Here is a 69502-nt window from a genome sequence, read left to right as displayed (position 1 = left end):
TGATGCACAGAAGCATTAGATTTTCATCATTCTGTTTTATACACCCCTGCTTGTTATGACAGGGCAGCATAGGGGTTATCTGATGGCACAGGGGAAGAGGGTCCCTACCTGAAGAACGGGTGTCCTTAGGGTGGGGTTGGAGAGAGTTCCTATCCCTCTTCCTGCCCCTAGTACCCAGGGAGGAGGAAGGGGAGGGGGCAGAAAATAGCACTGATTAAGCCCCGCAATAAATCACCATTTAAATTTAAATAATCCGGCTTCCCAGGCGGTAATTAGGCGAATTGACTGGCGCTGAGAGAATGCAGCATTAGCGAGGCTGATTACCGTCATTACTTCGAACAACATGTGCGCTGGTGGGGGATAAACATCTTGTCTATTGTCCTGGACCCCCGGGGGAGCGGGGGGGAGGCTGAGAGAGCTCTGACAGGGCCCGCCCCCCCACCCCCACTTGGGGGGGCATCTGGAATCTCCAAGGGGTAGGGGTTCACTCATTCGGGACGGGCGGCTCCCGGACCCAGCTCCCAGGCCGTTTCTAGGCTGCTTCAGAAACCAACTGGTCAGGACCCGAGGTGCGGGGTGGGGTGGGGGGTGGGGGCGCGGGGGGAGGACGCGGGGAGGGGTGGCTCAACATCCTGCCTGACTCCAGACAGCAAAATCCAAAACCTTAGGCCGCTGCCAATGTGCACACCAAATAGCTCTCTGAAGATTTGGGGGAAGCGGGGATGGGGGGGGGGGGGGGGGGGGGGGGGGGAAGGCCCTGGGAAACAAACCCAAAGCCATACTCAAATTGGTTTTTATTTTATGTGTATGGGTGTTTCCGCTCTACACGGGTGTCCACGGAGGCCAAAGGAGGGCACTAGATGTCCTGAAATTGGATTTACAGACAATTGTGAGCTGTGCCCTGTGGGTGCTAAACACAGGTTCTCTGAAAGAGCAAACAGTGCTCTTAACCACTGAGTTATCCTTTTTTTTTAAGATTTATTTATTTTTTTGAAAATGTATTTATTTTATTTATTACATATGAGTGCTTTGTCTGCAGAAGAGGGCACCAGATCTCATTGTAGATGTTTGTGAGTTACCATGTGGTTGCTGGGAATTGAACTCAGGACCTCTGGAAGAACAGGCAGCGCTCTTAACCACTGAGCCATCTCTCCAGCCCTTATTTATTTATTTATTTATTTATTGTATATGAGTGCTTTTTCTGCAGAAAAGGGCATCAGATCACATCATAGGTGGTTGTGAGTCACCATATGGTTGCTGGGAATTGAACTCAGGACCTCTGGAAGAGCAGGCAGCACTCTTAACCACTGAGCCATCTCTCCAGCCCCCCAGTGAGTTATCTTTATCTCTTTATTAAAAAAAAAAATCGCCAGGCATGGTGGCCACGCCTTTAATCCCAGCACTCAGGTGGCAGAGGCAGGCCGATCACTGTCAGTTCCCGGCCAGTCTGGTCTACAAAGTGAGTCCAGGATAGCCAAGGCTAAAATAAAATATAAAATAAAAAATCTCCCCTTCCCAAGACAGGGTTTCCCTATGTAACCTTGCCTGTCCTAAGGCTCGCTCTGTAGACCACACTGGCCTCCAAGTCAAGAGATTGACCTGCCTCTGCCTCCTGAGTGCTGGGACTAAAGGTGTGTCTCACCATAGGCAGAGCCACAGCTGTTTTTTCTTCTTGTTGTTTTGTTTTGTTTTTCCTTCGAGACAGGGTTTCTCTGTAACAGTCCTGGCTGTCCTGGACTCACTTTGTAGACCAGGCTGGGCTCAAACTCACAGAGATCCGCCCGCCTCTGCCTCCCAAGTGCTGGGATTAAAGGCGTGCACCACCAATGCCCCGGCTGTGCCAGAGCCCTTAACCACTGAGCCATCCCTTTTCCTGTTTCTTTCTCTTCCCAAGCTTTATTTACTTGGTGTGCATGGATGCAGGGGACGCACATGCCACTGCACATAGGTGAGGGTCAGATGGTGGTTTGCAGGCACCTGTTCTCTCTTGTCACCATGTGGGGCCCTGGGAACAACCTCAGGTTATCAGGCTTAACTTCCTAAGCCACCTCAGCAGATGTTGTCTCACTAAGTGACCCTGGCTGGCCTGGAACTTAAGAGGAACCAGGCATCCTGGAACTTGGAGATCTGCCTGCCTGTGTCTCCAGAGTGCAGAGATTAAAGAGGTGGGCTACCACAGCTGGGCTTTTTTTTTTTTTTTTTTTTTAATTTATTCTTGTTACATCTCAATGAAAAATATGGAACGCTTCACGAATTTGCGTGTCATCCTTGTGCAGGGGCCATCCTAATCTTCTCTGTATCGTTCCAATTTTAGTATATGTGCTGCCGAAGCGAGCACTATTTTTTTTTTTTTTTGGTTGTTCGAGACAGGGTTTCTCTGTGTAGCCTTGGCCATCCTGGACTCACTTTGTAGACCAGGCTGGCCTCGAACTCACAGCGATCCGCCTGCCTCTGCCTCCCGAGTGCTGGGATTAAAGGCGTGCGCCACCACGCCCGGCTTTTTTACTGTTTTTAACGTGTTTTGTTTTGTTTTATGTATGTGTGTGTTTGTGCCTCTGTGCTTATGTGCACTGTGTGTGCGCGCAGCTGCTGGAAGAGGCCGGACGGCGTTGTGTCCGCTGCAGCTGAAGTTACAGGTGGTTGTAAGCCACCCAAGTTGGGTGCTGGGGGACGAAACTCTGGTCTTCTGCAAGGACAATATGTGTTCTTGATTGCTGAACCATCTTTCCAGTCGCCAATTGCCCCTCCCTTCCCCACACCTTATTATTATTATTTTTTTCTTTTTAGTTTTCTGAGACAGGGCTTCTCTGGGTAGCCTTGGCTGTCCTGGACTTAATTTGTAGACCAGGCTGGCCTCGAACTCAGAGATTATAGCCTGCCTCTGCCTCCCGAGTGCTGGGACTAAAGGTGTGTGCCACCAGGCCTGGCTCAATATTATTTTAATCCTGTGTGTGTGTGTGTGTGTGTGTGTATGTGTGTGTTTGTGTATGTGTATGTTTGTGTGTGTGTGTTTGTGTGTGTGTGTGTGTGTGTGTGTGTGTGTGTGTGTGTGTGTGTGTGTATGTTCCAACAAGGTCCGTTTGTCTATCAGTGCTACACAGGGCAGGCTAACTAGCCCAAGGGCTCCCGGGGCGTCTCCCATCTCCATCTCTTAGCTCCCAGTAGGAGCGTGGGATTGCAGTGTTAACCACCATGTTCAGCTTCACGTGGGTTCTGAGGATTCGAACTCGGGACTCCACACTTGAGTGGCAAATGCTTTTCCCACTGGACTATCCCCCTAGCCCTCTCTCCCCAGCTGTTGGTTCACTGAGATAAAAAGAATGACGAGGGGGGGGATGGGGGGAGGCAGGGGAGCAGGAAACGGTCAATAAACAGTAGCTGAGTGAGGAGAGTTCTCAGTCCACAGGTAGGAGGAAGTGAGGGACTATTGGAAAGGTTGGAAAGGAAGCCAGCTGTGAGGAGGGCCAGGCAGAGGGTACACTGAGGCAGGCAAGAGCCAGAAGGAAGCAGTGAGGACTAGACTGGGTGGGGGAATCGGGGTGATAAACTGAGAAAGGGGTCACAGGAAATTGGGGAGGGAGAGGGAGTTGCGGAAGAGAACCTAGAGACTCAGGCGTGGTTTGTTTGTTTGTTTGGTTGGTTGTTTTTGGTTTTGCGAGACAGGGTTTCTCTGTGTAGCCCTTGGCTGTCCTGGACTCAACTTTATAGACCAGGCTGGCCTTGAACTCACAGTGATGCGCCTGCCTCTGCCTCTGCTGGGATTAAAGGCGTGCGCCACCACGCCCAGATTTCAGGCGTGGTCTAGACTGGCTCTGTACCCCTGGCATTCTTCACAGGGATATGTTAGCCACCCACTTTTACCCGGCTGTGGCCCTGGAGGCCTCTGACATACAAAACCCCCTTCACCCTCTCTCTAGACATGTTTTACAGATAGAGTCGAAGAAACTGCACACAGAACTGCTCAGCGCAGGGCTGTGGGTGGGCTAAATTGGTGGAGGAGCACTTGCCTGGCATGTAGGAAGCCCTGGGTTTCATCCCCAGCATTAAGACAAACCAAGCACAGGGCACAGTGCAGGGCTGGAATCCCAGTACCCAAAAAGAGGAGGCAGGAGGATCAAAGTGATCTTTGGATACATAGTGAGCTCCTGTCGGGGCGGTGGTGGCACACGCCTTTAATCCAGCACTCGGGAGGCAGAAGCAGGCGGATTGCTGTGAGTTCGAGGCCAGCCTGGTCTACAAAGTGAGTCCAGGACAGCCAAAGGCTACACAGAGAGACACTGTCTCGAAAAACAAAAAGAAAGAGTGGGCAGGGTGGTGGCGCACACCTTTGATGCCAGCACTCAGGAGACAGAGGCAGGTGGATCTCAGGGAGTCTGAGGCCAGCCTCGTCTACACAGAGAAACCCTGTCTTAAAGGGAGGCGGGGGTGGGGATAATTGCAGAGCAAGTCAAGGTCCCCTTGCCATCAATCTGTGATGGAGCCCTATGAAAACAGATGCCTGAATGGTGAGACACCCTTTTCCAGCCCCTGGAGTCGTGAAAATCTATCCCTTCACCCCTAAGGACCCAAGACAGGAGGATCATACAATGGGGAGGCAGAGGGTCCCTGAAACTTGGTAGGGATCTTAACTCTCCTCCTCTTCCAAGCCTACCCTTTCTCTGGCTGTGGGTCTCCCCACTTCCTGTCTCTCTCCCCATCCACCTCGGTTTTCCACCACCACCCACCACCCACAATTTTGGCTGATGAAATGTTTATTAGACGAATAAGAGATTATTAAGCGAATAAGTGATTTCGGGGGCTTTGGACTTCAGAGGGGCAGTCGCGAAGGTGCGAACACACCTGTTGAATTGGGGGGGTGGAGAGGGGGCCTATGGGTGGGAAGGTTGAAAGCTGGTAGGTTTAGGGTGGTAGAAACTGGCAGGACTAAGTCAGCAATCCTGGGCACACCCTGGGGATCCTCGTGGGAGGCGATGGGTTCCGTGTACTGGGTTGGGGGGAGGACATCAGGTCCCCAAGCTCTCCTCCTGTACACCCCCCATCCCAGCGTGCCCATTAATGCCGTTAATTGCAGCGGCTCAGTCTGACCCGGGCTGATCCCCGGAGAGGGAAAATGAAGGAATTAGCAAAAATGACAGGGGAAAATTGCCACAATTAGCAAGAGGCATTGTTTCCGCCTGTCACGGGGCTGCTTGGAGCTGGGTCTCAGGGGAGGGGGACCCCATCAGCCCCTACACTTATTGTTCTGGGAGGTTCAGGTGGGGAGGAGGCAGGAGGGGACAGTAGTCAGATGGGGAGGGGGTGGTAAGTGCCCTGGGCTACTGACTTGGGGGAGTCCTGAGGAACAGGGGTGATGTGGCCTTGCCTAAGAACAGCAGTAATCCCGCCCTTACTCCCTGTTTTTCTCCATCATGCGGCCTTGGAGTTCATGCCCTTGCAGCAAACTTAAAGAGGAAACTGAGGCACAGAGAGGAAGAGGTGACCCCAGTTGATCCCCAGCCTGACAGAGAGAACACTGACAGTGTCCCCAGAGCTCCTGGGTCACTCTTGGGGAGGGATGTCCTCTTCTGCAGCAGTGGGTTTGGATGGCACCCAGGACTGCTGTATCTGCCATCTGCCAAGCACGAGGTTAGGGATGCCAGTTCTGCTAGGCAGGGAGGTCCTGTGTCATCCAGCCTGGGCCTCAGTGGCCACGTGTCTCAGAATTTATGTCTCTCTTAAATTCTAAGTTTCTCCTTCACTTTGTGTATGTCTTCATCTCCTCAACACATCTGCCGAAGTTACTCTCTTTTATATGTTTCCGCGATGGTCTACTACACAAATATATCAGCAGGTGATGTAACTCAGTGAGTGGGAGAGGCCCTGCCTAGAATCCCCCAGTGAGGGGCTGGGGGGCGTGGCTCAGTGGTAGAGCCCCTGCCTAGAATCCCCCAGTGAGGGGCTGGGGGGTGTGGCTCAGTGGTAGAGTCCCTGCCTAGAATCCCCCAGTGAGGGGCTGGGGGCGTGGCTCAGTGGTAGCATCCCTGCCTAGAATCCTCCAGTGAGGGGCTGGGGGCGTGGCTCAGTGGTAGAGCCCCTGCCTAGAATCCCCCAGGGAGGGGCTGGGGGCGTGGCTCAGTGGTAGAGCCCCTGCCTAGAATCCTCCAATGAGGGGCTGGGGCGTGGCTCAGTGGTAGCATCCCTGCCTAGAATCCCCCAGGGGCTCTACCGCTGAGCCACGCCCCCAGCCCCTCACTGGGAGATTCTAGGCAGGGGCTCTACCACTGAGCCACGCCCCCAGCCCCTCACTGGGGGATTCTAGGCAGGGGCTCTACCGCTGAGCCACGCCCCCAGCCCCTCACTGGGAGATTCTAGGTAGGGGCTCTACCACTGAGCCACACCCCCAGCCCCTCACTGGGAGATTCTAGGCAGGGGCTCTACCACTGAGCCACGCCCCCAGCCCCTCACTGGGGGATTCTAGGCACACCACTGCTGAGCCACATTACACAGGGGGATTCTAGGCAGGGGCTCTACCGCTGAACCACACCCCCCAGCACTACACAGGGGGATTTTAGGCAGGGGCTTTATTTCTGAACTATGTTGCCAGCCATCTTTTTAGTTTTTGAGATGGAACCTCACTGTGTAGCTCAGGCAAGCCTTGAGTTCTTGATTCTCCTGCCTCAGCCTGCCAAGTAGTTGGAGTTAACAGGCCTTCACCACAAGGCTGGTTTTGGCCTTGGCTTATTCTTCATTGGACCTGGCTTCAGGACCCAGTAAAAAGAGGCTGCGCTGTTCCAGTCACCTCTGTGTCATCAGCATTGCCTGTACTGTACGGGAGCCGGGAACAGCAGTACCGAGGGCATCCTTTGGTGTGCAAAACAATGAGGGACTGAACAAACCGCTCTTTTCACTGTCACTCAGTCTTGGTCTCTTTGTCCCGTAGGGAGCAGCCATCCTGTGAACCGGTTCTCTGCAAGTGGCTGAGGACTTAAGACTTACTGGGGTCCCTAAAGGCTTCCCAAAGCACAGCGAGTCAGACTTTCCTATTCCCTCTGTCCCCAGCTCCAGGCCGCCGAGGCCCCGTGGCCCTGGTCTCTGAAGTGTTTGAGCAACACCTGGGCGGACACATTCTACAGGTGAGGTTCCTTCTCAGCCTGCTGTTCCGTGCTGCCACCTGGTGGTCGCATCTAGGAATAGCACCCTCTTTCTGCGTCAGTGCGCTGTGGAGCTCTGGGACTAAAGTCCCTAGATCCTGTTCCTTGGGGGGTGAGGGAGGGTAGCAAGTCCCTCATCTCCATACTGAGACCCAGATTTCAAAAGCTGGGGGCGGGGTGGCGGTTGGGGAGCCCTTCCTACACCCGGTCCATTTCTCTCAACTCTAGTCCCTGGATGGCTTCGTGTTCGCCTTAAACCAGGAAGGAAAATTCCTCTACATCTCAGAGACAGTGTCCATCTACCTGGGTCTCTCACAGGTAAGAACGCCCCCGCAGTGGGCCGCCATCTTTACTGCCTTGCCCTTGGTCTCTGTTGGCATCACTAACTTTAACATGAAAAACAGACAGCCTTCCTTGGAACACCCCCCCCCCCCCCCCCCACACACACACACACAAAGCCCTCTGACACATGCTGGAGGGACTCAGGCAAGTCCAAAGGCAGCCAGGGCAACTTAGTAAGACTTTGTCTCAAAAATTAAAATTTGGTCTGGAGGTGTAGTTCTGTGGTGGAGTGAGAGCCCCACCCCCACCCCAGTGAGGGTGTGGCCCAGCAGTATGTGGCTTGTGTGGTGTTGATGGAGGTCCTGGGACTCAGTCCACTCAGGCTGGGGAAGGACTGCAACTTGGTTGCTAGAGTATTTGCCTGGTATTCACAGAGCTGTGGCTTAGCTCCTTACATTAACTGGGCATGCTGATGAGCTAACCTATACAGCAAAGTGTAGCATCCGGGAGGTGGAGGTAGGAGGATCAAAAGTTCCAGGCCAGCCTAGGCTACATGAGATTCTGTCTCAAAAAACAAAACCAAGACGCCTTTAATCTCCAGCACTCAGGAGGCAGAGGCAGGCCGGTTGCCCTGAGTTCGAGGCCAGCCTGGTCTACATGGTGAGTCCAGAACAGCCAAGGCTACCCTGTCTCAAGAAAACAAAACAAAAACCAAACAACCAAATCTCCTAAGGGAGGGGATTATGGACAATAATGTGTGGGTGAAAAAGTAGAAGGGATAAGATGGTGTGTGGGCTGGGGAGGGTTGAGGATTATAGGGGGGTGAGGGTTGGAGAGATAGACAGGTCATTGGTCCCAAGTAGAGCGACAGTGGGAGGGTGGTGTGGGTTCCTGAGTAGAATTTGCCATAATCAGATATGCAGCTTTCAGGAGAGTTTTAAACGGCGCTTGAAGGTCAGAAGTTCACCGGGGAGTCATAGCACTGAGGGAGGTGGAGCTGTGAGCTCTGAGGGGCCGATCTCAAAGGTTCTAACTCATTAAAGAGTTCAAAACTGCCAGTTTGATGGCATGTGTTCGTAACTTCCAGTACTCGGGAGGCTGAGGCAGGAGGATCGCCACAAGTCTGGGGCCACCCTGGGCTACCGAGCAAATCTGTCTGAAAAGCCAAAAGGGTCGGGTGCACATACCTTTATTCCCAGAATTCCAGAGGTACAGGCAGGAGGATCTCTAAGTTTGGGGACAACCTGGCCTACTCTATATATAATGAATTCCAGGACAGCCAGAGCTACAAAGTGAGACCCTGTATCAAAACAAACAAACAAAAACCCTCCCTCCCTAATCTAAAAGAGAGAGAGATGTCTAAAGAAAAACACAAGGCCAGTCTGAAGTGCGCCTGAGCCGTCACGCGTTCCTGCATTCCCCTCCCTCACCGGCAGGTGGAGCTGACGGGCAGCAGCGTCTTCGACTACATCCACCCAGGGGACCACTCGGAGGTCCTAGAGCAACTCGGACTGCGCGCCGCGACCCCCGGGGCCCCCGGACCTCCCACGCCGCCTTCCGTGTCCTCCTCTTCCTCCTCCTCGTCTTCCTCCTCACTGGTGGACACCTCTGAGATTGGTAATTTCCAAGGATTCCCCTCCTTGCCAATGAATGATACCAGAGGGTAGATCTGGCATTTGTGCTTAACAACTACAAAGCAAGACTTTGTGGGTTTTGTTTGTTTTTTGAGACAAGGTTTCTCTGTGTAGCCTTGGCTGTCTAGACTTACTTTGTAGCCCAGGCTGGTCTCGAACTCACAGCGATCAGCCTGCCTCTGCCTTCCAAGTGCTGGGATTAAAGGCGTGTGCCACCACTGCCTGGCGTCTTCTTCCTTTTATACTTGCAGTCTGTGACGGGGGAAAATGGCTGTGACCACAACAGCCCTAGCCCACCCTCCTGAGGTCCACCGTCCCATGGGGGAGGGATACTAACCTGTCCCCAGGTAGGGACAACTGACCAGACAGAGCCCAGAGCTCTAGCATGACTTTCGTTTCCCCTCAAGGCTTTAGTGAACGGTGGTGGCTTCTGAGCAGGCACGAGGGGCCTCGTCTGACCTTAGACCTGGCTGTCACATGGGGAGATTATTTTATCATTGTGCCTGTGCAACTGTTAGATTTGTCTTGAGTGTCTGGAGGCTGATTCTGCGGTGACGGGACCCTGCAGAACTCTCTACAGTGGTTCCTTTTTCCTAAACTTCCCCCAGAAACCAGCCCCACCGAGGCATCCCCAGCCTTCCGGGTCCAGGAGCGGTCTTTCTTTGTCCGCATGAAGTCCACCCTCACCAAGAGGGGCCTGAATGTCAAAGCCTCGGGGTATAAGGTGGGTATGAACGCGTGTGCTCTCTTGCTCTCCCCTCCCGCCCCCTCTCCTGTGTCCCAGGTTACAGGGTGATAAGGACACTCAAGACCTCCCCTGGGCCAAGGGACTTGTGGGTAGCAGGTAGAACTGGGTAGGTCTTTGGCTTGCTGTGGCCCTCCTGCCTCTGTAGCCCCACCCGGCACTTCCCCAGCCACCCCCGTCACTGCTGGTCCTACCTCGCCATTTCCAGCTATGCCCGATGCCTCTAGCTCCACTTCATCCCTTCTGATGAGCACCCTTTTCCACAGGTCATTCACGTGACAGGACGCCTGAGGGCCCGAGCCCTGGGTCTTGTGGCCCTTGGACACACGCTACCCCCAGCCCCGCTGGCTGAGCTGCCTCTTCACGGACACATGATTGTCTTCCGCCTCAGCCTGGGCCTCACCATCCTAGCTTGTGAGAGCAGGTACCGGGGTAAGGGTGGGAGGGAAGGTGGGTTCCATTGGAGACCTGGGGATCTGTGGGAATCAGTCAAGCCCAGGCCTTAGGGCTTGGACAGTGGGGAGTTTTGGGAAGAGGAAGGACAAGAAAGGTGCAGGGGTGCTTGGGAGAAGGAAGGGTGGGCCTGACTCTACTGGTCAGGCTTGCCCCGTTTCTCCTTTCATCGTCATCATCATCGTCATCATTATTATGTTTTTCGAGACAGGGTTTCTCTGCATGGCTTTGGCTGTCCTGGACTCGCTTGTAGACCAGACTGGCCTTGAAACTCACAGTAATCCACCTGCCTCTGCCTCCCAACTGCTGGGATTAAAGGCGTGCGTCACCACGCCCGGCTTCACCTATATTGTTACTGTGCCCATTTTACAGAGGGAAACTGAGGCTCAAAGCACTGTACTGCAAGGGCACAGACCCTGGGAAACTCTGAAGACAGTTCTGCTGTCTCTCATCCCCTAATGTGTCCAACTCCTTTTCCCCTCTTTTCCTGCCTCCTCCAGAGTTAGCGACCATATGGACATGGGCCCCTCGGAACTGGTGGGACGCAGCTGCTACCAGTTTGTCCATGGACAGGATGCAACCAGGATCCGTCAAAGCCATCTGGACCGTGAGACATACTTCTGTACCCTCTCCCTGCCCATCCGTCTGCCACTGCAAAGACCTGAATAACCCTGTTGCCCTGTTCCCTGGAAGTCCTACTTTGGGGCTAACCACAGTCTCTGCTTGCACTGCAGCTCCCTGGGGCTCTGTTTGGAACAGAAAAGCATCACAGAGACTGAGCAAATGGCTCAGAAGGGGGAGGGGCAGTAGTGGGGTATGAGGGGGGTCTCTGGCTGATGTTGGGTTACCTCGGGGTCTCTGACTACCTCTGTGCCTTTCTCTGTCTTTCTCGATTCTCTCCACTCTTGCTGCCTCTGCCTGTCTCCTGCCCCCTGCCTTGACCCTCCCTGCCCCGCCCCCACCCCTCTGGGCTCTCTGATCCCCTGGGATGGACCAGTGCTGGACAAAGGTCAGGTGGTGACTGGTTACTACCGTTGGCTGCAGCGTGCGGGGGGCTTCGTGTGGCTGCAGTCTGTAGCCACCGTGGCCGGGAACGGGAAGAGCTCCGGAGAGCATCATGTGCTGTGGGTCAGTCATGTGCTCAGGTGAGGGGCGGGACTCTTAGTGGCAGCCACTCCCTCCATCCCAGCTAGGACTCTTTTTAATATTTAATTGTATGAGTGCTCTATCTGCATGTACACCTGCATGCCAGAAGAGGGCATCAGATCACATTACAGATGGTTATGAGCCACCATGTGCTGCTGGGAATTGAAGTCAGGACCTTTGGAAGACCAAGACAGTGCTGTTAACCACTGAGCCATCTCTCCAGCCCCTAGCCAGGGCTCTTAAGGGAGAGGTCTGCAGACAGGAAATGGCCTCACTGGGTGAACACAGAGAGGAATCACTGTTGGGGGGGATTGGAGGAGACATACTTGTGATGCCAGTTGGGCAAGATGGCTCATGGTGGTCGCCTCTGGTTGAAGGTGTGGGTTTAGCTCTAGGGCACTGGGGAGCCATGGCAGACTCTTATACAGGGAGCAGCAGAGTGGTGCAAAGCATACATGCATTGCAAGCAGAGGGCACAGGACGGATTAAGCCTCAAACCTGCCCTGCCCAAGGAAAGAGAGTGTTTGGGGCTGGAGCAGAGAGCTGGAGTGGGATGGGGGGATGCGGTTGAGGGTTGCCAATCAGAAGTCTGTAAATGGCAGCCGGCCATTTGATCTCGGCGTGGGGGGCGTGGGGCGGGTGGGAGGGTCACTGCAGAACTACTGAAGATTTTATGTCTGGAGGGGATCACGGGCAAATCTGCACTTTTGGAAGATGTTTCTTGCTAGCTGAGGGCTGTTTAAGAAAAACACAGGGACTGGAGAAGAAGAGGAGGCTGAGGCATGGTTTAAGAAATGCCAGGAGAGCACCGCCAGGCGTGGTGGCACACGCCTTTAATCCCAGCACTTGGGAGGCAGAGGCAGGCGGATTGCTGTGCGTTCGAGGCCAGTCTGGTCTACAAAGTGAGTCTAGGGCAGCCAGGGCTACACAGAGAAACCTTGTCTCAAAAAACGAAAACTAAATCAATAAAAATAAAAATAAATGCTAGGAGAGCTGGGGCATGGTGGCGCACGCCTTTAATCCCAGCACTTGGGAGCCAGAGGCAGGCGGATCGCTGTGAGTTTGAGGCCAGCCTGGTCTACAGAGCGAGTTGCAGGACAGCCACAGCTGTTACACAAAGAAACCCTCCCTGCCTTGAAAACCCAGAAAAAAAGAAAAGAAAAGAAAAGAAAAATAAATAAATAAAAGAAAGAAATGCCAGGAGAGAAGGGGTTGCCATCTGCCTCTTCCTGAGCTAAGATTTGCTTTGGATCCTAGAGGGGAACAGGTAACTTAGAAGGAAGAGACTGAGATAAACAGGAGCTGCTTAGAGGACCCCCAGGTAACATCAGGTGGGTGACAGTGGCACAGGCTTGCTCAGATGAGAATAGACTTTGGGTCTGGGTCTAGTCCTACAAAACCAGCCAGTAGGAAGACTGAAGCAGGAGAATTAAAAGTTCAAGGCCAGCTTGGGAAGACCTTGTCTCGATAAAAAATAAAAAATAAAAAAATAGAAGGCTTTAACAGTAGAATCCCCCAGTAAGGGGCTGGGGGCGTGGCTCAGTGGTAAAGCCCCTGCCTAGAATCCCCCAGTGAGGGGCTGAGGATGTGGCTCAGGGGGAGAAAACCTGCCTAGCACACTGGAAGCTCTGGGTTTAATTCAGTGTGTGTGTGTGTGTGTGTACACGCAACTTGGAGTTTATAGACCTGATAGAAAGTTTTAAGTGTCTCAGGGGTAGTATCCACAAATGCTATACTTGGAAATGTCTATACTCACTGTTGTCCCAAGACCTGGGTTTTCAGGCCTATCATCTTCTCCCCAGCCATGCTGAAGGGGGCCAAACACCCCTGGATGCTTTCCAGCTTCCAGCCATTGTGTCTCAGGAGGACCCATCCAGCCCAGCCCCGGAGCCCACAGGTAAGCGAACCCCTTCCCACATGTGCACCCAGAGAAGACTGAGGGACCATTGGGACTACCCTTTGTGGAAGCCACTCAACACATGACTGTTGACATTAATGCTGAAGTGAAGTGTCCTTAGGGGTGGGCAGATGACTCGATGGGCAAAATGCTTGCCAGGGAAGTTTAAGGACATAGTGGGTTTAGTCCCTCATAAAGAGAAGCCAGGTACACTAACACATCTGTGAGCCACCCCATGTGGTTTCTGGGAATTGAACTCAGGACCTTTGGAAGAACAGACAGTGCTCTTAACCTTGGAGCTGTCTCTCCAGCCCCCCGCGCTAACACATCTGTAATCCCAGTGCTGGGAAACAGAGACAGGAGGAGCCCTGAGGCTGCATTGGCAAGCTCAAAGTTGATGGAGAGACCCTGTGTCAAGAGGTAAAATAAGGCCGGGAGTGGTGGCGCACGCCTTTAATCCCAGCACTCAGGAGGCAGAGGCAGATGGATCACTGTGAGTTCGAGGCCAGCCCGGTCTACAAAATGAGTCTAAGCCAGCCAAGGCTACACAGAGAAACCCTGTCTTGAAAACAAACAAACAAAGAAAATCAAGAGCTAAAATGGAGCTGGGCGGCGGTGGTGGTGGTGCGCACGCAAGTCCCAGCACTCGTGGCAGAGGCAGGTGGATCTCCCTAAGTTTGAGGCCAGCCTGGTCTACAAAGCGAATCCTAGGCTAGGCAGAGAAACCCTTTCTCGAAAAAAACCAAAAAGTAAAGTGGAAGGGCTAGAGAGAGATGGCCAGCGGTTGAGAGCACCTTGTTGTTAGAGAGGACTCGGGTTTGATCCCCAGCACCCACATGGTTCAAAGCCATCTAGAATGTTCTAAGGGACTTGATGTCCTCTTCTGGCTTCTGTAGCCACCATGCATAGAAATACTTGTAGACAAAAACACGCGCGCGCACACACACGAAAATAAATAATTCTAAGCAGGAGTAGGGGAGATTAACCAATAAAGAGCACTGGCTATTCTTGCAGAGGACTGGGATTCAATTCCCAGCACCCACATGGTGACTCACAACCATCCGTAACTCCAGTTCCAGAGGATGACACAGTCTTCTGGCCTCCAGGGGCAATAGGTGCACATGTAGCGCACAGACACGCATGCAGGCAGAACACTCAAACACAAAATAAATCTAAAAAAAATGTAAATAATAGTTCTCTAAAAATTAAAGAAGGTGGGAGGAAGCAGCATTCAGGTGCAGAGGCAGGTGGATCTCTGTAAGTTTAAGGCCAGCCTGGTCTACGTAATAAGTTCTAGGCTAGCCAGGGCTACCCAGTGAGACCTTGCCTCAGAAACAACACAAGCCAGCAGGGCATGACGATGCACGCCTTTAATCAAAGCACTCTGGAAGGCAGAGGCAGGCAGAGCTCTGAGTTCAAGGCCAACCTGGTCTACATAGTGAGTTCCGTGACAGCCAGAGATACATTGTGAGACCCTGTCTCACGAAAAACAAAGGAACAAATGAACGTCCATCTCGCCCCAAAATTAAATGTCTTTATCATCAAACTTGTCCACCATATTTCTAATACTCACCAGCACCATGCAGCCAGTGACTAGCTCTCAGGACAATACAGATAACACATGTCAATACTATATAGCATTCTGTGGCTGTGGGGAGGGTAGGAGGCGTCTGGGAGAGTCCCATAATCTGTAAAGGTCTAGGCAGGAGTTTTCAGTCCAGGCTTTCCTGGCCTGTCAGGGCTGGATGGGTCTTAGCTGCGCTGTAGGACGGGCCTAAGGTTCCTCCCCTCACTTGTGATCAACAACAAACAAACAAACAAAATATCTCTTCGTCCATTTGTGGAGAAACCAAGGGGGATGGAACCACAGGCCTACTGTGCTGTACTCACACTGAACGAGCAAGGCTGGGGACATGCACGGTGTTCCTTCAGAAGCCTCCTTCCAGGCTGAGGCAGGGAGATGCCAAGGGCAAGGTTAGCTTGGCCAACTTAGCAAGACCCATGTCTCAAAGAGCAAGAAGGTCTGGGGAGGTGACCCAGTGGGCACAGTGCTTTCTGTGTATGTGTAAGACCTGAGTTTGGGCTCGGCGGTGGTGGCGCACGCCTTTAATCCCAGCACTCGGGAGGCAGTGGTAGGTGGATCGCTGTGAGTTTGAGGCCAGCCTGGTCTATAGAGTCAAGGCTACACAGAGAAACCCTGTCTCGGAAAAACAAACAAACAAACAGACGACCTGAGTTTGGCTCTCCATTTACTATCTGGGTGACGTTGGTGCTAGAAGGGTCAAAGACAGGAAGATCCCAGGGGTTTGCTGGCCAACCAGCTTAGGCAGAAATGTATAGTCTCCAGACTTAGTGAATGACTCTATCTCCAAAACAATAATCCAGTGAGATGGCTCATCAGGTCAAAATGCCTTGTCTTGTGAGCCTGATGACCTGAGTTCAGTGCCCCCAGAACCCATAAGGGAAAGAAAGAGCCAACTCTTAAGTTGTCCTGTGACTTCCAGATGCGCGTCATGACAGCTGTGCACACATCCCCACACAGAGCAGCTACAAATACGGCTGATGAGATGGCTCAGTGAGGAATGACTCAAGCCCAAGGGCCCGAGCTTAATCCTCAAACCCACGTAAAGGTGGAAATAGAAAACCCACTCTGAGCCGGGTGGTGGTGGTGGTGGTCCTCGCCTTTAATCCCAACACTTGGGAGGCAGAGGCGGGAGGATTTCTGTGAGTTTGAGGCCAGCCTGGTCTACAAAGTGAAACCCTGTCTCAAAAAAACAAAAAAAGAAAACCGACTCTACAAAGCTGTCCTCTGACCTTGTCCTCACTCTCATAGTGGCACGTATGCCTTTCCCATCATGGATACAATAATAATATTTATTATTAATATTATATTATTATTATTGAATAATAACAATAATTGTATATTATTATATAATTTGGTTTTTCGAGACAGGGTCTCTCTGTGTAGCCTTGGCTGTCCTGGACTCCCTTTGTAGACCAGGCTGGCCTCGAACTCACAGCGATCTGCCTGCCTCTGCCTCCTGAGTGCTGGGATTAAAGCATGAGCCACGAAGCCCGGCAATAAAATTATTGATGTTGAATTGAGTGGCAGACAAAGTAACGAACCAGAGGAAGATTTGATAGAATTGGAAATGCACAGCTCTCACAAGAACAGCGAGGAAAGGGAGGCCACGTAAGGGAGAAGCACAGAGAATGAAAGAGAGAGAGAAAGAGAGAGAGGGGGAACAAGGTAGACACCAGTGAAGACAGAACAAGCAGAGCATGGAGGAGCCAGAAGATTAGAAGAGACTGCTGGAGTTAGCCTGAGGCCAAACAGAGCAATTCAGAGACTCAGAGAACCAGCCTGGTCTACAAAGTGAGACCAGAACAGCCAAGCCTACACAAAAATCAAAACAACAACAACAAAAAGTTGGCTTGAAGAGGAATTTGAGCCAGAGCAGCTGAGTTGGACCAGCTAGCCAGAGCTCAGAGAGAACTAGAAAGGCTGAGCGTATTCAGCAGTAAATCTCAGAGGCTGAAAGCATTCTAGGTCTAGGTTAGATTGTATGGAAGCCAGAAGCTTCCAGGTCTAGTCCTAGGTTAATGATGCAAAGAAAAGTTTCGTTGGCAATAAGTAAGTGATTGAAGAAGACCACCATTGTTAAAGTCTCATCTCCATACCCTGACCCACACACACAAAGAAAAAGGCTCAACAGTAGAACAGAATCCCCCGGTGAGGGGCTGGGGGCGTAGCTCAGTGGTAGAGCCCATGCCTAGAATCCCCCAGTGAGGGGCTGGGGCCTTGGCTCGGTGGTAGAGCCCCTGCCTAGAATCCCCCAGTGAGGGGCTGGGGGCGTGGCTCAGTGGTAGAGCCCCTGCCTAGAACCCCCCAGTGAGGGGCTGGGGGCGTGGCTCAGTGGTAGAGCCCCTGCCTAGAATCCCCCAGTGAGGGGGCTGGGGGCGTGGCTCAGCAGCCGAGCTCTGCAAAGAATAACATAGAGCATCTTCTTCAGAGGAAGCGCCTCCAGTTGACCTGAAGCAGGCTGCCCCTGTGGACCAGGACAAGGACAAGAACCCTCAGAGCCAAGGCAAACGCATCAAGGTGGAGCCGGGTCCGAAAGAAGCTAGAGCCTCCGAGGACAGTGGAGAGGAGGAGCTCTCCGATCCCCCGGCCCCACCTCGGCCAGAATTCACTTCTGTCATCCGCGCGGGGGCTCTGAAGCACGACCCAGTACTGCCGTGGGGCCTGACAACTCCTGGGGACCCTTCACCTGCCCTCCTTCACGCAGGCTTCCTGCCACCCGTAGTGCGGGGTCTGTGCACACCGGGCACCATCCGCTACGGCCCGGCAGAGTTGAGCCTCATGTATCCACATCTCCATAGGCTAAGCCCAGGCCCCACACTCCCAGAGGCCTTTTACCCCTACGCTGGGCCTGCCCTATCCGGGGCCCACAGGTACTAGGGTGCAGCGGAAGGGAGACTAGAGACAGCGTAACACCAGTGAGCTGAACAGGGGGTGGGGTAGGGGGGCCATAGATCAAGGCCTGGAGGCCTTCTTGAGAATTAAACACCACTCCCTGAGGGGCTCCATTCCCCAGGGACTCTGCCTCTGCCTTCCATGACTGCTTTTTCTTGCTCCTTTACGGTTTTTTGTTTGTTTGTTTGTTTGTTTGTTTGTTTTATGTGCATTGATGTTTTGCCTGCATGTATGTCTTGTGTGAGGGTATCAGATCTTGGGAGTTATAGACAGTTGTGAGCTGCCATGTGGGTGCTGGGAATTGAACCCAGGTCCTTTGGAAGAGCAGTCAGTGACTGCTCTCAACTGCTGAGCCATCTTTCCAGCCCCATGTTTTTTATTTCTTTGTCTATGGTGGGGGGTGGGGTGTCGGGGGGAGGAGGGAGAGTCAAACTCAGGTGATCAGGCTTGGGAGCAGGTGCCTTTACCCACTGAGCCATCTTGCCTGTTTCTTACCCCCCTTCTGCCTCATCCACACTGGTCGCCCGCCTCGCCCTTCCCGGCTTCCCCCAGAAAACAAGAGCTAGCGCATGGAGCCTTGAACTGCTGAAGGGTCAGGTTTTAATGTCCTAGTCGTCAGGCCCAGCCGGTCCCCACAGCCCTGCTGTCTGTCTACTCCGGTGGTGGCCGGCCTGCTTCATCTGGGCCTTCTGGAGTGGCCGCCCCATCATCTTCAGGCACCAGTTCCATGTCCAGTTCCAGCTGGCCCATGTAGAGGCCCACGGCACAAGCCCAGAGCAGACTGGCAGCCAGCACCGCCCCCACACCAGCGGCAGCACCCGCAAGCGACAGCTGCATGGGTCCCCGCAGCGCCGCCAGACCCACCGCATAGGAGGCTCCGCCCCACACCACACACAGGCCACCCAGCAGGAAGAAGCCTGTGGAAGAAGGAGGGGCCAGTCAATAGTTGCAGGGTCCAGGGTATCCCAAGGGCCTGCCAGGGTCACGGGTGGGGAGGCTGGGTCCGTAAGAGCAACAGGGCTGGGCAAGGCGTCTAAGGCCAGCTAGTGAAAGGCTGAAGGAATGCAAGCTAAAGGCTTGCTAAGGCAACGTGGACTATCTCAAAATAACAAGGTGTGTGTTTGTGTGTGTGTGTGTGTGTGTGTGTGTGTGTGTGTGTGTGTGTGTGTGTGTGTGTATGAGGGAGGAAGGTGCTGAAAAGATGGCTCCAAGGTTAAGAGCATACATTGATCTTGAGACTGGTTGGTTTCAGTTCCCAATACCTACATGGTAGCTCGCAACCATCTGTACCTCCAGTGGTAGGGTGCTTTATTCTGGCTCTATGGGTATCAAACATCTACATAGTCCCAATACATACTTATACACATAAAGTTAAATTAAATCTTAAAAAAAAAAAAAAAAAAGGTTGGAGATGTAGTTTAGTGGTAGAGCCCCTGCCTAGAATCCCCCAGTGAGGGGCTGGGGGCGTGGCTCAGTGGTAGAGCCCCTGCCTAGAATCCCCCAGTGAGGGGTTGGGGGTGTGGCTCAGTGGTAGAGCCCCTACCTAGAATCCCCCAGTGAGGGGCTGGGGGCGTGGCTCCGTGGTAGAGCACCTGCCTAGAATCCCCCAGTGAGGGGCTGGGGGCGTGGCTCCGTGGTAGAGCACCTGTCTAGAATCCCCCCGTGAGGGGCTGGGGGCGTGGCTCAGTGGTAGAGCCCCTGCCTAGAATCCCCCAGTGAGGGGTTGGGGGAGTGGCTCAGTGGTAGAGCATATGGCTAGAAAATTTACCAGTGAGGGCTGGGGATACAGCACTTAACCAGCAGGCTAGGTTCTTTCCCAGTACAATGTAAATAAACAAGAGGGAGAGGTGACAGACAACGGCTCAAGTAGTAAGAGCCAAGCACATCAGACTGAAAACGGAGGTATCTGGGACTCGGAGGTAGAATCCAAGATGGAATGAAGGGGCTTCGGGGGGGGGCGGGGGGGGGAGTATAGACAAAGGTGTACACACAAGTCAAGGCCGCTTGGAAACTGTCCGAGGCCTCTCATCATTTGCTGATGAAGGAGGTGTGTGGTGTGGCGTGAGCGGGGCACACACCAGTGAGGCACTAGAAGAGGGAGTGCTCTCTTTTTCACAATTGTTAGGAGGAAAAGGGCAGGGGGTCCCCATTCCCCACGGGGGAGGGTCTGTACTCACCATAGGCAGCTTCCCGGCCCATGTCACTCTGCATGAAGGAGATGACCCCAATGCCTGATGCCAGAAGTCCATTTCGGAACCAGGAGAGGAAAGCTGGAGGGGGGTGGGGGGGAAGTCGGGAGTCGGTGGGGGTCTTGTCAGCCACGCCCTGGCCCCTAGATCCCCTCTCACCCAGACCATCAAACCAATTCTAACCCTATTCAGCCACAAAAGTATTCTAGATGCTCCTCCCTCCCAGGAAGCCGCCTGCAAGCCCCATTCCCCTTACCCCCTCTCCCAGACATCCTAAACCCCTTTCCAGCAGTGATTGAAAACAGCCTCTGTCTAACCCGGAGGAAAGCCGGGCATGAATTGTAGAGTTCACACTAAGGATAGAAAGTCTTTACAAATCGGCTCACTTGTGCATCCTATGGCCTTCCCTCTCTTCCTCAGACCTCGGGGACAAATTTCTCCACTGAGGCCAGGCTCCAGCCTCCTCCTTCTCCTACGTGATATCGCTCCTATGTCTCTTAAGGCCCTCATCCAAGCGTTCGCCGCACACAAAGGCTGGTCCCACTACTAGCCCTATCCTACACCCTACTGGCTCCAAGCTTCCAGCCCTCTGCCCTGTTTGAGATTCCTCCTCTTGCAGCCCAGGTCGTCCCTCCCTCCAATCAGCAGACACCTTCTCTACCATTGGCTGCGCGCTGGTCCAATCTGGAACTTCCCCATCTTCTGCGGGTTGCCACACTCAGGTTTTATTCCGAGTGCTCCCCTCTGCAATCAAAACCAACCCCCCTGTCGCAGGTACCTCATTCTCTCCCAGCTGCCTCTGGAACGGTCTCTCACCCTGGCGATGTGGTGCCGTCAGGCTACCTCTCCTAACCATAATTCCCCCCCCCCCCACTAATCCCTGCTGCACCCCATTAGCCAGGACCCCCAAACTGGTGCCCTATACCGCCAGGCTGCAAAATCTCCTACCCCGCGTTTCCCTGGGCTCCCATGAAGAACCTGTCCCAGCTGAGCCGGGGCCCTGTTCCCAGAATATGTATGCGGTGCCCTCGCCACCCACTCCCACGTGCGCACCGGAATCCGTCTTCGGTGTCGTGGCCGACCCTGGCCCCTACCACAGACCTGTCTCGTGTGCCTTGCGGAGGAGCCAAGCGTCCGCACGATCCAGCTCGGACACCGGGGGCGGCGAGGCTCCCGCGCGTGGGCCGTGGCCGGGGGCGAAGGACCCGCGCGCGCCCCCGCTGCGGGGCCGCTGAGGGGGCAGCAGCGACCCCCGGAAGCGCAGGCGGGCCAGGCGCGCGACCCGAGCCCACCACCAGCCGCCTCCCATGGCTCGCAATGGGGCCCGCGACACGCGCTCCGCCCCACGGGCCGCTTGTAGGCTACACCCCTCGTCACTCACGGGAAGCATCTTGCCGATTGGGGAACTGCCCGCCACTCAATCCCAGCACGCAATATCTATTGGTCCATGTGGCGGTTGTCTCCACCTCTGTCATTTGTGCCGGTAGTGTGTGGCCCACCTTATTTTATAGTCAGACTACAAATCCCAGAGATCAGTGCACTTCAGGCAGGTCTCACAGCAGAAGCCCGCGCCGCGATATCTGCTGGGACTTGTAGTTTACATCCGCTCTCAAGACACAGGAAACAAAATTTGTAACAAATTGCTTAATGTAGAAACTTGGCAAAACTCGGGCGAACCCAGGGAGCAAAACGAACCAGAAACCAAACTAAGAAAGACACACGACTATTCTTGTTATTATTCCACGCAGACTCTGTTTCCGAAAATTCATTTCTGTCCTTATATTTTTTCCAAAACTCTTTATCCCCATCTAACTCTAGTACTGGGAATCACATTGGGCATGCTATTCCATGACACTTTCTTTTTCTTTCTTATTCCCCCTACTCCTCTGTTTTGTTTTTCAAGACAGGGTTTTGTCGCCTGGGAACTTGCTCCAACTCAGGATTTGCCCACCTCTGCCTCCGGCGCTTGTCACCACACCTGGATATTTCTCACTTTATCTTGTCCAAACTACCCTCAACTTCCAATCCTTTTGCTTCAGCCTTCTGGGTATGATCAATCGGGCTCAATTTTCCATTAAAGATGAAATATTCAGCACTTAGGAGGCAGAGGCAGGCAGATCCCTGTGAGTTCGAGGCCAGCCTGATCTACAAAGTGAGTCCAGGGCAGTAGTTAAAGCTACAGAGAAACCCTGTCTCGAAAAACCAAAAAAAAAAAAAAAGGAAAAGAAAAGAAAATTTAAAAAAAGAAATATTAATTGCTTTTCTTTTCATTCTTTCTTTTTCCAAGACAGGGTTTCTCTGGGTATCCTAGGCTGTCCTAGACTCACTTTGTAGACCAGGCTGGCCTCAAACTCACAGCGATCTGCCTGCCTCTGCCTCCCAAGTGCTGGGATTAAAGGCATGCGTCACCACACTCAGCCCATTAACAGCTTTTCAAAAGCCTATGGTTAAGACAACTTTTTGGTTTTGTTTTGTTCGCTTTTCAAGACAGGGTTTCTCTGTGTAGACCAGGCTGGCCTCAAACTCACAAAGATCCACCTGCTTAGCAAGCCTGGGTGCTGACTCAGGGACCACGTTGGGTAATACGAGTTAAGAGTCATTTTGAGTTGATAATTTTGAGGTGACATATGGTCAGCTAACTGAGAAAGCATTAGCCATGATGGGAAGGAGAAAAGGAAGTGAATGGGAAAAAAATAAAATAAAAAGGAAAGGACATGGCCACTCCTAGATAGGGTGGGGGAGAAAGTTTATTGTAGATAAAAGAGTGAGCAGGGGCTGGAGAGATGGCTCAGCAGTTAAGAGCACTAACTGCTCCTCCAGAAGTCCTGAGTTCAATTCCCAGCAACCACATAGTGGCTCACGGCCATCTATAATGTGATCTGATACCCTCTTCTGGCCTGCAGGAGTACAAGCAGGCAAGATACTGTATACAGAATAAATAAATAAATCTTTAAAAAAAAAAGAGTGAGCAAAGCCAGAGGTATACACATGTGGATGAGTCCAGCGTGGACATGACCCTGACTGAGCTGGGCCATGTGGAGAAATGGGGAGGGGGAGGGGAAAGGAGCAGGAGGGGGAGAGGAAAGGGAGGTGGGGCAGGTGCATCAGCAAAGAGGACAAAGATACAAAAGGGGCAGGTAACCAAAATGGTTGGATTACATAGGGAAAGGCAGCCCAGAACATGGGCTGGAGAGTTCTGGATAGGGGTGGGTGTGCCAGCCATACCCTGTAACAGGTAGGAGCTGGGGGATACCGGGAGAACCTGGTGACCAGGCCAAGATTTCTCTGTGTCCTAGCTGGTCCAGCTTTGATATATTAAATAGGCACCTCTTCCATTTGTTCCAGGGTTTGAGACTTAACAGGAAGGCCTGAGGCAAGAGACACCTGTGTAAAGGGCCTGTGGTCTGCATTTGTCTGGCATGTTAAAGGGGCAGCCAGGAGAACCACAGCAGCGTGATGTCAGAGACAGGAAGGAAGTTCAGATCCCAGGGCTCTTGTACATCACAGTGGGAGTTTTGTATTTTTTCCTTAGTGTTAAGGTGAGAAACCGTAAAATTGTAAAATTATAAAATGTAAGACCTGAGGCTTCTCCCATTTCTCATTATTACTAGCCTCAGGAGTTCCACCCTAGTTCCCAGAATAGCTACATGCGAGCTCCCAACTATCAAAGGTCCCATACGGTTTCCAGTAACTGCCCTAGGGACCCACACCCAAGTCCCCACAAGAGGTCTCCCAACGCCAATGTCCATATGGTCTAACTTGATAAGCAACCCTGCCTGCTTTGTGGTTTTAGCCTTTAAAAACTAGCCTGTAACAGCTACTCAGGTTCCTTCACCTCCCGAGTGCTGAGGGACCCTGACATATCAACAACTGGGACTTCTGATGTGTCAGTAATAAATTTTACCTATACATCCAGCCTGTGTGACTTGAGTGGTCTCTCGCGGCAACCCCCTTTCTGATTTGGACTCTAGGGTCCAACAAAGACTGCCACAAAAGGCTTTGTACGTGCTATGAAAGTGTTCTACACCTCCAGCCCTAGGTTTAATAAGACACTATGTGGCAGCCGGGTGGTGGTGACGCCTGCTTGCAGGGGACGACTGTGAGTTCGAGGCCAGCCTGGTCTACAAAGCGAGTCCAGGACAGCCAAGACTACACAGAGAAACCCTGTCTAGAAAAAAAAAAAAAAGACTATGTGGCTTAGTCTATGTCATACAGTCTGGCCTTGAACTTGATCCTCCTGCCTCAGCTTCAGGAGTGCTGGAATCATAGTCACATATTGTCATGCCGGACTCAGGATGGTCAGGACATCTCCTCCTGCATCCATTACTTTTTTTTTTCTTTTGGAAACAGGACATCTGACAGTCAGTCCTACCTCGCCTTGAATTTGCTATGTAGCCAAGAACAACTTTGAATTCCTGGTCCTTCTGCCTCCACCTTCAGAGTTGCTGGGTGGCAGGCTCAGGTGGTGCGGGGGATGGAACCCAACGCCCGCTAAATAAGCGTTCTACCAACCACACTACATCCCCAGCTAGAGGGCTGGAAATTCAAGTAAGGAGAGGCTGGGAGCTAGAAAAGAGGCCAGCCTTGGAGAAAGGGGTCAAACAGATCACCAGACACCCTGCCTGCTTGCAGGGGACACTCCATGATAGGCTTACGTGAGTGCCCCGGCCTGCCAGGGTTCGACTGATGCTTGGGAGGAGAATTTTCCTGTATAGAGACAGAACACTAGACACGAAGAAGGGGGCAAGTCTGCATTCTGATCAAACCCCGTTTATTGAGAACTTTTACAGAGTTTATATAGGCACAGAGGCATGGGTATTTGTGTAAGCAAGGGTTGCTATGGATACCTAACTCTGGAATGCTCCAGCAGGTATCTACCTTTACAGGTGCTAATTGCAGGAGAGAAATTCCAGGAAAGTCATGAAGGATCTGGTTAGTCAGGAAAAAGCTCCCGGAACTGCTGCTTGCAGGCAGCTGGGCCTTAATTTGATCTCATCAGTAGTCCCACCGGAAAAGGAGTAGCTCGGGGGTCTGGAATGACCAACCCCCACAATAAACCACAACAGGTGTCTAACTGTTGACCTACGACAAGGTCAGCTAGTTTCTGGTGAATGGCAGACTTCTGGAGAAATAGGAACCTAGGTTCTGACAAGATGGCTGAACATTGGCCATGTAGCCTGTCCCCAACACGTGAGAACTGAAATTGCCACAGAACATTTTTCACATCCTTTGGCTAGGGAAACCATGCTAGTTTGTGCCCATAAGGAGGAGGAAAGAATAATAGTCACGGGGCTGGAGAGATAGCTCAGTGGTTAAGAGCGCTGCCTGCTCTTCCAGAGGTCCTGAGTTCAATTCCCAGCAACCACATGGTAGCTCAAAACCATCTATAATGTGATCTGATGCCCTCTTCTGCAGATAAAGCACTCATATACAATAAATATTTAAAAAAAAAAAAAAAAAAAGAATAATAGTCACTTGAATGCCGTGAAGGATCAGGGCAGAGAAAAAAAAAAAAAAAAAAACCTCTTTAGAGGTGGCCAGGTGGTCTAATTAGACCTGAGGTTTAAAAGAACTTCAGAAGTTTGTCAACACATCCACTGCAAAGCAACTCAGGCTGGATCTGAGGCTTCCTCCAAAGACAGTGTTTATCTGAGTAGCCTTGGCTGTTCTGGAACTCACACTGCGGGCCAGGCTGGCCTAGAACTCAGAGATCTGTCTGCCTCTGCTTCTTGAGTGTTGCCATTAATGATGTGTGCACACACCGCCCCCTCCCCCCGCTCTCTTGGGACTTTTGTTGTTTTGTTTTTCAAGACAGGGTCTCTCTGTGTAGCCCTGGCTGTCCTGGACTCCCTTTGTAGACCAGGCTGGCCTCGAACTCACAGCAATCCACTTGCCTCTGCCTCCCAAGTGCTGGGATTAAAGGCGTGTGCCACCATTGCCTGGCTCCGGTGACTTTTTAAAAAAAAAAATGGCTACTTGCTGGTGGTCACTTGGGAAGTGGATGAGAACAAAGACCAGCATGCCATTGGGATGCCCAGTTCATATACAAGAGCACGGTCACTGCAATGCTATCTGCAAGGCTGGGTTCCGCAAGAGCACTGCACTGCCCTAGAGGACACAGAGCATCTTAGTGACCATCACAACCAAGGCAGCTTATAGAAGAAAATGTTTATTTGGGGATAAGATTCCATCATGTCAGGAAGGCACAGAGCAGGAACAGGAAGCTGAGAGATCCCATTGTAGCCACAGTCAGGAAGCAGAGGGAACAAACTGGAACCAGAGTGAGACCATATACGCTGGAAGCCCTGCCCTCAGTGACAGAACTTCCTTCAGCAAGGCTTTACCACCTAAACCTTAGCAAATAGAATCAACTGTGACTCTGTGGAGGCCAAGTGTTTAAATACCTAGGCCTTCTCTTTCCTCCCCCCCATAACCCCCCTGCCCCCACCCCCCTATCTCTGTCTGTCTGTCTCTCTTCTCTGATTGGTTAATAAAGAGCTGAACAGCCAAAGGGTGGGCAGGAGAGAGGAAGCAGGACTTGCAATCCCAGGAGAAGGGTCCCAGGTGGAAGAAAGAAAAAGAAAGTTGAAAAAAGAAAACAGAAAAAGAAAAACAATCTTATCATACACAGTTACCGTACAAGTGCCAGCAAACAGTGGCACTTCCAAAGTAATGAAGAATTTAGATGGCATCCCATAGAAATGATAGATTAAAAAAAAATTTTAGGGGCTGGAGAGATGGCTCAGTGGTTAAGAGCACTGCCCGCTCTTCTGAAGGACCCAGGTTCAATTCCCAGCAACCACATGGCAGCTCACAACTGTCTGTAACTCTAAGATCTCTCATGCCAATACACGTAAATTAAAAAAAAAAAAAAAAAAAAGTAAGGATATAACTTTAATGGGCAACGTAACCTCCAAAGGTTTTAAGAAAAGACAAATTATCAAATGTTCTAATTTTGTCGAGCAGGTCATTTGAAAAGGGATTGTAGGCAAGACATTTCTAGAAACAATGTGTTTTCTAGAAATAATCCAAAAAGAAGGCCCTGGTCTTCTGGAGTATGCAGTGTTGGACTACTGAGTGTAGATCAACAAGAGAAAAACAAGGTAAACCCCTTGTCTGCAAATGCCCTAGGAGACCCCAATATCAAATTCAAGCTGTCCCTTTCAGGTTAGCAGAGGAGAAATTCATCTGCAGAACAATTAAACAGCACTGCTCTGGCTACATACATTAATATCAAAGTCAGAGCAGCTTCAATACATAAAATAAAAACAAATTCAGAAGGGGCCAGAAAACTAGTATTTTGACTAACTTCTATAGATGATCAGAGACCAAAACTAAAGGTATTTATAAACAATAATGAAATTAAAGGGATAATAGACACTGAAGCAGATGTAACAATTGTTTCACCGAAATCTTGGCCCCGGATTGCCCTTTCTAGAAGATAGATATTAAATTTCAAGGGGTTGGAACTTCATCACAGGGAAGAAGAAGAAAGACGGAAGAAGATGAAGAAAAGAAGAAGAAGAAGAAGAAGAAGAAGAAGAAGAAGAAGAAGAAGAAGAAGAAGAAGAAGAAGAAGAAGAAGAAGAAGAAGAAGAAGAAGAAGAAGAAGAAGAAGAAGAAGAAGAAGGAAAATGCCCTACAGCTAGATCTTATGGAGGTATTTTTCTCAATGGCGGTTCCCTTTTTTCAAAGAATTCTAGTTTGTATCACGTTAACATAAAACTATACCACACACACACACACACACACACACACACACACACACACACACACACACACACACACCAAGTTTATCACAACAACTAAGGCAATGGGTAACCTACCGTCCTGCATTTCAGCAGGAACCCAGAAGCTAGGGCTGAGCATAAAACCAGAAGTGCATGCTCAGTGTGGAAAAGGGTGAAGTGCAGGGTCAAAGGAGCTTAGAGCTCCAAAACCAGAGCCAGGTGGCAATGAGAGCCCGGCCTGACCTGATCAAGTTTGGTGGCTGCTTCAGAAACAGCTGTCCACTTGATCCTGCAGAAGGCCACTGCAAAACCAAACCAAACCAAACAAACAACCCCACCCCCAACCCCCACAGAAAAAACCTAAAACCTTTTTGGGAAAAGGAAATGCATTCTTATTGAGTATTGGGGAATATTGTAAGCCTCTTGCTTGCTTGCTGTCAGTGAGCTAAATCCCAACTCTTTTTGCCTTTCAAACAGTGGCTGGAGCCGAGTGGTGGCACACGCCTTTAATCCCAGCACTTGAGAGGCAGAGGCAGGCGGATCACTGTGAGTTGGAGGCCAGCCTGGTCTACAAAGCAAAACCAGGACAGTGAAGGCTACACAGAGAAACCCTGTCTCGAAAAAAACCAAAACCAAAAGCAAAAAAACAGTGGCTGGAGCCACAAGGAGGAGGCTGAGGGTGCTAAGGACAATGTGTCAACAGAGCAGCCGGTGAGTTCTAGGACAGCCAAGGCTGCACAAAGAACCCCTGTCTCCAAAAACAAAAAACCAGGGCTGGAGACTTGGCTCAGCGGTTAAGAGCGCCGCCTGTTTCTCCAAAGGTCCTGAGTTCAATTCCCAGCAACCACATGGTGGCTCACAACCATCTATAATGTAATCTGATACCCTCTTCTGCAGATAAAGCACTTATATGCAATAAATAAAATAAAAAAAAAAACCCCAAACAACAAAAAGCTGTGACTGCCGGGCGTGGTGGCGCACGCCTTTAATCCCAGCACTCGGGAGGCAGAGGCAGGCGGATCGCTGTGAGTTCGAGGCCAGCCTGGTCTACAAAGTGATTCCAGGATGGCCAAGGCTACACAGAGAAACCCTGTCTCGAAAAACAAACACAACAAAAAAAAAAAAAAAAACAAAAAAAAAAAAAACAAAAAGCTGTGCCTGGTGAGGTACATGTAAGACAGAAGCACACGGGAGGGTAGGACAGTGTCACTGCATGCAGGAAGTTTACAGACAGGTCCAAGGCCAACCTAGGCTACACAGCAAGATCCTGTCTCAAACAAGCACACGCAAAGCAAAACAAAAACAAGGACCACTACACCTAGCCCCCTGAAAAACCGTTAGCGTGCCTTACCTTACTCAGCATGCTCGGGGGCACAAAGCATCGGACACAACTCCCATCTTAATCCGTGTCTCTCTCCCCACCTGTGCACTGCAAATGAGGCTGCGTACTGCTGGGCTGGAGATGTAGCAGCTCGGTTGGTACAGTGCTTGCCTACTGTGCACCAAGCCCTGCACACACATGGCAGGGTGCCATGTGACTGTGATCTTAGCACTTGGCAGACAAGAGTCAGGAAAACCATAAGTTCAAGGTCATCCTTGGCTGTATGAATTGAAGGCCAATGAAACCCTGCCTCAAAAACAGACAAATAACGTAGGATTGCTAGCCAGGAAAAGATCCAAATTCCAAGTTCAATGAGCAGGACACACCCTAGTGTCAAAAGTAGAACATCTGAAGACGTGTGTGTACGTATCTAGATGTTTCTGTACGCATCCGTGTGCACAGAAATAAAGTGAGGCTTGGTGGTGTACACCCAGAATCCTAGCACACAGCAAGTGGAGGCAGGAGAACTGGGGGTTCAAGGTCATCCTCAGCTACATACCAAATTCCAAGTCCAGTCTGGAGATTGTCTCAGAGGGATGAGCGCACAGGTGACAAGCAGCCCAGGCGCCGTTCTGTACCTCCCATCTTGGTTATTCCAGTTACCTGGATTCTTACGTAACTCAAGTTTGTTTGTTTGTTTCCTTCTTTTACCTCATGTCCAGCCCAAGCTGGCCTCAGCCTCCCAAGTGCCAGGATCACATGCCTGTGCATCTGTCCCAGCTGTCACCGGTAAATTTGAGTATGTGAGAGCTGGGGATGTCACAGGGCGCAGTGCTCCCCAGAAAGCATGAAGCCCTGGGCTTGAGCTCACTGTAATGAAATAGTCCACAGAGCCCAGCTGCTCCCCCACCCTCCTTGTTTGCGGCCTGGCAGGGCAGAGAGATGAGAGGAGACTCGCAGGCTGTTTAAAATAACTGCATCCTTTAATGGCAGTAATACAATGACTGGGTTGGGTTAGGAGACCACATGAGAAGGCAGGTGAGGTTTCTGGAAGACAGATACTGAGTACAAAAGGGGCGGGAGGGCCATGCGACGATCATTGTAAAAATACAGTACGTTATATACATATTTGCACCATCGACTTTCAACTCAGAAATACTATTTACACTTTTGTTACAATCCTGGTTAGAGAACAACTTTTCTTTAAAAGTGTGGCCTGATGGCGAGTGGGAATTCAAGTGGAGGTCCTTGTCCGTGAGGGTCTTCGGCTAATTATTCCAAGAGGGCTCCATCTCACCCACAGATTTCAGCTTTAAAAATTCATTTAATTTTTCTCTAGCAAAAGCAACATTTCCTTTCTCTAATGTAGACCAGGCTGGCTTTGAACCTCTGCTTCTCCTGCCTCTGCCTCCTGAGTGCTGGGATGACAGGTGCACACTACCAAGCCTGGCTTTTACAAAAGAGAGTCTGCAAAGGGGTGAGGGGATCCACACACTGCCACACTGTACTCTTCTATCCTATGCTCACCACGGCCCAGCCTTGGCCTCATGGCCTCATGGCCAAGGCTGGAGCCCAAAGACAAATCTCATTGATGATTGTTTAAGGAAACAAAACAAAATAAAAAACACAAGACAAACAAACCAACCTGATCTTGGTGTGCACTGCCCCCATGGGTTGTGAGCCTGTGGGGCACAAGCCCCTCCTATCCTGGCTTCAGGCCCCGAACTCTTTTGAAGGGATTACTCTTTGGGTTGTGGAGGGTATGGGGATGGGGGAGGGGGTGGGTGGGAGGAGACATGGGAGCCCATCCCCTCCCCTGAGGCAGAGGGGAACCTACTGGCTATGCATGTCAGGTCTCCTTATTAGCAAGAAGGAAGCAGCTAGGCCAAGAGACCCTGATACAAAAGAGGTAGCCCGCAAGAAAGCATACCTCCAGGGCCTGGCCAGTGACCCAGCGGCAGAAAGGCCTGCTGGTCTTACCCGGTTCTCTGACCCAATCTTATGGGCATGGTCACAGGAAGAGTCTCTCCTGGGGTTTTGTGGACAAGGCCAGTCCTAAGTGGGCTAGTGGGGGAGGCTGTGGAAATGCCTCCACTGTCTGGGATCTGGCGGATACCTTGGCCTCCCCACTTGAAGGGGCCTGGTCCCAGGGACTAACACACCACGCTGGCCCCGGCTGGATACCTGCTGTTGCCTCAGGCCCCCGTTTGGGAAACACTCACTAACCCAACACCACAACAGAACACTTATGCCTGGCTTCTGTCAGCTTGGGAGGGAAAAGCAAACACTATCTGGTACTCTACAGATTAACACGGCTAAGGGGTGTGGGAGCAGCTAGCAGACACACTTTGCCAGGGCCACCCTTGGCCTTCCTCCTCAGGGGTCTGGCAGGTGACCACACCACGGATCCTTGAGCTGTCTCGAGGGTCAGGCCAGCGGCACAGGACAGGTAATACTGAGGGAGAACGCTTTGAGGGGCTGTCCTACCCCTGCAAGGTCTGTTTTACCAAGAGTCTCCTGGAAGGCTGGAGGGTGTCACTTTGAGGACAAACCCTGGACGGAGGACGTGGAATGCGCAGGCCTGGGCAGGGCAGGGCTGCCAGACTGCCAGGACCTTCCTCTCCTTTGGACATTTCTTTACTTCACCGTAGCTCTGTCCTGAGGCAAGCTGTCACAGGCTGCATGCTGGAGAGAGGACACTTGACCCTGGGGCTCTAGACTCTCCTGCACCAGCTTCCACGAGCTGTGGTTCTGTCAAACTCCCAGCAGCACAGGGTGAGTGGCTTTCAGTGCCTCCCCAGACACTTACGCTTCCATCAGTTCCAGGGAAGCCCCAGGCTGGGTACTTGCCACTGTCCGGCGCAGGGTATAAGCTGCTCACTGGGCAGAAGGAGCCCAGGAGTCTGCAGCACTGACCAGAACCCAAGACAGTTAGATACAATTTATGACTCAAAGAAAGTACTACTTAAAAAAGGGAAAAGGGGAAGAAAAATGTAAAGAAAGAACACCCTCCCCACCACCCCACTCCCCACCCATAACTCTGGTTGCTGCCCTTAAATGTCACCCTGGGAGGGTGGTGGAGTGGAGGGAGCGCTGGGCCCCACTGACACTACTGGCAGAAGGGGGAGGCTGTGGGGTCAAAGCCTTTAAAAACGTCCTTCAGGGACCCCGCATCTTGCTCACCCTCACGGGCAGGGCTGTTGCCAGCAAACGGGCTTCCTGTGCCAGTTTTGGAGGCTGGCTTCACAGTACCAAAGAGAGTGGGCACTGGCAGGTTGTGTACCCCAGGCTGGGGTGTGGCCCCCTCAGGGGGCGGGGTGGATGAGGCAGCAGTGGGGGCTGCAGTGGCCTTGGGCCGGGGCCGGTTGTAGCTATTGTATCTGTCCGTGGCTGTGGCCCCATCTGTGCTGACCTTCCCTGTCTCTGGCTGCTCCAGGGCAGACTTTCGGACAAATGGGGGCTCTTTTGCCTTAGAGGCTGAGCTCTTGCCATTGCCCTCAGGACCCTTGGGCTGAGCACTCGGGTCGGAGGCTGGCTCTGCAGCTTTACCACCTGCATTAGGAGTCCTTGGGTCATACAAGCTGATGCCACTCAGCACACTGCTCTGCCCACTGCTGCTGCCCTGGCCCAAACCACCAGCTGCCAACACTCGGGGGTCATAGGGAGCTGTGGCCGGTGGGGATGAGTCCCCACTTGGGCTGGCAGCAGGGGGTGATGCTTCGGCGGGACAGGGCTTGGCTGCACGGGAGGCTGCCGCAGGATCTGCTGGCTTCTGTAATCTGGGGTCAGTAGGGGTCTTCCGCACCCTGGGATCGCTGGGTTTGTCACTCTGGCCAGGGGTGTTGACATTGACAGTCTTGAGGATTCGAGAGAGGAGTTCAAAGTCAGGTAGGTTAGAGGCAGATGTGCTGGGATCTGTGGAGCCTGGACGCTGCCGGGTGTTGGAAGGCCCAGGGGGTGTGGAGCGGTGGAGCCTGGGATCCAGGGCAGGCAGGGACTGCAGGGCAGCAGGCACTGGGGGTACGTCCTGCTTGGGGATGGGCAGGGGGATCAGGTCTTCAGGGTTCCAGAGCACAGTGCGGGCGAAGCTCGGCTTGCTCAGGGTCACATCCTTCTTGATGTGGCTGAACTGCTGCAGTTGAGAGCGAGGGTCCCGGAGTGGATGCCCAGGCAGGGGGTCCAGGGGAATGTTCACCGCCTTCTCACGCAACGCCCGTTCCCCTTCTTCCTCTTCTGCAGGGGGCTGCCCTTTTGAACTGCTGGGGCCTGCAGGGCTGGAATGAAGGCTGCCTTCAGCCTTGGAGGTGGGCAGGGCACGGGCCAACCGAGGGTCAGAGGGCGCTGAGTCTGCTGTGCCAGACCCTCCTGAAGTCTCTGCATGGCGGCTGAGTCTGGGGTCCCGGCTGAGGCGGGGATCAGCTAGCCGGCCTCCTGTGGGGTGTCCCTTCTGGAGGCGAGGATCCCCCAGCCCGCTGCTGCTCTGTTCCCCGACTGAAGCCTGGGGTCGGCTTGATGTCTGTTGCCTCAAGGTCTTGAGAATGGATGTGACACTGCTTCCCCCTTCATCCTCATCACTTGAGTACCAGTTTCCAGTGTCACCTGAGAGAGAGCAGAACAGTGGAGAAACATGAATGGCACATCCATAGCCCTCCTGGATCCCTAGGTACCCCTGGTGTGTGGTTCTGTGCTCTTAGTTAGCATCTAATATGCCCCCAGCTCCCAGCACAGCCTGGCTCTGGGCATTGACATCATCGTGGCTTTTCTCTCAGACCAGCACCAATCCTGGAAGACAGTCTGGCCTGAATAACTCACAATCACCCCAGGAAGTCCTGTCATCACTTGCCCACTGGACAGGTGAGGAAATGGGAGGTATGGTGCCATTAAGGCAAGGTAGGGCTGGGCCTAAAAGCCCAGGGCCCTACTGCCTCTTCCCACCCTCCAGGCAGGTTTGGTCCAGACAAGGATGGCCAGACTAGCACTAGGCACCTCTCTCTGAAGTCTGGAAAACAGCCATGCTGACCGCTCACACACACACATCCCCAGGCCCCTCACAATGGTCCAGGGGTCAGGGAAGGGCAGATGCAATCACACAGCCCAGGAGGGAAACCTGAGCCACCAGGGTGGGGCCGACGACTCTGTTCTTCCTCCTGGATGGCCTGAACTCTCTAAACTGTCCCCACTGGCTTGCTCCCAAGTCTATTCAGCCCTGAGATGGATGCCACCAGGGTGACCACCTGAGCCCATGACTACACCACATCTGTATCTCTATGGCTGGCTGGCCCCTCTTTGGTTTTGGCTTTCCAAGTATGTGCTCTAGGGATCGGGCCAAGAGTCACTCGGGCGTCTTTGGGAAGGGCACTGTCTCTGCTAGGAACCAGCCCACCACCCTCCTCCATTGAGTCAGTAGTCTTCCAAACCCAAGATCCAGAGGAGCAGCCCTAGCCTCCATTTCCTCAGCATGAGGCAGCAGCCCAGGTCAGGCCTTCCTTTCAGACACAGCACCCAGCCTAGGTGGCCCCCCTCGTCCCTGCACAGAGCCAGCTGGGCCCCTGCCGGGGGACACATGCCTTCCTCATTCTCCCGGTCCTGCTTGCTGCTCTCAGCCAGCCTCCTCGCTCTCTCCTCCTCCTGCTGCTTCTGCTGGATCCTCAGGTACAGGGCCCTCTGGGCCGAGGGCAGGAAGTCGGGGACACCGGCGCCCGCCTTCGGCCGGCCTGGGGGCCCTCCCTCGGGGAAGCTGTCGGGCTCCAGAGGGTGCTCGGGGAAGAGGGGCTCCCCAGGCTGCCCCGGCAGCTCTTCGTAGTGCCCGTAGTCCTCTGTGGCAGGGAAGAGGGTTTGTGTCGGGAAGGCCTCCGTTGGGAAAGCCAAGCCTGGTGGCGTATGAGGATGAGGATGGCCACCCGTCCCTTCCTCCTCCTCCAGGCCTGGGTGTCTTCAGGGTGCAGCAGGAGCCCACAGTGGGCCAGCTGGCAGGGAAAGGATGAGGCTCAGGGAGGGCATGGTGGGTGCTTATCCACGTGAGCAGAACTGCGCTTATGCCCCAGGCGAGGCTTCCTGTAGACAGGCCCTGTAGCCCCCAGGCTAGGAAGCCGTTGCTGTCCTCCCAGCAAGCAGGCTTGGTTCAACATCTATCATGAGCAGTCTCCTGGTTTCTTGCAGGCGTGTCCAACCGTTTGACAGTATAATGTGAAATTGTCATCTACCAAATTCACACTTGAGAAAGCATGTAACCAAAGTAAAAATAACCTCACACAAAAAAGGTCCTAATTTTAAAACAATATCTCACTACGCATCCCTGGATGGCCTGCGACTCTCTAAGCAGACCAGGCTGGCTTTGAACTCACAGGGATCCACTTGCCTCTACCCCTGAGTGCTGGGATTGAAGGCTGGAGCCATGATGGCCGGCCTAGTCATAATGCTTGACTAAGTTTAAGATTTTGTGTTGTGTTGCCTTCATGTGTCAGCTGCATGTGCTGCCTACACTGCAGGTTGGACATGCCTGTAAGACAGAAAGCACTGTATGTCCGAGAAGCAGAACCAGAAGAGAACAAAACACGCAAAAAACCTCAGTCCAGCTCAGGGCAATCCCCCACCCCAAGTTCACTAGGGATTCCTAGACATGAGAATCCTTGAGCACACAAGTACATGGATGGCAGGGCAGGGCAGCGCCCCCTACCTGGCCACAGCAAGTCTTCCCTCCCTCACCAGTCAGCTCAACTATGAGCAATAGACACAGCACCACATCTCACTGCAACTCCTAGACTGTGGGTGAGCCAGAGTGCCCAGGTCTGTCGAGAGTCCACTCTATCCCTTCCACACGTGACACGACTCTTACCCCGCTGGGACAATATACTGAGCATCAGAGACGCAGGCCTTGCTACCAAGAAGCCACTCTGGTATTTTAAATAGCTTAAATAGAAAAACCGGGACTGGAAGGACGGTTCAGTGGGCCACTGCCACACAGTTGGGTCCGCAGCACAACATAAAGTAAGGCAAGACACGGAATGGCCTGGAATACCTGCACTTGGGAAGGAGACAGGGCATTCCCGGATCAAGCTAGCTATACTAGCTGATACAGTGATCTCTTAAGTTCAAATGAGTCTCTGCCTTATATGTACAGTGATCAACTGACAGATAGGTCACGCTGGCCTAAACACATCTGCACACTTCTCATGCGCACCCCCACATACACACATGAACCACAAGCTGCAGAACTTGCGAATACTCACACAAGGTGACAGATGGCCCGCGGCCAGGGCCTGAATTTGGTCAGTACGTGACCCTAATGAGAGTTACTCTATGCTACAGCCACTAGAGCTGGGGACCCACGCCGAGGCTTCACCTCCATACACCACTAATTACCAGAAGGCCGATAGGTGTACAGAAACCACAGCAGCCCTGTGTTCTAAAGAGCAGTCCCTGAAAATCACTATACAAGTTTTGCTGTAGAGACAGCCACCATCAACAGGCCAACTACCTCAGGCCAGGCAGCAGCTCCTCAACCTCAGCGGCCTGCCCTTTCAGCATCTCCTGGAGCCCACTCCTTACCATGCACTGTACTACATACACTACGGATATCCATGCCTACACACAGGCTCCTATGCTTTAGGCAGCAGCAGTCCTCAGCTAACAGAGCAGCCTGAGCTCTGGTCCTGGGCCTGCCTGTGCTCAGCGTCCACCCTTCTAGAGTACTCCTCCCAGACTACGCAGCACAGACAGGCCGCACTGGTTGCCCATATCCAAACCATGTGACCTGTCTCTGTCCTCTTGCCTACCTCCCTGCTACCACCTGGGCACATCTATCTGCTGTAGGTAATTCCATGGGAGCCTGGAAATTTCCACCACTGTTCTTGTTGTTTGACAGTCTCACTGTATCCTGAGCTGGTCTAGAACTCAAAGTGATCCTCCAGCCTCAGCCTACTGAGTGCTGGGAACCTCATGAACAGCTGTCTTGCTGCCCATTACTGCTCTACAGAGCAGGTATTGCTATGGTGACACACACGCCTGTGTATGTTAAGATGCACAGCCATCTCTGCTCTCCTCAGACAAGCAGGCCAGCTGTGGTAGCTGGCCACCTTCTTAGAGAAGCTCCAGATGACTGTCTCCACTAGGGCATTGGCTGTAACCCACCACTCTCTCTACACTGTCCTACTAGTCTCTAACAATGGCTAATGCTGAAATGAGCCACTGACTTCCTTCCTGTTCCCTTACTAAAATGCAACTGTTGCAAGGACAGAGCCCACTCACTCTGAGCTTTGGCCTGGGGCAGGTCCTCCTCCTCTGAGGCTGCACTGAATCCCCCACAGCCACCCACAACACCTAGCCCTGACTGCTGGACACTGAGGTTGTTAATATCACAGGAAAGAGGCAAGAACCTGCCCGGTCATGGGGTCAGACAGGCAGAGTCATAAAGCCCAGCACTGCCTGAAGTGTCTCAGACACTTGCCCTCCTCCTGACTGATTCTGGGCACCATGAGCACAGCTTCCTAAGCCATTTCTGCCTTGCTCCCTATTGGTGCCGGGTACTGCGAGCACAGCTTCCTACACTGACAACAAACAAGGCAAAGGGTCCCACGATACCGAAAACACCCACAGGACAAGAATGAGACTGGCAGGCTGCTGTTAAGACTGGGCCAAGGAAGAAAAGCCACTTCTGCCCACTGCCCACCCTGGTGAGCCGGCTCTGCAGCCTGGCTGGTGCCTACATACCTGTATCCCCAGCAAGGCCCGGCTCCATTTCCATGCCCTCTTGCTGCGGGTAGAAGTTCTCATAGAAGTTCTGGGATGGCGGGATGGGAGGCATCATTCCCGAGTGTGGGGAGTCTCCAGGACCATAGGGCATCATCGGGGGGCCACCAGGACCCATGGGAGGGCCAGGGTTCATGCCAGGACCCATTGGCATATCGGGATGCATGTCGGGGTGCATGTCAGGGTGCATATCAGGATGCATGTCGGGGTGCATATCTGGGTGCATATCAGGGTGCATATCGGGATGCATGTCAGGATGCATGGGGCCCCCCATTGGCCCTGGGGGTCCCATGTTGGGGCCAGGACCCATTGGCCCCGAGGGTCCACCAGGTCCAGGGAACCTAGAGGAGGAAATAGCACTTGTGATGAAGCTGCTGAGGAAAGGTAGTGGCACCCAGCCCAGTCCACCTGCAGTACTCACTTAGAGCCTGAGGCCAAAAGCCCAAAAGGGGTATGACAGCCTCAGAGAAGGACAGAGGCGGCCAGGCCACACTCCTGTGCTTCTGTGGGCAGTACACTCACCTCACGCCCAGCTTCTCAGCTAGCTGGCCTGTGGGCCGCACCACAATCTCAAACAAAGAAGGGATCTTCTTGTTATACATGTCCTGCTGTAGCTGCTGTGGGGACAGCGGCTCATGTGCTGGCAGGGCCATTTGAGGAGGCCCAGGAGGTGGGGGAGGGGGCGGCGGTGGGGGAGGAGGGCCACCCTGCATGGGTCTGCCATTAGGAGAGGTGGGGGCTGGAGGCCCAGGGGGCCGTGGAGGGGTGGGCAGGAGCCCCACACCAGGAGGCGGCTTGGGCAAGGGGTTGATGCCCTGCTTCTTCAGTTCTTCCACCTCCTTCTCATCCTCAGCACCTGCTTCTGCATCATCAGCCAACATCTGTGGGGCAAAGGAAGTCACATTAGAAGCCTCCACCAAGTCAGACTGTGCAGAGACCTGAATTTCCTTAGGAAAAACTTAAAGCGTACACCTGCTTAGGGCCTTCAGTGCACAAGGTCTAGGACCTGAATTCATCTTCATCGTCAAACTAGGCACAATGGTACACAATTGTAATCTTAGCAGAAGATGTCCAGTTTGAAGGCAGTGTCCTCTCACCACCATGGTTCCCATTCACATTGTCCATAAGTCTCTCATGACCCGAATTTGTCTACAAGGCTTCAAAACATTTCTATTGGCTGGGCGTGGCGGTGCTCACTTTTAATCCCTGCACTCCGGTGGCAGAGGAAGGAGGCCAGCCTGGTCTACAAAGCAAGTCCAGGACAGCTAGGGATGCACAGAGAATCCCTGTCTCGAAAAACCAAAACCAAACAAACAAAAAACAGAAACCAACAAGCAAGTGTGAAAACCTGGAAAATATCATGAACAATCTGGGACAGCTACCAGACAAGAAAAGCCTAGGGCTCAACCCTAGCTGGCATTGCTGGGTAACAAACTAGATCAAAGCAGTCCTGCTGACACCCACCACACCTCCCTTAGAGATGCCTTCTGAGCATGGACAGCACCGCAGCTGGGTTCCTGCCTTCCGTGTGTGTGAGCAGGTAATACCTACCCGCCTTCTACAGCAGACCCTTCAGCCCAAGGCTACGGAGTCCATTCCTAACCTGGTCATTGGTCTGAGTCCAAGGACAAGGACATGCGAACTGGCTAGAGCATGCTTGTGTCCCAAAGGACTGTCACGTATGCAAAAAGGATAGTCACTAGCAGCGGTGGTGGCACGCACTTTTACAGCACTCCAGAGACACAGGCAGGCTAATTTCTATGGATATGCCACCCAGCAATTCGTGGAGACACACACACACAGGAAATCCGTCCCGACAACTGTAATTCTGTCTTTTTCTGTAAATGCCCCCCATTCCTTAGCAACTGCCCATATTGTTTCTATCTCTATGGTTTGCATTTTTAGGGTATGATAGGCATGGGTAGCAGCTGGGTCTGAGCCCCATCTTCACAGGATAAAACAAGTAGAACTGTGCAGGACAGCAGGCTGGGCGCGCGCGTGAGAGTGTGTGTGTGTGTGTGTGTGTGTATGTGTGTGTCTGCCTTGGTCACATCATAATTCACTTTGGATCTGCTCACAGCACTGTGGGTCTCCCACAGTTCAGTGCAGTTGGCTACAGGGTTGAACTCTTCAGCTAATGGTTAAGTCATCAGTACATAAGTACATTTGTATATTTCCAGTTTAGGCAAAAACTTAGAATTTGTGACAATGACCTTGCTTGATTTCTGTATGCAAGTGGTAAGTGTGACTGCTTCTTTCTGTTGACAAGTTCTCTCTATAGCTCTGGTTATCCTGGACCCACTCAGTAGATCAGGCTGACCTCGAACTCACAGAGACCCACCTGGCTCTGCCTCCCCGAGTGCCGGGATTACAGGCATGCACTACCACACCAGGTTTGATGCATGTCCCTGTTAATAACATTACTGTGGGTGGCTAAGTGTTCTCTCATCACATTACTGGAACTAGCGAACAAATGAGGGTGTGAGAAATTCATGAAGTAAAAATGTCTGTACTCAGCCAGGAAGCAGAGGAAGGCAGATCTCTATAAATTTGAGAGGCCAGCTTGGTCTACAAAGTGAGTCCAGGATAGCCAAGACTACACAGAGAAATCTTGCCTCAAAAAAACAAAAAATGCCTGTATACTTTGTGTTTTTCTTTGTTTCCTCCTTTCTATTTCTAAAATAAAATAATTTCAAAACCATTTTTTTTCTATTAAAAAAAAAATCTTTGACAGGCATAATGCATACTCCTTTAAATGCCAGCACTCAGGAGACAGAGGCAGGTGGATCGCTGTGAGTTCAAGGCCAGTCTGGTCTACAAAGCGAGTCCAGGACAGCCAAAGCTTCTACACAGAGAGACCCTGTCTTGAAAAACAAACAAACAAGAACAAACAAACAAACCGAAAGGTGAGTGAAAGTGGGCAACTTTAAAACTGAGAAGAGTAGGTAGGAGGAACAAAGAGGTCAGCCTGGGCCACAAGGCAAAACTATTGAAACAAAAGGAAAAAAGAAAGAGAAAGAAAAGAAAAGAAAAAGAAAGAAAGAAAGAAAACTTAAAATTACAGAGGCAGAAGCCGGACGTGGTGGCGCACGCCTTTAATCCCAGCACTCGGGAGGCAGAGGCAGGCAGATCTCTGTGAGTTTGAGGCCAGCCTGGTCTACAAAGCTAGTCCAGGACAGCCAAGGCTACACAGCGAAACCCTGTCTCCAAAAACCAAAAAAAAAAAAAAAAAATACAGAGGCAGATATGGTGCTGCATACCTGTAGTTCCGGCACTCATCCTGGTCTACACAGTGAACTCTAGGTCAGCCAGGACTACACAGAGAGACCATGTCTCAAATGAAACCAAAAATAAACAAAAACCAACCCTCCCCTCAAACCAAACTTAAAAAAAAATAAAGCCATAAGAAAAATTAACCCGACCCAAGAGGCAGGCCTGAGCTCCTGCTTGAGTGTGAACACTGAACTTCCAGCAGGGGGCAGCCTTCCATCAGCCACTGCTGGGAAGGTGCTGAACGCTGACAGGCCCCAGGATGAATGTCATCGGCACCTGCTTTGTGAGATCCTGGTACCCTCCCTCCTCTGCACGAATCCCTGTGACTACAGAGAGACACTGGCATTTCCAGTTTCTGGGCATACACAACACCAGAAGGTGACCAGTCTTTCGTTCACCTGTCCCCTAGGGAATACAGTGTGGCTGGCTCAGGTCTGCAGCAGGATACACAGCATGGCCTCCATCTCTCTCCTATAGGAAGGATCCAGTGGTTTCCCCCTGACAATGGCTCAGTCCAGAAGGCTGTAACAATGGAGAGTGGCTGGGCTCGCCTCAGCCCTGGCCCCTGTGCCACCCAGACATTACCTTATCTAAGAGCTCTCGCGTCTCTTCCGTCAGCGGGTCATGGGAGAACATGCAGTCATCACCGTTGATGCAGTTCCCGGTGGTGTGGTATAACTTACAGGGGAAGTCACGTGCATGACGAATTAAGGCGAATGCGTCCTCTCGGGACCCACCCCAGCTCAGCAGGAGTGGCTGGCAGCAGCCTTTCTCCACACTGCTTCAACTCCAGAGCAGGCTCTGGCCCACAGAGCTGGCCGTGGAAAGAGCTCTCAGACTTACTGAGGAGGGAAAGATAAAAGATGTGGCCTTCCTCAGGTGAAGATGTGGACAGCTCAGGCAGAGAGTACACAAAGGGGCAGAAGGCAGGCAGTGTGCTGAGGGCCCCGCGGGGAGCAGCACGGGGCAGGCGGGTGGCAAAGGATATCATGCATGTAGGGGCAGTTCTCAGCTCGAGCACAGAACCCCGTGATGTAAAACTTGCACAGCTCTCGCTTCTTCGGCAGCTCGATGTCGTGGCTAAAGTTGCAGTGGTCCCCCTGGAAGACGAGAAGGACAGCGGAGGGTATGGGGAGGGGGTGAAGAGGGATCGTGGATGGACAAGAGCACATCCCCTCAGGAAAAGGCCATTCCCCAAACGATGCTTCCCAACCCTGGGCCTGCTCCCCAGCCTGCCCTGGGCCCTTCAGCTCAGGCCCAAATATTTACACTGGCCACAGGCCACTGCTGTTTCTTCCTAATCCATCTGTCTTTTCTCTCCTATCTACTCTGTTCCATACTATTTACTATCTGGCAACAAAACCTCATCCCATAAGCCAGTTCCACCTTCTGTCCTTCCTAACTGAAGCCTGGTTTTGCTGGAGGAAGACTGACTGGCTACAAATACCCCGTTTCCCAGCTTCCTTTGTTTATCTAGCCCATGAAACACAGGTAAAAGCTTCTAGGCAGGATGCTTTCTGAATTAAAACTTTTTTTTTTAGACAAGATCTCACTCTGTCTGGAATTTGATATGTTCACCAAGCTGGCCTCAAACTCAGTGAGCCTCCTGTCTCTGAATCCCAAGAGCCAGGACTAATGGAGTGCACCGCCACCTGGAACCTCCTCCTGGCCCATGGGCAAAAGTTCAAAAGCACAGCTCTCATTACCCAAGTACAACCCACAACAACAAGTGACACATTTGAGGTAGCAGGAAGAAGTAGTCTAGGGCCCCAGTGGACACTGACTGCTGCAGTGGCCTTTAACTCACTCACAGGCCCAACTCAAGCCTCCTTGTTCCAAGTGACAAACACGCATGTGTAGAAACAAGTAGAGTGAAGACTGACCCAGGCGGGTGGTGGTGGTACACATCTTTAACCTAACACTCAGGAGGCAGAGGCAGGTGCACCTCTGAGTTCAGGAACTACACAGAGAAACCCTGTCTCAAATAACAAATTAATTAAAAAATAAAAAGGAAGCAACACCCTCAGGCATGAGTGCCACCTGCCTACTACACTTGTGTCAGTCACAAGCCAGTTGTCCTAAGTGGCCACACTTGTCTCTGGCACAACTCTGAAGTCCAAGGCTGATTCTGTGTGTGCAGTTTTTATTTTTGGTTTTGGTTTTGGTTTTTTGAGACAGGGTTTCTCTGTATTAGCCTTGGCTGTCCTGGACTCACTTTGTAGACCAGGCTGGCCTCAAACTCTCACAGCAATCCGCCTGCCTTTGCCTCTCGAGTGCTGGGATTAAAGATGTGCGCCACCACGCCCTGCCATGTGTGCAGTTTTTAATAACTCCTCTGCAACCCTGACGTTCGCCAGCATAACTAGAGTAAGCCATGTAGATTCATTTCAGACTCAAGAGACTAGATGAAAATTTCTACCAAAAAGTACCCCGAAGCCTCAAATTCTCCACACATCATCTAAGCTGTGAGTCTTCTAAACTGCCTAGATGTCTCCTGGCTCCAAGTGGTCGCCAGAAGGGAAGGCCACCACACAATCCTACCCCTGCCAGCAGTGTGCACTGCGGCAGCCTGCCCATGTGGGCCCATAGCCTTGGGTGCTGCTCTTACCCAAGTGCACCGCCCCTCCACGAAGTACTTGCAGATGACTTTGCCTTTCTTGTCAGATTGCTGGTGGGGCTTGTCATGATCACTTCGCCGGTAGCTTCCGCCACCACCGTCCTGGGACGAATGTAGAAGGAGGAGAGTACGTTATGTACTGTATGCAGAAGGGAGTACATTAATCATAGAAAGAACTGGACAGATCCTTTCTGACCACATACAGTGCAGTACTTAGATGGGAAACAGGCTGGCACCTGAGCTGTGCAGTGGGGCACCCCTCCTAGAGGGGGCAGCCAAGTCCTTTTTAGAAATGCTCCTGAACAGTGCCAGTGCATCATCTAGAACCTTCTCATCTTAGAAACTCAACAAGATGGCTACAGATATGCAAAAGTGCTGCTTTAAACAGAGGGTTGTGCCTACAGGGGGCATCCCCCTGGGAAACTGGGAAACCCTGATCAGCCCGTAGGTAAGAGACTGATGGGAACAGGGGACAGGCTCAGTCCACACAGAACAACTCATTAGAAAACAAGCCAGGGCAGTGGTGAAGCACGCCTTTAATTCCAGCACTCTGATGTCTATGAGTTTGAGGCTAGCCTGATCTACAGAGCAAGTTCCAGGACAGCCAGGGCTACATAGAGAAACTCTGCCTCAAGAAACCAAATGAATAAATGAATGGTAATAAAAAAATAAAATAAGCAACAACAACAACAACAACAAAAATCTCCAAAGTTGCCTTGATCAAAACATCAGATCATAGGGTTTGAAGTGACTGCTCCACTGGTTAATCGTGATTAAGAACTGGCTGCTTAAGTTGGGCGTGGTGGTGCACATCTTTAATCCCAGCACTCAGGGAGACAGAGGCAGGGGGATCTCTGTGAGTTCAAGGCCAGCCTGGTCTACAAAGTGAGAATAGGCCAACCAAGCTACACAGAGAAACACTGTAAACAAAAAACAAAAAGAAAGAAAGGAAGGAAGGAAGAAAGAAATAATAAAAGGAAAGAACTAGCTGCTCAGTGGATCTCTGAGTTCAAGGCCAGCTTAGTCTACAAAATGAGTTCCAGGACAGCCATGGCAACACAGAGAAACCATGTCTCAAAAAAGACAAAAGCTGCTCTTCTAGAAGACCAGGGTTCAATTCCAACCATGACATGGCCACTCACAACTGTTTTTAACTGCAATCCTAGAGAACCGAATGTTCTTGTCTGGCCTCTGTGGGTACCAAATGCACATGTGGTGCAGACACAGGCATCCAGGAAAAACACCCATACAGAGAAATAAATAAAATTTAAAAACAAAGCAGGGCCTGGAGAGATGGCTCAATGGTTAAGAGCACTGGCTGCTCCTTCCAGAGGACCTGGATTCAATTCCCAGCAACCACATGGTGGCTCACAACTGTAATTCCTGTTCCAGGGGATCCAACACTCTCCCACATGGAGGCTAAACACCAATGTACATACAATAAAAATACATTTTAAAAAAGAGTAAACAAGGGGCTGGAGAGATGGGTCAGCGGTTAAGGGCACAGTCTGCTCTTCCAGAGGTCCTGAGTTCAATCCTCAGCAACCACATGGTGGCTCACAACCATCTATAATGAGATCTGATGCCCTCTTTTGGCCTGCAGGCCTACATGCAGACAGAGCACTGTATACATAATAATAAATAAATAAATCTTTGAAAAAAAAAAAAAAGGAGCAAACAAGATCCACGTCAGATCTCAAGAGTGTACTCACGCCCATGTCGTCATCATAGAAGTCTTCGTCATCATTCATGCCACCCTTGCTCATTCCTCCTCTGCCGCCTCGGCCTCGGCCCCGGCCCATCCCCTTCCCTCGGCCTCCTCGGGAACCCCGACCTCGGCCTCGACTTAACCCTGTGGAGAAGGGGAAAAACGATTTAACATGCTAAGCCAAACATTTGCTGCAGACCAGCCAAGCTGCCCCTGTGGAGGGAGCCCCTGCTCACCTCGGCCTCGGCTGTCCTTGGACCTGCGGTACTGGTTCAGCTCCTTGGAGTATTCATCGTAATCGTCATCTCCCATGGGCTCCTCACTTTCTCCATACTGGACACGAGAGAGCAGAGCAGAAGCGTCATGCTAGAGACAGCACTGACCCTAACGCTGACAGGCTGCATGGGTGGTGGGTGGCCCCAAGCCCTACCACTTCAGACTCTCACCCCATTGGCAGAGCCAATAACAGGGCCTCTGGGCGCAAGGAACAACTGTAGGCCTTCAAGAAATGGGTCACACAAAGGACTTAGATGGCAGGGGCAGAATGGTGTGTGCTCTGCATACTCCTCAGGACAGGTTTTTGTAGTCTACCATCTGGTGCCTTTCCTGCTTCAGGCACCAAGTTTTCTTATTTTAAACATGTATGTGCCTGACACACCCAACACCTTTCTTTCAGGGCACCACAAGTCCTCCTACCTTAGTCTCACAGTGCCCACCCTTGTACTTGTAACCCAGGGAGCTTGACAGTCACATTCCTGTCCCAAAATGCTACAGAAGACCTTACATCCATCTCCTCCTCGTATAAGTCCTCTTCATCCTCCGGGTGCTCTCCCATGGAGCCTCGGCCTCGGCCTCTGCTGCCCCTGCCCATGCCTCGGCCTCGAGATCCTCCTCGGCTTCCACGGCCCCTGTAGCCCCTGCCTCGTCCTCGGCTACCTGTGGGGTGATTGGGATAGTGAGCCTCACATGGTTACAGACTACAACAGCAAGGACCAGGGGAACCCATTTTCTATGTGTTACTTGAGGCCTCCTTTAGGAAGCCATCCAAGCTGGCCCACACAGACTACATGCCTCTGGTCCCCTTAAAGTGGTTCAGTTGCACTCTAGACACACAGCTATTCCTGTCCTCACTAGCTGGCCTCCCGCTACCTGTCCCCTCATGGCTACAGTGTATAGGACAGCAGCCACCAGCCCCATGTGGCTACAAAGCCCAGGACATGCATCTAGTACCAAGTGGAAGATCCATACCAGATCTTAAAGACTTAGGGAGAGTAGAGGTAGAGAACACCAAAGTCTTAGTGCTATTATAGATTCTGGAATGGGCTGATAAGACTGAATATTAAACAACTGTGCCTAGACAAGAGCTCCGTTCCCTGGGCAGCACCACACTAGGGTCTCCACAAAGCAGAGTCTGCTCCTAAGGTGTCCAAGAGCAAAATCATTAACAGCCACCCTCTTTTTTGTTTGTTTGTTCATTTGCTTTTGTTTTGGGAGACATTGTTTCTCTGTGCAGCCTTGGCTGTTCTGGACTCGCTTTGTAGACCAGGCTGGCCTCGAACTCACAGCGATCCGCCTGCCTCTGCCTCCCGAGTGCTGGGATTAAAGGTGTGCGCCACCACCGCCTGGATGACTACTCACTCTTAACAATAAGCTGGATCCTAAATCTAAGAACCTGAGCCGAAAAGATTTTAGAAGCCTCGTCTAGCTAGCTGTCTTTTTGGGAGGAACTACCTCAAGGAGATTGTTATCTCCTCCCCCATCTTCCCTTAGGCCTCCGGCCATAAATTCACCAGCTTCCTGAGGTCCAAAGTTCAGAGGTAAATGCCCTGTCAGGTGATAGAAAGTCCAGGACTGGCCTTAAGCAGAGCTGGGGCCTCCAGGTGTCCTTACTCTGCCCTAGATGAGGGAAACTTGCTTGTCCCTGCACTGTGCCTGTTATTCCAAGACTGCCCCTACCCTTCACGCCCTGAGTGCACAACTTCTGTGCACTTCCATCCATCTCTGAGGGACTGCCCAGCTCTCTCTGGGAAATGAGGCACAGTACAGGCTGGCTGCTGCAGTCTTCCTTGAGTCTGTAAATCTCCATCCTAAATATCCACACTGGCCCTGGAGAAGTACTGGGAAGGGAGGGGAGGGGTGGGCTCACCTCGGCCCCGGCTGCTGCCCTCCTTGGCACGCCGATACTGGTTCAGCTCTTTGGTGAAGTCGTCATAGTCGTCCTTGCCCATGTCCTCCTCTTCATCGCCCTCGTACTCTCCATACTGCTCACTCTCATAGTCCTCATACATGCCGTAGCCCTTGCTGTCCATCTTGGAGTAGGGCTTCTTGGGCAGGGGCGTGCTGTGTGATGAGGAGTATTGCTGGTGGGACTGTTCAGGAGAGAGGAGGAGAGAGGGTGAGCCAGTGCCCATGGCCTGGGTCAGGATTACTAAGGTCACCTCAGTTCTCACAACTTGTGCTTTGTCTGGGTGTCTCTACTCTCTCTGGTTTACCATGGTTCTTGGCCTCTCTGCAGACATGTTACCCTGATAGGCTCGGAACAGCAGTGAGTCCACATGGCTGTCTGTAAAAAATAGGCCAAGGTATGGAAGGAAAGGGGGAAGAGGAGCCCACAGTGCCTGGAGAACTAAGGACAAGAATGCAGAGTGAGCACACTGGGGAGGAGCCTGGAAGCCAGGGATCAGCTTCCTTGTCCAAGCTTTCCCTAGGGCCTTGCATTTCAACGAAGAGCCTGCTTGGTGGCCATAGCAGACTGCTATTTGCAAAGACACCTGCTAAAATGCCTTTTAACAGGTGAACAGATTGTGTGGCACAATCAGACAATGAGGACTGCTTCAGCAATGGAAGCTGTAGGCAAAATACCTCACTGTATTGTGGTTTTGAGACAAGGTCTTATGTAGTCCAGCCTAGAAGTCTTTTTTTTTCCCCTGGGTGTGGAGCAAGATAGGGTTTCTCTGTGTCGGCCTAGCACCCAGAAATGCACCTGCCTCTGTCTCCCCACAGTGCTGAGAGCGTCATCCTGGCCTGGAACTCCTGATCTGTCTCCATATCACTAGCGTTGAGATGAATGGCTTTAAATACATATTGGGAGGGCAAGGTGTGATGACTTTGTGATGTCTAAAGTCCCATCCACATGGAAGACTGAGGCAGAAAACCTGCTTGAACACAGGCAGCAGTTCAAGATTGCCCTGGGTTAAAATAAGGGTTTGGTCGCAAAACAGAAAACAACAATAACAACAAAACAAAAATACTCAGCATATTAATAAAAACAAAAGCAACCAGGCAGAAACCCTGTTGAAAAAAACAAAACAAAAAGAAAGAAAGAAAAAAAATAAAGAGAAGGACAGAAAGAAAATGTTAACCAGTTCCCTTGGTGACAGGGCTAAAGGGCATGGGGTTTTATGGCAGTAAAACTACAGTCACAAAGCTCAAGAAGCTACAGAAAACTAGTCCAGCTGGGCGGTGGTGGCGCACACCTTTAATCCCAGCACTCGAGAGGCAGAGGCAGGTGGATCTCTGTGAGTTCAAGGCCAGCCTGGTCTACAAAGTGAGTCCAGAATAGCCAAGGCTACACAGAAAAACCCTGTCTCGAAAACAAACAAACAAACAACAACAACAATAACAAAAAATGAAAAGAAAGAAAGAAAATTAGTCCAAGAATACAAATGGGTACTAATGTGTCCACATCCACTCATGAGCTACCACTGTAGCATACTTGAGGGACATTTCAGTGATGGGCAGGGCTCAACTTAAAAAGGAAAGCCATATTCAACTACAGGAAAATGCAAGGCACAGATACCTAGACCCAGGCTCTCAAGCCCAGCTCCTAATCAAGACTCTCCCTCCCTTAGGACAGAGAAGACACCCTTCTCAAGTAATCAGTCTGGATTACTGCACTAGAACATCCACCATCTGCTGTGGAACACAATGCCGTCACAGGAAAAGGCTTTAAAAAGGTGCCATCACAGGGATGGAGAGTTACTATCTGTAACTCTAGCTCCAGAGGCTCTGACACCCTCTTCCGGCCTCTACAGGCACCGAGATGTAAATGATGCATAGACAGAAAAACAAGACACTTTTTTGGTGGTGGTTGCTGTTTCATTAGTTTTTCCTGACAGTGTTTCTCTGTATAGCTTTGGCTGTCCTAGATGTGCTTTGTAGACCACGCTGTCCTCGAACTCACGAAGATCCACCTGTCTCTGTCTCCCAAGTGCTAGGATTAAAGATGTGCACCACCACACTGGCTATTTATTTTTATATGTATGAATGTTTTGATGCCTCTTTATCTATGTACCACATGCACGCAGTGCTCAGAGGCCAGAGCTCCCAGAACGAGAGGTGCACGCAGTTGTAACCACCATGTAGTTCCCAGGTCCTCTGACCACTGAACCATTTTTCCAGCTTCTGTCTCCAACTCTCTTGTTTTTTAAAAGAATTATTTATTTTATGTATATAAGCATTCCGTTTTCATGCACACTAGAAGAGTGAATCAGATTCTATTATAGATGGTCATGAGCCAGCATGTGTTTGCTGGGAACTGAACTCAGGACCTCTGGAGGAGCAGCTGTGATCTTAACCTGAGCTGAGCCTTAAGCTGAGCTCCAGCCCCCTGGCTCCAATTCTTGATCTTTCTGCCTCAGCTTTCCTAGTCCTGGCATCACCAGTTTGTGCCACTGCTTCCTGATTGTTTTTATTCTCTATTGTTTATTATTAGTATTGCTGACAGTGGTGCTGGGATGAAGCCAATGGCTGTGAGCACTATACCACTGAGTTACATCCCCAGCCCGTGTTTGTTTTTTTCTTACAGGTTTTTCTGAGAGAGAAAATATACACACACTATAAATTTATGGTTAAGTTTATAGTTGTAATGGGGTATTTAACTTGTAACTGTGCAGCCCTGGAGATAATTTACTCTACTGGCCACTTCATTCTCTTGCCAACTTCCCACAAAAGATCACTTATGAACAGTCGAAAGCAGTCAGCTGTGACCTGGACGAGTTAAACATACTGAGTCCTGCCAAGCCATGGGGAGACTTGACATTGGGCCGGCTCAGAAGCAGGCCTTGTGGAGAACGCCACTGCCTTGCCTCAAACCCATACATTCCAACTCTGTTTCCTCATCCATAAAACAGGGATGAAAACAACACCCACTGCCTCTAGGTCCCATCCACCTGTCCCATGCCAGACTACATGAGACACAGCGTCACTCACCGGTGCATATGGGGGACTATAGTCCCGGTACTTGCGGTGACTCTTCTCACTGGGGCTGAAGTCTGAGTCGTCTGAGAAGTCCGAGAAGTCATCACTGGAGGAAGCATGGCGCTACAATAGAGATCACACTGTGAGTGACTCTGCTGCTAGCAGGCCTCCTTGGTACAGGCAGCCCCAGGACAAATAATGCTGGAATGTGCCTGGAAGGACTGTGCTCAGCCTGAAAACTCCTCCCCTAGGGGCACTCAATGGCAACAGAGCATAGGCTCCAGATCTTTATAAACTGTCCTCAGGCCCTGGATGCTAGAAAAGGCTGTCACGAAGAATGCCGCTAGGCCTGCAGACAGGCCCTGAGCCAGCAGTGGAGGTGTGGGGAACCGTCTGGGGCTTACTTTGTGCTTGGATTTCCGCCTTTTCTTCGACCTCCTCTTCTCCTTCTCCCGCTCCTTCTTCCGCTTCCGCTTCAGTCTCCTGTGAGACTTTTCCTCGTCTGAGTCACTGTGGTGCTTCTCCCCCTTTTCTTTCCGACTCCTCTCTGGTCCTCCAGGGGCATCCTGGGTCTCCTCGGCCCCATCGTCTTCCAGTTCACCTTCTTCCAACTCACCATCTTCCCTGCAAACCAAGCCCCAAACCACTGTGAACTCGGGGACTGCAGTGGAGCCTTCTGAAGGCTCTTGGCTGGTGAGGCAAATAGCAGCAGAGAGCCCAAATGAGGTGGATAACAGCTCTAGAGGCTGGGGCAGGCCCAGGAGGATCCCTCTCCAAATGGGACTGTGCCTGTGAGCTTAACTGGGTCACAAGAGGTGGAGAGGTTACCACCAGTAGGCAAGGGTACAGCTCAGTGGTAGGGCGCTTGCTTGGCACACAAGAGGTCCTTGGTCCCAGTCCCAGCACTGAAAAACTAAATAAAAAGCCAGGCTAAGCCAGGCATGGTACTACATGCCTTTAATCCAAGCACTGGGGAGGCAGAGGCAGGAGGATCTGTAAGTTTAAGGCCAGCCTGGTCTACATAGGAGTTCCAGGCCAGCCAAGGCTACATAGTAAGACCCTGTCTCAAAAAATAAAACAGAGAATCAAAAAAATAACAATAAAATAAGTAATAAAAAGAAAGGTGCAGCTGGGTGTGATGGCACATGCCTTTAATTCCAGCACTCAGGTCTCTGTGAGTTCCAGGCCAGCCTAGAACTCACAGAAAAAAAGGTGCTGCGCTCACATGGACAAACCTACTTCAAGTTTCCCCACCATGCCATAGCCTAAGTGCTCTCAGCAGAAAAGCAGTACGTCCTGCGGCCACAGAGCTGAGGAGTGTATTCCTGGTGCCATCACAGGCTCTGAGCAGCCCAGCTCCCGTAAAGCTCTTCTTCACAACATTATTAAGACCTACTGGACCACAGAAGTTCATCTGCATGGAAACCCAACAGACACACTCTGTTTTGTAGACATAAACAGCGAATTGAACTTGTGTTCCACTAGGGAGCAAGTTATAGAGCCATTCCCCATCCCTGCAGAGTCCTCCCTTAGCTGGCCCTGTTAGTTCCTTCTCCCAGCTGACTCCCCGCACCTCGCCTCTAGGTACCCTTCCCACCCCACCCATGCCGTTTTCCTGACTCTTTCAACTCCCCCATGTCACTTAATGCTCAGCATTTTGAAAAGCAAACGCATTCTCCTAACCCAATGAGCTATGGGTCACGCAACAGGTCTCAATAGCTATGGATAGGCTGGGGGTAGGGGACAGGTAGAGTCAGGGGAAGGTCAAGAAAGCAGTGCACAGGAAGGAGTTCAGTGTTAGCCAAACCCACAGACACAGATGTTGCCAAGTACAGAAGTTGGTAGAGTGAAAAACTTTCAAACAGTGGCTGGCTGGTCTCTGAGTTTGAAGCCAGATGGCATGGTAGCAGGCCAGCAATGGTACACAGTGAGACTCTGCTTTGCGGGGTCAGGGGAAAACTGTTTTTTAAAAGCTCCCGGTTCTGCCTGGTGGTGCATGCTTTTAATCCCAGCAACCAGGAGGCAGAGACAGGAAGGTCGCTGTATGGTGCAGGCCAGCCTGGACTGCATAGTGAGTTCTAAGATAGCCAGAGCTATAGAAACCTTGTCTCAAAGGCAAACAACAAAGCACACACACAATAATTATTTTACAGCTCCCTATGTTCCTAATGACGACAGCAGAAAGGTTTGTGAATGGGAATAAAAATATCTTACAGCTCAACTAATAAGGGACAAAAAGATTATGATAACAGTGGCGAGTGGAAGGGAACTGAAGATGAACCTGGAGGGCTGCAGCCTGAAGGTCAGCATGCACAGGCAGGCTCTACAGTCCAGCCCACACCAAAGGAATGCTCTTTTTTTTTTTTTTTTTTAATGCAGTAGGCCCAAGACTCAAAAAGCTAATTAAAAAAAAGGACCAGCCCTCTAAAGAGGCTTTGTGGAAGGAGGAAACAACCACTTAGAAGCCCTGAGGGTCCTAGGGGCTCCAAGGGAAACAACAGCCCCTAAGTCCCCAGCCCTCCACAGCCCTTTCTCAGCCTCAAGAGGTGCTTCCCTAATTAATCTTGAGCCCAATTCAAAGGAGCCAGGCCTGGCTCAACACCCAAGAGGCTTGGCCCCCAAAGACAGACAAAGTGGAGGTCAAGGACAGCACTCACACAGCAGGGCAACCACAGTGGGGAAGGGAGGTCTGTGTACCTCGGTCTTTCCACAAAAGCAGCTAACCTATGGGACCCCATCTTCACCAGAAGACAGACAACTCTGGAGGGGGCAGGGCACAAAGCTGCATTCCTGTCAAGTGAGGCACCCTGCAGGTGCAGCTCAGAACCAGTAGCAATGAGAACACCTGACTAGGAAAACTGGTTTTGTCTCAAGCAAAGCTGATTACTCAGGGACATGGCACCTGCCTGCAGTGATGGGAGCAAACCCACCTAGGTTCTCTGATGGGAATGCCTAAGTAGGGCAAGGCCAAGCTTCAGAGACACGGAGAACCAGACAGGGCCTAGGAATGAACTGGAGCCAGGCAGACTGGAATTCCAGGTGGAGAAAAGCTAAGGACAGAGGCCAAATTGATGCTTGGCATGGGGTACCCAACTACCTCCTTTCCTGCAGTTTCCTTGTAAGAAAATGGCAAAAAGCACATGAAATTCAGTCCACGTGGCAGTCTTAGATAGCCGTCACCTAGGCACATGGCCATACAGGCATAGGTCTAGCCCAGGGTCAGCTGAGGCCTCCACCCCATCCCTGTGCTACAGCTGGCCATGATAAAAGTGCCCCACTTGGGGGCTGGAGAGATGGCTCAGCGGTTAAGAGCACTGCCTGCTCTTCCAGAGATCCTGAGTTCAATTCCCAGCAACCACATGGTGACTCACAACCATCTATAATGTGATCTGATGCATACTGTATACATAATAAATTAATCTTATTTTTTAAAAAAAGTGCCCCACTTCTAATACTCTTGGCAACATGTGACAACATTATCCAAGAAACTCATGAACCTTAACTACCATCCAGAATCATAGAGTTCTTCTAGAGGTGTCCCTACCCTACAAAGACTTCAGCCCAACAGCGATTCTCCCCACCAGTGTTGCTACCAGGCCAGGCATACACCTGGGCTCTGCAAGAACTACACGCACAAATTTCTATAAAATGGGCTGAGACATGCTTAGAACTTTGTTTCCCTGGAATAGAGATGGGGGGGGGGGGGGGGGGCGGAAACCAGAAAAGAAAAAGGATAAATTTTTTTTGAAACCTAGCCAGGCATGACCATCCATGCCCGTAACCCAACTAGGGAGGCTACTAAGACAGAAGGATCTCTAGTTCAGGGGCAGCCTGGGCTACAGAACAAGACCCTGTCTCAAAGTGCCAAAGTGATAAAAAATAAACTAAAAAAACTGCTTGTGACTTAGAAGTTGTACTGGAAAGGTAACTCTAGATTGGTCACTGCATCCACAGAGACACCCAGCTGTGCCTTTCCCTTAGCCCCCAAGAGCCCTGTATGATCTCTGCCATGGTCATGCTGCGGATGTCTTCCCAGCTAAGAGGCCTGTGTGAGTATGAGGTCTGACTACTACCTTCAGACTACTCACTAGAAAGAAGAAAGGAAGCCCACTGGGAAAGGGCGGATATCCCAAGGGCCATGGACAGAAAACAGCTGGGAGGTTTATGAGATGGCACTTTAACAGGCTGCCAGAAAAATCCTTGTCAGAGTGGGATTAAACACCAAGGGAGCACGCTTAATAGACTGTGACATAATCCCCCAAGAAGAGTGGAGGAAGCCCCACTGCACTAATCGTTTCAATCTTAGATCTGCCAAACCCTCTTGAGGCAGGTGCTCTGGGGGAAAATGCTACATATGGGCTGCAAGGACCTCACCGGCCTGCTGGCAGCCAGAGCCACTACCAGAACCCCTAAAGACAAGAACCAGCCATGCTGGGAGACTGGCCAGCATATAGAAATGGGAACAGGGAAGCACCCTGCCTCCTTCAAGACTCCCAACCGCCTGAACAAAGCATCCAAAGTGTTCAGATTCCCATTTTGGGGGCTGACTGCAGCTCCTCTTTGATCAAAGAGCACATGTGCATGCCCAATCTAAGTAACAGCTCCTGGGCCAAACCCCCAGGGCCTTTAGCTTACAGGGCCAAACTACTCAGTGAGGAGATCTGATGTTCCCAAGCAGGATCAGTGATGGGACAATATACTTCTTCCTACAGACTAAGTGACACACAAAGCAGCTCTGGCCTCTCAACTGAACAATGGGAGAGCCTTATGCGGATTTCCAGGGTGGGAAGGTTAAATGATATCCAACAAAGCCCTGCACAAGCAGCAGCCATACAGTAAGGAATAAGAGTAGAAGCTATTTTCCTGCGAGGAGCTCATGCACCAGATTGGCACCGCATGCCTATGATCCCAGCATTCGGGGAGTGGAGGCAGGAGGCTCAAGAGCTCAGTCATCCTTAGCTACAGAGCAACTGTGAGGGTGGCTTGGGCTACATGAGACCATCTCAAAAACCAGAACCCAAAGAATAAGACAGTCCAGTAGTACCAGCACGGGCAACATGCAGAAGCCTGAAAGCACAGCACGTGACCTGGGGAAAAGGCGTGTGCAGAAGCAACAACCAATTCTTGGGAGACACTGTTGACTACCTGCCAACAAATGCCTGTTTCATTGTTGTCATCCTTAGTCAAGCAATCTGCTGACAAAACTGTCTCCATTTCCTCAACTAATCTACGTGGCACCATACAGCCTCGGAATGGCTGACCAAGAAAAAAGACAGGCAGAGCTGACAAAGAGGACAGTGGGACCAATCAAGATCAGAAAAAAAGACAAAGACCCCACAGGAGAAGGAAGGCTTATAGCTCTCAGCAACTCTATAAAGAGTGTGGGGCCAAGTTGAAAGAAGGCATGAGCTTAGGGCTCTGGTGGAGACTCGTGGACCAGTGGCTATTACCTGAAGCTCATGAGGCTGCTAGGTTAATGTGAAGGCCAGGGTTATGATCATTAACTGTCCAGACTCTCAATAAATTGCCTGGGTAGGCTCTGAATGACCCATTAACTGGGGATTTAAAAAAAAAAAAAAATCACAAAAATTCAGTTGCGCCACTTCTTCCAATGCATAACAATCGGCGTAAGTGCAGGCATCAAGGATCCTGGCCCAGCCCCATAGGACAGGCAGTCACTAGAAACCTAGGCATGGAACCTCTACTTTAGAAGGCTGGCCTGTGCTCACACCTAAGGAAGCCTCCCTCCCCAACCCACGACCTTCCCTTGATCTAGGAAGTGGTACAGCAGCCAAGGGGGACAGCACTGAAGGCTTTGCCTCTGAATCTCACACATGTTTTTCAGTGTCCTTACTACCCAGTTCATCAACCAGAAATCAAGAGCAAGTGAGCTCTGGTGTCTTCCCCTTAGCATTTGCAGGCACAGTCATAACCTGCTCTGTGATGTCATGCCATCTCCATAGTAACATGCCTGCCTTGTGACAACCAGCTGAGCTACTGGCACAAACCAATCAACCACAGGAAGAAAAGAGACCCCTTGACGCCAGTGCATGGATCTGAACCACCTACAGCATACCACACAAGGGATGTCCAGGCAGTCTGAACCAGGACTGGCTATACCAGGCACTTAATGGCTAATTGCTAGTTTTGCTAATAATGGGGGTTTCCAGTTTATATTAAAAAGATAAAATCCAGCCGGGCGTGGTGGCACACGCCTTTAATCCCAGCACTCGGGAGGCAGAGGCAGGCGGATCGCTGTGAGTTCGAGGCCAGCCTGGTCTACAAAGTGAGTCCAGGATGGCCAAGGCTACACAGAGAAACCCTGTCTCGAAAAACCAAAAAAAAAAAAAAAAAAAAAAAAAAAAAGATAAAATCCACCCAGGCAGTGGGAGCCCACACTTTTAATCCCAGCACTCACGACGCAGATGCAGGCAAATCTCTTGTGAGGTTCCAGGACAGCCAGGACTACATAAATAAACCTTGTCTCAAAACCCAAATAAATAAAATCCTTAATAAAGCTCACAGCTATGTTCTCAGGTGCATCTTCCCTCAAGTGTCCTCTTTTTCTTATTCCTCATGTAAAATCTGTATTAAAAATGTCTCCGTCAACTCCAACTGGGCTGGAGATACGGGCCATCAGGAGTCACTACTCTTCCTGCAGCCTCGGGATCCCCGCTCCCACATGGTGGGGTATAACCATCTCCACAGGATCCACTGTGCTCTTCGAGCACCAGCCATTCGAGTGGTGTATACACACACATTAGGGCAAAACTTAAACATACAAAAAAAGTTAAATATTTATTTTGTTTGTTTTTCAAGACAAGAGTTTCCCTGTGTATCCCTGGCTGTTCTGGAATTCACTCTGTAGACAAGGCTGGCCTCAGACTCACAGAGATCTGCCTGCCTCTGCCTCCAAGTGCTGAGATTAAAGGACTGCGCGACCACCACCCTGCAATATTTAATTCTTAAGAGATTCAAGCCAAGTGTAAGAACTCATGCCTACCATCTCAGTACTTGAGAGGCAGGAGAACTACAATTTGAAGACCAGCTTGTACTATACATATTGAGACTGACTTTAAAACCAAACTGTAAAAAAAGGATGTGTGAGCACAAACTGAAAAAACAGGAAGAAAAGCTGGCAGGCTAGGGTTGAAAGACACCTCTGTCCTGCTTCCTGTACTGCAGGGTCCCGTGAAAGCAGAAGGCAGTCTGCATTGCTCACTGCTAACAACTCCAGCTCCACGCTGAACTCATCCTTGTCTCCTCTCACTACCATGGGTTTCATCACCACCCCCATTTTACAGAAAAGGAAACTGAGGCTAAGAAATGGGAAGAGACCTACCTATAGGGTCAAAGCAAGAAGCAGAACTAGAAATGAAAACCATTGGTTCCAAAGCCCAGCTCTTAATCTCTAGCCTTAAGATAACTAGAAATCATCTGTATAGGAATAATTTATTAAACAGGCAAAATAAGCAACACGTATATGAAATGGATGAATGACAGTATTTCAAGAAATGTCCAAACAAGACAGGAGGGCCAGTGAGACGGTTTAGCGGGTAAAAGCTCATGCCTCCCATGACGTCAATGTCACAAGCCAGGTACGGATGGAAGGAGAGCCCTCTACCACAGTAGTTTGACTAGAGTAAGACATTGCCTTGGAGTAGGGAAGGGAGTAAACAAGCAATGCAAACCCCTCAAATAAAGAAAATTCCAGAGTCTCCGAAGGTGAGGACACCAGTACTCACAAGCTGCAGTTAATCAAGCACACATCACTTACACAGGCACCCCCGCCTAAGAAAGCCAGTCAGCCCAGAGGAACTTCCCAGACACAAACTTGCCATTTCCCTTGTGGGAGTAGCTATTGTCTGACTCCTACCAGCCGGCAAATAACCCACAGCAAGAGTCCCTCAGACGCCCCTTCTCTCAGAAGATAACCCCCAGCAACTCTCATACCCCTTGCTAAGCCATAGGGTACCATGAGGATCCATGAGGCGTTTCCTACACCACCACCTCATTTCTATTACTCAGAAGAGAAATGCCGAATTAATTTGAACAAAGACCCTGCCTTACAGGTTTTTTTTAGGGGAACTGATACTGCCACATAATAGACTGAACCTTGTAACTTGCTGGACAAGCACTTTCTCTGAGCTATATTCCCTGCCTTTGCTTAACCTATTTGTAAAAAGATTTTTATTTATGTATGTGTGTATGTGCCTGTGTACATCTGTGCATGTCTGTGTGGAGTACCAATGGAGGCAGATTCCCCAGTCACAGGTGGTTATAAGCATGTGGGTGTTGGGATCAGAGCCCAGATCCTCTAGAAAAGCAGCAAGCACCCTTAACCACTGAGTTAGGGCTTTTTGTTGTTGTTGTTGTCATCTGGTTTCTGTTTTGTTTTTGCAGGGGGCAGGGGAGGCAGGGGTGATCAGACAGGGTTTCTGTGTAGCCCCAGCTGCCCTAGAACTCACTTTGTAGACCAGGCTGGCCTCAAACTCACAAGATCCACCTGCCTCTGCCTCCCCAGGCTGGGACTAAAGGTGTGTGCCACCATTGCCCTGTGACTTTGGCTATTTCTCATAAATAAAAATCCTATCCATGAGTGACTAAGGATGCAGCTCAGTGGTAAAGCACAGTCTAGAACATTCCACTCTTTGATTCAGTCCCCAGTGGCTCAAAAAGGAAAAATCTACTCATCTACTTTGCAGCTGAAAACCTTGGGCCTGGGTCTCTACATGTTCAAGAGCAGAACACAAGGATGATGGAACCTCTGAAGACTGGGGCTGGCAGTGTTGCCCACCTCTGCGCGACCAGCTTTACACAGGATACCTCTACTCCCCACCTGCTCCGACATAAGCACACTAACTACAGCAGCTGTGTGCAAAGGCCAGCAAACTTGGTCAAGGCCCAGAGGAGACGCTGTCAGTTTTTTGCAGGCCCTGTGATCCCTGTCTCAATTTCTCAGTTGTCATTTGCTACTAAGGATAAAACAGATGGGCATGGCTATGCCAATAAATTTGGTCTACAAAAACTGACTTGGGACGAAGACAATGGTCTGCAGAGTCCTCTAAGAAATAAGCTTTCAATTTTTCTTCTTTTTTGCAGTACTGGGGCTGGGAGTGGACCCCAGGGTATCCTACACACCAAGCAAGCAAAACACCACTTTTCTATTTCTATCTCAACAGTCTTGCTAAAGTTACTCAAGCTGCCCCTGAGCCTGCCTACGCCTCCTGGGAAGCTGGGACTGTAGGCCTAATCATCATGTCAGGTTCAAACTTTCTGCCTTTGGCCTAGACCTCCTTACATTTTGTGTAAAATATAAAGGAAGTTTCATTTAGCTGTATTTACTACCCTCTTCTGATGTTTGTCTAATATAGAGACATATCAATAAATGGACTTCATACCCCCACTAATGAGCATATCGTACAGTGTGAAAAGTACTGTTCCGGGTGGGCATGGTGGTACCTGCCTTTAATCTCAACCTCCAGACGCAGAGGCAGGCAGATCTCTAAGTCTGAGGCCAGCCTATCTATATGGAGTTGAGAACCTTGGTTGAAACAACAAAAAAGTACTATACTACACTGTGCTTGGGAGGCTAAGGCAGAAGGGCTGCTTCAAGTTGAAGGGCACCTGGGCTATAAAATGAGACCCCTCTCAAAGAAAAGAGACTGAAGAGATGGCTTTATAAATGGTTTCAAGTACTAAATGCTCTTTTAGAAGACCAGAGCACTTTCTAGCCCCCAGGTGTAACTTCAGTTCCAGCGGCCTTACTGCCTCTGGGGACACCTGCACTAATGTACATGCCAACACACACACACACACACACTTTAAGACAAAAATAATCTAAAAAAGAGAGAAGGGCAGAGTACTGTAGCAGACTCAGGACAGCATGGGGGAGGAGGGGGCCACGATGACAGCATATGTCACATAAAACCCCCAGCGCTTTTTGTGGCAATCTTTTTGTTGAGCTCCCAGCAAAGGGTCAGGTTAAGGAGCTAGTGTAAAAATCCTGCAGCAAGGCTTGATGGTTTTTGTTTTTAGGTTTTTTTGAGACAGGGTTTCTCTGTATAATGACCCTCCCTGGCTGTACTAGACTTGCTTTATAGACCAGGCTGGCCTGAACCCTGATCTACCTGCCTCTGCCTCCCTAGTGCTGGGATTAAAAGCATGTACCACCACGCCCAGCTTTTTTTTTTTTTTTTTAAGATTTATTTATTATTATGTATATAGTGCTCTGCATGCATGTACACCTGCAGGCCAAAAGGTATCAGATCACATTATAGATGGTTGTGAGCCACCATGTGCTTGCTGGGAATTGAACTCATGACCTCTAGAAGAGTAGTCAGTGCTCTTAACCTCTGAGCCATCTCTCCAGCCCCCACACCCCCTTTTTAAAGACAGAGTTTCTCTGTGCAGCTACAGCTGTCCTGTACTCACTCTGTAGACCAGGCTGGCCTCAAACCTGAGACCTGGCTTTGGTGGTTACCTTTGACCTTTCCACTTATAGGGTACAGCTGTGCTACAAACTGAGCTCCAGCCTCATAAAGCCAAAGGGCACAATGGCACATACCTGTAATCCCAGGACTTAAAAGGCAGAGGCAGGAGGATTGTCTTACACTGGGCTCAGCCTGGTGAGCTACCCAGTGTTCTATGCCAGCCAAGACTACTGTGTGAGACCCTTTTCTTGTAAAACCAGCCAAACCAACAAATACTAATGGCTACCCGGGCATGGTGGCTGCATCGGTGATCCTAGCACTCCTAAGGAAGAGTATCACTTAGACTTGGAGGCGGGAGTGCATTAAACTGTGAGACCTTGTTTCACAAACAAAACACAAGATAACCAAGGGCTAGGGGTGCAGCTCCGTAGTAGAGTAGCCATCTAGCAGGTGCCGGGTCTTGAGTTCCTCCCCTACTACCAACACGGATACAGAACAATGAAACACTGTGTTCCCCAGTCTCTCAGGGTCTCAGGCAAATTACAAGGGTGTGACAGAGCTTAGAGTCCAGCAGGCCTGGGCCCTCAGAGTCAGGCCAGGAAGGGTTGGCTGAAGTAGAGCAAAGGGGTGGGGGAAACAGTGGAGGTTGGATTTGGATCCTCAGCTTCCTGGTTCTCAGGGGGCCAACCTCAGCCGGAAGGCTGACTCACTCCATTGTAATTGCAAAAGCAAATGCATGCTGGTACAGCGGGCACTGGCTCAAGACAGCACGACCATTTTAGCATCCATAACAAGCACCGTGAAACAAGAAGTGCCACAAGATGGCTTCCTTTGACTTTAGTCCTCACCAGGCTCCTTTCAATTAAGAAAGCTGCCCAGAACCCAAGAGGTGCAAGCTTAGTGAACTCCCTTAGTCATACACAGCCTGCCAGTGTTCCATTTAGAATTTCCTCTGTAGTAAGGGCAGAGGCGCTGAGCTGCAGCCACTATGTGGGTGCTTTGTAGTGCCCACGGGACTACAAAGTGACCCTAAGAAGTGGGCACTGGTGCTGGAGGGCACCAGCCCTGAATAGCAATAGCTGCTTCCAAATACCCACACTCTTCCTTCACATCCTGTTGCTGCCTCCAGTGTTCAGAGATGTCACCACTGCCTGACAAACATCGAGCTGAGTCACCAGTCAACACAGCCAAAGCAGGGAGAACAGAGTAAGATTCTCTATTGGAAGGAGCAATCTGGCCAGAAGAAACAAGCCACCTCCAGTGACAGCTTCCATCCCGCTAACGAAAAATTCTCTACGATGACACAGCTGTAACTAGCACCAACCAAGAGGCCGTGTCTTCATTTCTGTCAAATCAGCTCAAGAATTACCTCAATGATCAATGTGCCTGAAATTGACTTTGAAACCACTCCACCTTACCACATGGCAATTCCACAATACGAACTGCTGCATTGTGTCTAACAGTGTGTCCACAGCATTCACAGACTCAACAGAGCTGTGTAGCAGACCAGGCCTTGAAACTTGGGAAGTTTGGCTCCCTTTGGGCAAGTTCATTTTTTGCCTTAACTTATCCAAACAGGCAGTCTGCCATAGTCTTCAAGGCCTTAATTATGTAACTGACTCCAGACCACTTATTTCCTCCACTACCTCTGCCAATGAGCTCCTCTGGGTCCTCAAAGCGCTCAGCACAACTGCAACGTCCTTGGTTCCCACTCATCCTGGTTGTACTCCCCAGCTAAGGGCCTGGCTCAACTCAAACTGTATCACTTAAGATCCCTCCGCAGGGCAGAACCAGTCAAAGAGGTATTCACTGGAAATAGATCCTTATCTCACCTCCATGAAAAAGGTTCCTAGGGACTCAACACCACACGCCACACGCCACACACCCAAAGTGAAGAACCTGAGGTAGCTCTGAGGTGGTGTACTGGGAAGGTAAAAGACTGAACAGCAGGCTGGAGGCAGTGCCAGGGCCTAGGCACCTATCCTAGGGTTCGGCTATGGAAGCAAACTCAGGAGCCGCACATTTACCTCTAACTTTGCAGGCAGAGCAGCCAGGACAGCCTTCCTGTGTAAGGCAAAACCACAGGGACACTTCTAAAACAGCTACCTTTACTCCCAGAAGATTGTCAACAATCAAACCCCTAACTCTTAGAGTAAACAAAGGCAAGCCCTAGAAGGCAGACCAGGCGTTAGAGGTTATCTCTTTGGAGGAGTAAATTGGAGAACTGGGATGGAGGAGGCTGTGCTTTGGAGCATCTATGCTGTCATGCCAGAGCCGGTCTGCTTCTCCTGACTTGGACTTGCTTTCAAATTAGATCTTGCACCCAGAGGAAACAGAGACTGCCAAGGTTACAAAGTATATAAGCTGTGCTGTTAAAATCAGGGATTCCAAGCAACACCCTTTTCTTTTCCGTTTGCAACATCCATTAATTTCATTAACTAACACTGATACATCAGCTTGAGGAGAGGGAAAAAAAGGTACTACTGTGACATTCCAAAAATAAGGAATACATAAATGCAGTTGACTTAATATTGGGACTCCTTTGCCAACAAAACAAAAAATAAACAAACCCTTGTGTGGATATGTCTTAGAGTTTTTTTTTTTTTTTTTTTTTTTTTAATGTTTGGAGGAAATATTTTCAAGTTCAGCAAAATGACTGACAAATTTTCATTTCCAAAAGAAATCCCATTCCCTAACATTTTATTTTTAACGTTTAAGTGTTCTTTTACAACTTAACAACCCTGAAAGCATGGAATGGAACGGTTCTTACTTGACATGGCTTTTGCTTTGAGCTCCCAGAGGGAGGAAGAATTTTACACAAGATGGGAAACCTTGAAATGTTTTTTCCAGCTGACCCAGCGCACTGGCTAGTGTGGTGAGTTCGTGCTTTAGACATTTTTGTGCAGGAATACAGTATGTTCTGGAAACTTCTTCCTTGAATAACTGATTTTACATCAGACCACCAATTGCATGGCAGTTAAAATTGTGACTATATTAAAAGAAAACAAGTGGCCTGACAAACTGCAGCTTACATGGACCTCAAGTGCGGATGGGCATCAATTCTCCAGAGAACACAAGGAGGGGAACTGGCTCCTTTGGAAGGGATGAGGCTCATGTGTGAGAAAGATTTCCCTAACAAAGTACTTCAGGGACCAAAAGTGGGCCACTGGGACAATGGAACTTCAACATGTTTTTGTCTTTTAACAGAAGAACTTATGCTTGTAAAACACATGAGGACAGTGTTAGGTCCTGCAAGTCATTGCTGCTGTTTTTGTTGTTGTTTCTTTTTAACTTGTATGTGTAGGATGAGGGGGACTGAGGATGGGAGGTGTTCTCTCCAACATGACTGGGCGTGTAACACGTTTTACATCAACTTTTCACGGTCAGGCATGTGCTTTTGAACAAAGAGCAGTGGAGACAGGAGAGATCAGGGTTTGACACAGTTTACAGATACATTTTGTGCTTAGACAGTACTTTACAAATGACTTGCTCAATTTAAATGTCTATCACCATAAATAACATTTGAGTAAAAAAAATACTGGAAATGGACCTGCTTGAAACAGTTTTTTTGAGGGGAGTGGGGGGAGGGTAGGGGATGTGACTTTAACTTGAATTCAAGTATAAATTCAGTAAGCTTGCCTCCTACCTAGGGGCTTGAAGCAGCCACTTTCGCCTGAAGGCTGGAGACAAAGCAACGGATGGGTCTGAAAAGAGGGATGCCAAGGGTCTGAAAACATATTGGGCCTTTTCCATGGATTTTTGTCATGTTACAGTAACACTTTTTTTTTTTTTTAAAGAAAACTGTGTACATCAATTTTTTTTTCAATTAAACACTGAAAGGATGTGCAAGTCTAAAAGGGCTCAGTAGGGTTAGAATCCTGATTTGAACATAGTAAATCCAGTCTCAAGCACCATTTTGGTCTAAAGGCAAGGAAGGAGGAAGCAGGCAGGAAAGGGACTAAAAGAGGGAGATAATTGAATTACTCAATAAAAGAGGCTACTTACCATCCCAACCCATTGTAAGACATACACTTCTGACATAAGAGAACTCCTTAGAGAGGTCGGATAAAGCACCTTTGAGTAAAGCACCTGCCCCCGAGAGGGCCTGGAAGCCCAACGTGGGCTTAGCGAACAGACCTCCGCTAATCTGTTTATTTCCTTGAACTGTCGTCTGGCTGCGAAGGGCTGCGATTCCCAGGACGATACATTTAATTAGAACAAAACAGGAAAAAAAAATTGTAAAAGCTCACCAAACTGCTGCACCTGTGTCTTTGAATGTGGGTGGCATTTCTTTTAAAAGGCAAAGGGTCTGTGAAGGAGAAAGGGGAAACAGGAGGTGGGAGTGGGGAGAAAAGGCTGAGACCCACTTCTGGAGGGTCCTCTGCTGTTCCCTAGGCGGCTTCGAGCCATCTGTCCAGCGCGGTCTCCACCCTACCCCCCACCCCCACCCCCGCTTTCCTACCCTGCTGAAACCACCTATTTTCAAACTTACGCACTCCGGCCCCCAGGAGCCAGCAGATCCTATACCCTGAACCCTTCTGCTGCAGCAGGGAAAAAAGGGCCCCCAACCTCATGATCAGAACGCGCGGGGCTCGGCCCATTATCACCCCGCCAGAGAAAGGCTGGGAGGGGGGGACCCCCACTTCGCACTTAATAAAGGACAAGGGGCACCATAGCTCACGTCCTGCCAAAGTACACGGAGACCTCCTTGGCTCCCGTGGGAGCGCGATTGTACCCCGTTTTGCTCCCAAAGAGGGGCGATACCCAGGAGAAACCGGTGGCCAACTTCCTCTCCAGGGCAAGGCAGGGAAAGCAACCTTCACCCACCACACACACAGACACACACAACACACACAAATAAAATTAAAAAAAAAAAAAAAAAAGACTTAGGACCCTCTACCACTGTCACCTACCGACAAAAAGAGGGAGACCCTAAAGGGGCGGGGGTGGGGGACAGGGCTTCCAAAAAAGGTCAGGGGCTTTCGTCAAAAAAGCTGGAGATGCAACCCTTTCCTGCCTGACGTCTAGGGAGCAGCTAGACATACCTCCCGCCAAAAAAAATGAAGAGTGCACAAGAGCCCCGATCCTAAGGAGCCCTCCATAGAAGGATAGAGCGAAGGCTGATCCGAACCCCCACTTTCTGCCTCCGTTAAGACTCGGGTGCCTATCCAGAATGGGCAGGGTAGACCTCCCCCAGTAGAAAGGATACTGTAGGGGACTGGGAAGACCTCCAACTCCGAACCCCTTAAGAGAGGAGCTGTAAGCTGGAGATTCCCCCCTAAAACAAGAGAATCCGGGAGCCCCTCCCCCCCAAAAGCCTTCCCCGAAGCCAGGCGACTGGCCGCTGACGGCCAGCTCCGGGGGCAGGGGCGGCCGAGGAGCCTGATGGGCCTCGGCAAGCCCACCCCCCTTGGCGGCCCGTGCCCCAGGCGGGCGGGCGGGCGGACGGACCGACAGACCGGCGGGCGCGGGGGGTCCGGGGGGCGCCTCCTCACCTTCCCCTCAGCATGGCGCCCAAAAAAAGACAGAGCGAGAGCGAGGGAGAGCGGGCGAACGCCGCGAGGGGGGGCAACGCATGAGGCCGGGAGAGAAAGCGAAGCGAGAAAAGAGCGAGCGAGCTAGAGACACCCACCGACCCCGCCCTTCCTCCTCCTCCTCCTCCTCCTCCTCCGCGGCCCGGCCCAACATGGCGGCCGCCCCCCTTCCTCCTCCTCCCCTCCCCCCGCGCCCCCCCAGGGGGGAAGCTGCCCGGCCCAGGCCGGGGGGCCTGACCTGTCGTCAGGGAGCGGGAGGCGGTGGTGGTGGAGGAGGTGCGGGGTGGCCGCGCGGCCGTCGGGGGAACACGGAGGAGGCGAAGGCGTTGTTGGCGGCGGCGGCGATGGCGGCAGCGGCGACTCTGATGGCGGCGGCGGGGGGGTCCCGGGCGCGGCCTCCATCGTTCCTTTGAGGGGGGAGGGGATGTTAATGCACGAAAAAGGACTGCTTGGGCGTGGCGGGAGGGGCACACTTCAGCTCTCCGGGGCTCCTGATGGGAATTGGGCATATAGATATATATATATATACATTTATATATATAGGTTGGTTTTTCTTTCTTTCTTTTTTTCTTTTTTTCGGTTTCGGAATCACCTCTGAGCCGACTTCCACGTAGGCCGCGCGGCCTAGGCCCCGGCGAGGCCGCCCCGCCGCCTGCTTTCTCCGCAGCCTGCCCCTGCGGTCACCCGCTCACGGGCACGGGACCCTCATCGGGGCGAGCGGTCCCCTTCCGCCACCCACATACACACACACGCACGCACGCACGCACACGCGGGCCCCCCAAGGCCTGACACCCGGGGGGACACGGACACTGGTGGGTGGTTGGGTGTAATTAGCGCGGGCCGCGCGCAACGGAGCAAGCGGAGGGGGGAGGGGGAGGGAAGAGGAGAGCGAGCAAGGGGGAATGGTTAAAAATAAAAAATAAAAAAATAAATTTAGGGAGAAGAGGAAACGGGCTACGGAGATGGGCCGACTTGTCTTGCCCGCCCTAGATGCCCCAGCTGCCCGGCCCCCGCCGCGGTCAGGAATTCACACAAAATGGCGGCAGAGCCGGGACGAGCAGAGAGGCTGAAGCTGGAGGAAGGGCGTGGAGGGGGGTGGGGGTAACTGAGAGGCCGAAGGGGCGTCACGTGGAGAGGGGCAGAGACAGCCCGCCCGAAGGCAGGCGGAAAGAACCGAAGCGGAAGGGCGAGGCGAAGGAGACACGGAAAGAGCCGAATGCAGCTGAGAAAAACCCGAGAGGCTGAAAGAAGCCGGAAAGAGCCGAAGAGAGATTCTAGGTCATTGAAGCGGATCAAAGACCCACCTAAAGAAGCAAGGGTGGTCGTGGGGCGGGGGGGGGGGGGGGGGGGGGGGGGGGTGCGACTAGAGAAGGCGCGGAGAGTCGGAAATAGCCGAAGCGCTTCGGGACTGGAAATAAACCTGGGGATTTGAGATTATCCGGAAAGAGTCGAAGCCAGTGGACGGATCCTGGTAGGAGGCGGAAGTAGCCGAAATAAATTGAGCCGAGCGAATAGGAATTAGCGAATGAGCTGAACGGGTGGGGCTGGAAAGGCGATTAATTAACTCCAGAGTAAATGACTTTCAGGAACTCGCCCCCAAGCAAGCGAGAAGAGCCGAAAATTGCTAGTTTGAAGGAAGGCGGGAAGAGCCAAAAGTTTTAGGTGGGAGAATGGGAGGGGAAAAATTTTTAACCGAAAGTCGGAGACCGGTCCCAGGAGTCGGACGTTTCCGAAGAGGGGCTGGAGCAGAGGCGGCCCGGAGATGACGTCACTACATAACTCGTGTGGTGACGTCATTCCTGGGGGCGAGAAGGGCGGGGCCTGGCAGGGCGAGCCTAGTGGAAATTTTGACAGGGTTCTTAAACCACTAATAAAGTCTTTTGACCCTCAGCTCCTACCCAAGTTGATGTTCCTCGTTCATAGATAGAGACTGAACCCGAAGACTAAAGGCTCAGTTGACTTAAAGTCTTTTGTTTGGGGCCAGGATCTTGTGAAAAGGCGAAGTCGGCAAATTATAGCTCAAACAAGAACAAGAACGGAGAAGAGCGTCCCAAAGGGAGGAAATAGCTCATGTCATTCCGTGATGAAGCAAATATGGCTTTGGTTCCCAAAAGAGAGAAAATTGTACCCTGAGTGGAAAGTCCAAAGACAGGAGCCTTGAGACGAAAACAAACAAATAAACAAAAAGCCGTAACTCACCTGACATGCATGCACGGGGAGGGGGAGGGGAGGTGGGGGAGGGGGGTTGTGATTTTAAGCTCCTTCTGAGCATCCAGGGAGCCTCCATTTGAGACTGCTTGCTAGAGTCTCCTGATTTTTTTCCCCCTTTCCCCAAGACAAGGTTTTCTCCGTGTGTAGCTCTGGCTGTTCTGAATCTCTATTTGTAAACCAGGCTGGCCTGGAACTCACAGAGATCCGCCTCCCAAGTGCTGGAATTAAAGGCGTGTAATACCAGCCCGGCGTGGTGGCGCAAGCGTTTTATCCGGGCACTCGGGAGGCAGAGGCAGGCAGATCTCTGTGAATTCGAGGCCAGCCTGGTCTACAAAGTGAGTTCTAGGACATCCAAACCTGTTACACAGAGAAACCCTGTCTCAAAAAACAAAACAAAACAAACACCCACAAAAAATCCCTATACAAAAACAAACAGAAGTACACAAAATGAGGAAATTTTCTAAGAAATAATAATAAACAAAAAATGGGGGGGCCAGGGGAGATTACCGCACCAAGACACATGGGCAAACAGGTGCATGACAAACTGGTTTTGACCCCCTAAATCCACATTTTAAAAATCTGATTACTCTAGTGGGCAGTGGTGGCGCATGCCTTTAATCCCAGCACTCGGGAGGCAGAGAAAGGCGGATTGTTGTGAGTTCGAGGTCTACAAAGGGAGTCCAGGATAGTCAAGACTACACAGAGAAACCCTGTCTCGAAAAACCAAAAAAGAAAAAAGAAATAAAGAGAGAAAGAAAGAAAGAAAAGAAAAGAA

General features: G+C 51.1%; 3 protein-coding genes and 1 non-coding gene across 4 annotated transcripts in view; 1 reads left to right on the top strand and 3 right to left on the bottom strand.

Annotated features, from left to right (window-relative positions):
* The window catches only part of Npas1 (neuronal PAS domain protein 1), a 21052-nt gene extending 3281 nt beyond the window's left edge, over positions 1–17771 (top strand). The window contains 10 exon segments of the mRNA XM_051161987.1: positions 7039–7112; positions 7359–7448; positions 8849–9029; positions 9655–9770; positions 10058–10215; positions 10745–10851; positions 11242–11389; positions 13193–13287; positions 17301–17707; positions 17709–17771. Of these exon segments, the coding sequence (XP_051017944.1) occupies positions 7039–7112; positions 7359–7448; positions 8849–9029; positions 9655–9770; positions 10058–10215; positions 10745–10851; positions 11242–11389; positions 13193–13287; positions 17301–17707; positions 17709–17771 (1439 nt within the window).
* On the bottom strand, positions 2232–2338 carry LOC127204058 (U6 spliceosomal RNA). The gene has a single exon (XR_007832414.1). It is a non-coding gene; the product is annotated as a U6 spliceosomal RNA (small nuclear RNA).
* Positions 17772–18347: 576 nt separating the features above from the next.
* On the bottom strand, positions 18348–21294 carry Tmem160 (transmembrane protein 160). The gene is made up of 3 exons (XM_051162461.1): positions 21055–21294; positions 19942–20034; positions 18348–18681 (listed from the first exon to the last, which is right to left on the bottom strand). Exons 1-3 carry the CDS (start codon positions 21260–21262, stop codon positions 18416–18418), a joined length of 567 nt encoding a protein of 188 aa, XP_051018418.1. The 5' UTR covers positions 21263–21294; the 3' UTR covers positions 18348–18415.
* Positions 21295–31657: 10363 nt separating this feature from the next.
* On the bottom strand, positions 31658–68271 carry Zc3h4 (zinc finger CCCH-type containing 4). The gene is made up of 15 exons (XM_051162465.1): positions 68210–68271; positions 66755–66923; positions 50954–51173; positions 50562–50672; positions 47497–47719; positions 46135–46286; positions 45587–45683; positions 45355–45494; positions 43634–43744; positions 42014–42125; positions 41611–41720; positions 38275–38633; positions 37714–38093; positions 34572–34820; positions 31658–33603 (listed from the first exon to the last, which is right to left on the bottom strand). The coding sequence occupies exons 2-15, from the start codon at positions 66916–66918 to the stop codon at positions 32114–32116; spliced, it is 3918 nt and encodes a 1305-aa protein (XP_051018422.1). The 5' UTR covers positions 66919–66923; positions 68210–68271; the 3' UTR covers positions 31658–32113.
* Positions 68272–69502: the final 1231 nt, after the last annotated feature.

This window comes from Acomys russatus, chromosome 19 (assembly GCF_903995435.1).
Source record: "Acomys russatus chromosome 19, mAcoRus1.1, whole genome shotgun sequence".
Classification (NCBI taxonomy): Eukaryota; Metazoa; Chordata; class Mammalia; order Rodentia; family Muridae; genus Acomys; species Acomys russatus.
The sequence above is the reverse complement of the archived record's forward strand: the minus strand, read 5'-3'. Positions and strand labels throughout refer to the sequence as shown.

What these genes read in the sequence shown, in the direction of transcription:
- Tmem160 (XM_051162461.1), bottom strand. Translation starts at nt 21,262, where the DNA reads ATGGGAGGCGGCTGGTGGTGGGCTCGGGTCGCGCGCCTGGCCCGCCTG. An exon ending in CCGCAAGGCACACGAGACAG is followed by an intron (nt 20,035 to 21,054) that starts GTCTGTGGTAGG and finishes ACCCCCCTCCAG; the next exon opens with CTTTCCTCTCCTGGTTCCGA. An exon ending in GGGCCGGGAAGCTGCCTATG is followed by an intron (nt 18,682 to 19,941) that starts GTGAGTACAGAC and finishes CTTCTTCCACAG; the next exon opens with GCTTCTTCCTGCTGGGTGGC.
- Zc3h4 (XM_051162465.1), bottom strand. Translation starts at nt 66,918, where the DNA reads ATGGAGGCCGCGCCCGGGACCCCCCCGCCGCCGCCATCAGAGTCGCCG. An exon ending in GAACTGCCCCTACATGCATG is followed by an intron (nt 41,721 to 42,013) that starts ATATCCTTTGCC and finishes TTCGTCATGCAC; the next exon opens with GTGACTTCCCCTGTAAGTTA. An exon ending in CGCGAGAGCTCTTAGATAAG is followed by an intron (nt 38,634 to 41,610) that starts GTAATGTCTGGG and finishes TTTGCCCCACAG; the next exon opens with ATGTTGGCTGATGATGCAGA.